Source organism: Arachis ipaensis, chromosome B1, assembly GCF_059453495.1.
Source record: "Arachis ipaensis isolate K30076 ecotype BB chromosome B1, ASM5945349v1, whole genome shotgun sequence".
Taxonomy (NCBI): Eukaryota; Viridiplantae; Streptophyta; class Magnoliopsida; order Fabales; family Fabaceae; genus Arachis; species Arachis ipaensis.
In genome coordinates this window covers 126,047,968-126,120,056 of record NC_142436.1, presented here as the reverse complement: position 1 = coordinate 126,120,056, position 72,089 = coordinate 126,047,968, and the positions used below count along the sequence as shown (strand labels likewise).

The 72,089-nt window shown below is 37.4% G+C and overlaps 1 protein-coding gene, 2 non-coding genes and 1 pseudogene across 3 annotated transcripts; 2 read left to right on the top strand and 2 right to left on the bottom strand.

The window, feature by feature from the left end:
• Nucleotides 1-14,093: 14,093 nt before the first annotated feature.
• On the bottom strand, nucleotides 14,094-14,201 carry LOC148578279 (small nucleolar RNA R71). The gene has a single exon (XR_015903631.1). It is a non-coding gene; the product is annotated as a small nucleolar RNA R71 (small nucleolar RNA).
• Nucleotides 14,202-28,060: 13,859 nt separating this feature from the next.
• Nucleotides 28,061-38,717, top strand: LOC107610655 (uncharacterized; annotated as a pseudogene).
• A 772-nt stretch (nucleotides 38,718-39,489) lies between these two features.
• Nucleotides 39,490-50,750, top strand: LOC107619036 (uncharacterized). The gene is made up of 6 exons (XM_088502993.1): nucleotides 39,490-39,565; nucleotides 39,844-40,085; nucleotides 49,382-49,594; nucleotides 50,026-50,118; nucleotides 50,255-50,356; nucleotides 50,460-50,750. Exons 1-6 carry the CDS (start codon nucleotides 39,490-39,492, stop codon nucleotides 50,748-50,750), a joined length of 1,017 nt encoding a protein of 338 aa, XP_088359119.1.
• Nucleotides 50,751-56,419: 5,669 nt separating this feature from the next.
• On the bottom strand, nucleotides 56,420-56,527 carry LOC148578278 (small nucleolar RNA R71). The gene has a single exon (XR_015903102.1). It is a non-coding gene; the product is annotated as a small nucleolar RNA R71 (small nucleolar RNA).
• Nucleotides 56,528-72,089: the final 15,562 nt, after the last annotated feature.

The following is a 72,089-nucleotide window of genomic DNA, read 5'->3' as shown; positions in this document are numbered from 1 at the left end:
AAGGCCATAACCATGACTAACATGGCTGAACCTGGAGAGAGTAAGGAAGACGTGATTCCTAGTGAGAAAAACCTCATGGGATGCCCTCTGAATGAAAAGAAGTTCCCCTTAAGGAACCAAGGGAATCTGAGGCTCGTACAGAGACCATAGAGATTCTATTGAACCTACTTCTGCCATTCATGAGCTCTGATGAGTATTCTTCCTCTAAAGAGGATGAAGATATTACTGAAGAGCAAGTTACTAAGTACCTGGGAGTAATCATGAAGCTGAATGCCAAGTTATTTGGTAATGAGACTCGGGAGGATGAACCCCCCTTGCTCACCAATGAACTGAATGACTTGATTAAGCAGACATTACCTCAGAAGAAACCGGATCCTAGAAAGTTCTTAATACCTTGTACAATAGGCACCATGACTTTTGAGAAGGCTCTGTGTGACCTAGGGTCAAGTATAAACCTCATGCCCCTCTCTGTAATGGAGAAATTAGAAATCTTTGAGGTGCAAGCTGCAAGAATCTCACTAGAGATGGCAGACAATTCAAGGAAACAGGCTTATGGACTTGTAGAGGATGTCTTGGTAAAGGTTGAAGGCCTTTACATACCTGTTGACTTCATAATCCTAGACACTGGGAAGAGTAAGGATGAAACCATCATCCTTGGCAGACCCTTCCTAGCCACAGCAAAAGCTGTGATTGATGTTGACAGAGGAGAGTTGGTTCTTCAAGTGAATGAGGACTACCTTGTATTTAAAGCTAAAGAATCTCCTTCTGTACACATAGAGAAGAAGTATGACAAGCTTCTCTCAATACAGAGTCAAATAGATCCCCCACATTCAAACTCTAAGTTTGGTGTTAGGAGGCCATTATCATGCTCTGAGTATCTGTGAGGCTCCATGAGAGCCCACTGTCAAGCTATTGACATTAAAGAAGCGCTTGTTGGGAGGCAACCCAATTTTTACTTATCTATGTTAAATTTCTATTATTATTTTATGTTTTCTCTAGGATGATGATCATGTGGAGTCACAAAAATAAAAGCTAAAATTAAAAAAAAATAGCATTGAAAATAGCACACTCTAGAGGATGAGCTTACTGGCGTTTAAATGCCAGTAAAGGTAGCAGAATGGGCGTTAAACGCCCAGTCTGGCACCATTCTGGGCGTTTAACGCCAGAAAAGGGCACCAGACTGGCGTTTAAACTCCAGAAAGGGAAGAAAAGTTGGTGTTTAACGCCAGAAAAAGAAGAAAAGCTGGCGTTAAACGCCAGAAATGGGCAACAACCTGGCATTTAACGCCAGGATTGGCACTCTAAAGAGCGTTTACACGCCCAAAATGGTGCAGGGATGAGAAATCCTTGACACCTCAGGATCTGTGGACCCCACAGGATCCCCACCTACTTCAACTCTCTCTCTCTCTTTTTCACAACTTTCCATAACACCCTTCCTCAAATATCCCTCACCAATCACCTCCAATTCTCTTCCCTATAACACCCACCTCACAATTTAAATTCAAATCCTTTCCCTCCAAAACCCAACCCCTAATACACGAACCAACCCCTCTCTCCACTCCTATATAAACCCCTCATCCCTCCTTCATTTTCAAACATCATAAACACTTCTTTCCCCCTTTTGTCCGAACCACTCACATCTCTCTATCTCCTCTATTTTCTTCTTATTCTCTTCCCTTCTTTCTTCTTTTGCTCGAGGACGAGCAAACCTTCTAAGTTTGGTGTGGGAAAAGCTAAAGCTTTTTATTTTTCCATAACCATTAATGGCACCTAAGACCGGAGAAACCTCTAGAAAGAGGAAAGGGAAGGCAAAAGCTTCCACCTCTAAGTCATGGAAGATGGAGAAATTCATCTCAAAGGTTGGACCAAGTCCTCATGGACATATGTGTGGAAGGAGTGCAGTGGAAAAGAGACTCCAAAGGCAAGCCAGTTCAATTGAGAAGGCTTGACCTCAAACCTGTGGCTAGGGGATGGTTGGAGTTCATCCAACGCTCTATCATTCCTACTAGTAACCAGTCTGAAGTTACAATAGATCGGGCTATCATGATCCATAGTATCATGAATCGAGAGGAAGTAGAAGTTCATGAGGTCATATCTCTATAACTCTACAAAGTGGCTGAGAAAACCTCCACTTTGGCAAGGTTAGCCTTCCCTCATCTCATTTGTCACCTCTGCAATTCAGCTGGAATTGTCATAGAGGAAGACACCATCATTGAAGAGGACAAGCCCATCACTAAGAAAAGGATAGAGCAAACAAGAGAGCCCACTTATGGACTTCAACAAGAGCATGAGGAAGTCCCTCATCAAGAAATCCTTGAGATGTCTCAAGGGATGCATTTTCCTCAACACAACTATTGGGAGCAAATCAACACCTCCTTAGGAGATTTGAGTTCTAATATGGAGCAACTAAAAATGGAGCACCAAGAGCACTCCATTATTCTCCAGGAAATTAGAGAGGATCAAATAGCCATGAGGGAAGAGCAACAAAGGCAAGGAAGAGACATAGAGGAGCTCAAGCATTCCATTGGATCTTCAAGAGGAAGAACTAGCCGCCATCACTAAAGTGGACCCGTTCTTTGATTCCCTTGTTCTTATCTTTATGTTTTTTTTTTTACTTTTATGCTTTATGTGCTATCTATGTTTGCATCTTCATTACATGATCATTAGTGTCTAGTGCCTATGCTTTAAAGTTATGAATGTCCTATGAATCCTTCACCTCTCTTAAATAAAAAAAATGTTTTCTGAAAAAGAAAAAGAAGTACATGAATTTCGAATTTTAAAATAGTTTAATTATTTTGATGTGGTGGCAATACTTTTTGTTTTCTGAATGAATGCTTGAACAGTGTATATTTTTGAATTTGTTGTTTATGAATGTTAAAATTGTTAGCTCCTAAAAGAATGATGAAAAAGGAAAAATGTTATTGATAATCTGAAAAATCATAAAATTGATTCTTGAAGCGAGAAAAAGCAGTGAAAAGCTTGCAGAAAAAAAAAGAGAAGAAAAAGAAAGAAAAAGAAAAGGCAAGAAAAAGCCAATATCCCTTTAAACCAAAAGGCTAGGGTAAAATAAAAAGGATCCAAGGCTTTGAGCATTAATGGATAGGAGGGCCCATAGGAATAAAATCCTAGCCTAAGCGGCTAAACCAAGCTGTCCCTAACCATGTGCTTGTGGCGTGAAGGTGTCAAGTGAAGAGCTTGAGACTGAGTGGTTAAAGTCGTGGTCCAAAGCAAAAAGAGTGTGCTTAAGAGTTTTGGACACCTCTAACTGGGGACTCTAGCAAAGCTGAGTCACAATCTGAAAAGGTTCACCCAGTCATGTGTCTGTGGCATTTATGTATCCAGTGGTAATACTGGAAAACAAAATGCTTAGGGTTACGGCCAAGACTCATAAAGTAGCTGTGTTCAAGAATCAACATACTAAAATAGGAGAATCAATAACACTATCTGGATTCTGAGTTCCTATAGATGCCAATCATTTTGAACTTCAAAGGATAAAGTGAGATGCCAAAACTATTCAGAAGCAAAAAGAGCTAATAGCCCCGCTCATCTAATTAAGACTGATCTTCATAGATGTTTTCGGAATTTATTGTATATTCTCTTCTTTTTATCTTATTATGTTCTTAGTTGCTTGGGGACAAGCAATAATTTAAGTTTGGTGTTGTGATGAGTGGATAATTTATACGCTTTTTAGCATTGTTTTTAGGTAGTTTTTAGTATGATTTAGTTAGTTTTTAGTATATAATTAGTAGTTTTTAAATAAAAATCACATTTCTGGACTTTACTATGAGTTTGTGTGTTTTTCTATAATTTCAGGTATTTTCTGGCTGAAATTGAGGGACCTGAGCAAAAATCTGATTCAGAGGTTGAAAAAGTACTGCAGATGCTGTTGGATTCTGACTTCCCTGCCCTCGAAGTGGATTTTCTAGAGCTACAGAAGTCCAATTGGCGCACTTTTAATTGGGTTAAAAGTAGACATCTTGGGCTTTCCAGCAATATATAATAGTCTATACTTTTCCCGAGATTTGATGGCCCAAACCGGCGTTCAAAGTCAGCCTAAAATTTCTGGCGTAAAACGCCCAAATTGGCACCAAAGCTGGCGTTTAACTCCAAGAAAGGCCTATGCATGTGAAAGCTTCAATGCTCAGCCCAAGCACACACCAAGTGGGCCCCGGAAGTGGATTTTTGTATCATTTACTTATTTTTGTAAACCCTAGGTTACTAGTTCATTATAAATAGGACATTTTACTATTGTATTTTAATCTATCTTTTAATCATGTTTTGATGATTGAACCCTCTTTGGGGAGGCTGGCCATTCGGCCATACCTAGACCTTCTTTCACTTATGTATTTTCTATGGTGGAGTTTCTACACCCCATAGATTAAGGTGTGGAGCTCTACTGTTTTTCATGAATTAATGCAATTAATACCGTTTTCTATTCAATTCACGCCTACTTTTTCTATAAGATATTCACTTGCACTTCAACCTGATAAATGTGATGATCTGTGACACTCATCATTATTCTCACTTATGAACGCGTGCCTAACAAACACTTCCATTCTATCTGCAATAGTTTGAGTGTGTATCTCTTAGCCTTCTGGTTCACGACGCATGGTTGCCTCTCCTGACAACAGAGCCTTCCATTCCGTGAGATCAGAGTCTTCGTGGTATAGGCTAGAACCATTGGCAGCATTCATGAGATCCGAAAAGTCTAAACCTTGTCTGTGGTATTCCGAGTAGGATCTGGGAAGGGAAGACTGTGACGAGCTTCAAACCTGCGAATGTGGGGCGCAAGTGACAGTGCGCAAAAGGACAATGGTCCTATTCCGACGCTAGCGGGAACTAACAGATGATTAGCCCTGCGGTGACAACGCAGATGGAATTATTTTCATCCGAGATGATCATACAGCTTGCCATGGAAGGAGGTAACGCATGGTTGGAAGAAGGCAGTAGGAAAGCAGAGGCTCAGAAGCAACAAAGCATCTCCATACGCTTATCTGAAATCCCACCAATGAATTACATAAGTATTTCTATCTTATTTTCTGTTTTAATTATGTTTTAATTATCAAAACATCATAACCATTTGAATCTGCCTGATTGAGATTTACAAGGATGACCATAGCTTGCTTCAAGCCGACAATCTCTGTGGGATCGACCCTTACTCACATAAGGTATTACTCGGATGACCCAGTGCACTTGCTGGTTAGTTGTGTGGAATTGCAAAAGTGTGATTGTGATTTCGTGCACCAAATATGCACAAAATCTAACAAACATGCAATCAATCATGCAAATGCAACAATGAACTAACAAAGAAAATTAAACATTGGTGTTGAGAAGAAAATAACTAACCCACGGAAGTTGGTATCGACCTCCCCACACTTGAAGATTGCACCGTCCTCGGTGCATGCAAAGATGTGCAAGTGGACGGCGTGCTACAATTGATGCGCTTTCTCCAAAGATTGTGCGGCGGGGCTTGTTTGGTGCCCCATTTAGGAGTGTTCTGTTCCCCTTCTTTGTGGCCATCCTGAAAGAAGAGAAAAAGGAAGAAAAATAACCCACAAACAAAGATATGAAAAGAAATAAAATATATGTAGGCTATTGCAAAATAATAAGGTTCTCAAATACATGGTAGCTACAACATATAGTTGAGAAAACAAAAGGATCCAAGGCTTTGAGCATTAATGGATAGGAGGGCCCACAGGAATAAAATCCTAGCCTAAGCGGCTAAACCAAGCTGTCCCTAACCATGTGCTTGTGGCGTGAAGGTGTCAAGTGAAAACTTGAGACTGAGCGGTTAAAGTCGTGGTCCAAAGCAAAAAGAGTGTGCTTAAGAGCTCTGGACACCTCTAACTGGGGACTCTAGTAAAGCTGAGTCACAATCTGAAAAGGTTCACCCAGTCATGTGTCTGTGGCATTTATGTATCCGGTGGTAATATTGGAAAAAAAAATGCTTAGGGTCACGGCCAAGACTCAAAAAGTAGCTGTGTTCAAGAATCAACATACTGAAATAGGAGAATCAATAACACTCTCTGGATTCTGAGTTCCTATAGATGCCAATCATTCTGAGCTTTAAAAGATAAAGTGAGATGCCAAAACTGTTCAGAAGCAAAAAAAGCTAATAGCCCCGCTCATCTAATTAAGACTGATCTTCATAGATGTTTTCGGAATTTATTGTACATTCTCTTCTTTTTATATTATTTTGTTTTTAGTTGCTTGGGGACAAGCAACAATTTAAGTTTGGTGTTGTAATGAGAGGATAATTTATATGCTTTTTAGCATTCGTTTTAGGTAGTTTTTAGTATGATTTAGTTAGTTTTTAGTATATAATTAGTAGTTTTTAAATAAAAATCACATTTCTGAACTTTACTATGAGTTTGTGTATTTTTCTATGATTTCAGGTATTTTCTGGCTGAAATTGAGGGACCTGAGCAAGAATCTGATTCAGAGGCTGAAAAAGGACTGCAGATGCTGTTAGATTCTGACCTCCCTGCACTCGAAGTGGATTTTCTGGAGCTACAGAATTCCAATTGGTGCGCTTTTAATTGCGTTGGAAAGTAGACATCTTGGGCTTTCCAGAAATATATAATAGTCTATACTTTGCTTGAGCTTTGATGGCCCAAACTGGCGTTCAAAGTCAGCCTAAAATTTCTGGTGTAAAACGCCCAAACTGGCACCAAAGCTGGCGTTTAACTCCAAGAAAAGCCTATGCACGTGAAAGCTTCAATGCTCAGCCCAACCACACACCAAGTGGGCCCCAGAAGTAGATTTCTGCATCATTTACTTATTTTTGTAAAATCCTAGGTTACTAGTTCATTATAAATAGGACCTTTTACTATTGTATTTTCATCTATCTTTTAATCATGTTTTGATGATTGAACCCTCTTTGGGAGGCTGGCCATTCAGCCATGCCTAGACCTTCTTTCACTTATGTATTTTCTATGGTGGAGTTTCTACACCCCATAGATTAAGGTGTGGAGCTCTGCTGTTCTTCATGAATTAATGCAATTACTACTGTTTTCTATTCAATTCATGCCTACTTCTTCTCTAAGATATTTACTCACACTTCAACCTGATGAATGTGATGATCCGTGACACTCATCATTATTCTCACTTATGAACGCGTGCCTGACAACCACTTCCGTTCTATCTGCGATAGCTTGAGTGTGTATCTCTTAGCCTCCTGGTTCGCGACGCATGGTTGCCTCTCCTAACAATAGAGCCTTCCATTCCGTGAGATCCGAGTCTTCATAGTATAGGCTAGAATTATTGCCAGCCTTTCTTGGGATTCGAAAAGTCTAAACCTTGTCTGTGGTATTTCGAGTAGGATCTGGGAAGTGATGACTGTGACAAGCTTCAAACCTGCGAATGTGGGGCGCAAGTGACAGTGCGCAAAAGGACAATGGTCCTATTCCGACGCTAGCGGGAACCGACAGATGATTAGCCCTGCGGTGACAGCGTAGATGGATTTGTTTTCATCCGAGAGGATCATACAGCTTGCCATGGAAGGAGCTAACGCATGGTTGGAAGAAGGCAGTAGGAAAGCAGAGGTTTAGAAGCAACAAAGCATCTCCATACGCTTATCTGAAATCCCAACAACGAATTACATAAGTATTTCTATCTTATTTTCTATTTTAATTACATTTTAATTATCAAAACCTCAAAACCATTTTAATTCGCCTGATTGAGAGTTACAAGGATGACCATAGCTTGCTTCAAGCCGACAATCTCCGTGGGATCGACCCTTACTCACGTAAGGTATTACTTAGATGACCCAGTGTACTTGCTGGTTAGTTGTGCAGAATTGCAGAAGTGTGATTGTAATTTCATGCACCAGAAAGCAACTAGAATAAGTAGAAAAGAGGGTAAAAGTAAGAGAGGAGAGGAGTGGAAGAGAAAAGAAAAGAAGAAGTTGAGAGAAGAGAAGAAAAGAAGTAAAGTGGGAGAAAACAGGGGTGTGCGCACGCACAGGTGTGTGTGCGTGCGCACACTATGAGGAAAGGGGAAGGTGTGCGAGCGCACCCACTATGCGAGCGCTCCTGGCAGAAGAGGGAGTAAGAAGTGTGCGTGCACACAAGGGTGTGCGCACGCACAGAAGATTTTTTTTTTGGGAAGGATCATGTGTGCGCACGCACACATGTCCGTGCGGGCGCACAAGAGCATAAGGGGTTGGGGTTCACACGCACAAGCTGTGCCAATGCTCCCACCAGAGTGGTTGCAAGTTGGCGTGCGGATGCACACGTCTGTGCTGCCGCACAGAGGGTGCGAAAAAGGGTATGTGTGTGTACGCACACATGGGTGCGCACGCACAGGTCGCAGAAAGCAGGGAAACGCGCGCACACAAGGCGTGCTGGCGCTGCAACCAGAGGGCAAAATCATGCGTATGTGTGCACACGAGTTGGTGCGCACGCTCAGGAAGCAGAAAATGAACGTTTTGTGCGCACGCACAAGTACGTGTGTCCGCACAAATGCCCTATTTTGCAAAAAAATTTCTTCAAAATTCTAAGGTACCAAGCCTTAGTTCAATCAAAACTCAACACCAAAACATGTAAGAACCCATAAATTCATGATCCAAACCAAAATTCACTTACAAATATCAAGATTAAACTAATTCTAAGCTAACCAACCAAACAAACATGCAATAAATCAAAATATATACAAAAAGAGAAGAGTAGGAACAATGTTACCAAGCACTTTTATTTAATGTCTTTAAGTTAGACAATTGGGAGAGCCCTTGCTATGGTGGCTTGTGCTTGACTTCCTCACCAATTTCTTGAATGTCCAATGTCCTCTAGGATCCCAATCCTAACCATTGACAAAAACAAAAGACAATCAAAAAGCAAGCTATTTACATATTAACATATTTACAATAACCAATAACTTTTCACCATTGCAACTCCCCGGTAATGGTGCCAAATTTGATAACGAGAATTCTTGTATGGTTCAGAATCAATCAAAGACAAGCATCACTTCATTGGTAGCATAGTCCAAACCAACAATGAATTCTCAAAATCAAATTTTAATGTCACAATACAAAATAACCGAGAGTATTTAGCTCCCGGGTCGTCTTCCCTAGGAGTTGCAATGAAATGTACAATTATTGGCTATGAGAGAGCATGGAGAATTGAGAATGCAAGCAAGAGAGCAAGAAATGTAAATAGCAAGGAATTGAAACAAGCATGCAAGGAATTGAAAAGAAAGCAATTAAAGGACAGTTGGCAAGATGTGGGTAATCTAGGTTTCCTATCCTAGTTGTGGACCACAAACATGGCAATTGTGTGGAGTCGATCCAAATCAATCAATCCTCCTTGAGAATTAGTCCAAAGACGTAATTGATCTCAATCCATAAGTCCTAGTCAACTCACTAATTACTTAGTGAAAGACTAGCGTCAATGGAAACCAAACCAATTAACTATTCTCACACAATGCGGAATAGACATCCACAACTCAATTCCACCCAAACATCCAATTTCTCAACCAAGAGTGTGAAAACTAAACATGCAAGGCAAGGAATTAAAAGTCAAAGCAATAAAATTCAAAGCAATTAAATGCAAGGAAAGAAAACTTAAAATGCAAGGAACCTCATGGCAAGCAATTGAGAGCTAAGGTTACCTATCCTAGCCATTGACCACAAACACATGATGATTATGAAGAGTTAATCCTACTTAGTCAACCTTACATCGAAGATAAGTCAAATAGGCATAGTTAATTTCAATCCATAAGTCCTATGTCAACGCTAGGGGTCACATAGAGTCAATAGAGATTAAATCAACTAACTACTCTAATATATCAAACAAGAATGGACATCAATGACTCAAGGATCACCAAAGTCAACAATTTCAAGCCAAGAGTGTAGAAAAAACTAATTAAAGACTAAGCCAAGCATTTTATCAAACACTTGGTGTGCATGAGAATAAAATAATATTAAAATACATTAAAATAAATTCTAAAGCTACCAAAGCAAGAAAGTGACAATAACAACTAGAGAAAGCAATAAATGACATGGAAACATAAATTTGCATTAATTAAAATTAAAGTAACAAAGAGTATCCATATGCATAAAAATGACAAAATAAAGGAAATAAGAAGAGAAATGAAGAAGAGTAAAGAAGCAATAACAATAAATGACAAGGAAAAGTAAATAGAAACAAGAATTAAATATAGAAATTACAAGAAAATAAACTAAGAAACCCTAATTCTAGAGAGAGGGGGGAGCTTCTCTCTCTAGAAAACTAAGCTAAAACATGATAAAAGCTAACCCTAATTGCCCCCCCTTAATTCCTCTTCACTTTGGCCTCAAATAGCTTCAGAAAATGAGTTGGATTGGGTTTTGGAGACCCAGAATTCGCCCCCAGCAATTTGCATTAATGAGCTCATGTGCAGGGACCTGTGCGGATGCACAGATGTGTGCGTCTGCACACATGCTGAATTCTGACTTGTGCGTATGCACAAGTACCTATGCGTACGCACACATAGACTTATGTCCATGATGAGCGGATAATTTATACGCTTTTTGGCATTGTTTTTACATAGTTTTCAGTATAATTTAGTTAGTTTTTAGTATATTTTTATTAGTTTTTAAATAAAAATTATATTTCTGGACTTTACTATGAGTTTGTGTATTTTTCTGTGATTTCAGGTATTTTCTGGCTGAAATTGAGGGACTTGAGCAAAAATCAGATTCAGATGTTGAAGAAGGACTGCAGATGCTGTTGGATTCTGACCTCCCTGCACTCAAAGTGGATTTTCTGGAGCTACAGAACTCCGAATGGCGCGCTCTTAATTGTGTTGAAAGTAGACATCCAGGGCTTTTCAGCAATATATAATAGTCCATACTTTGCTCGAGTTTAGATGACGCAAACTGGCGTTCAACGCCAGTTCCATGCTGCATTCTGGAGTTAAACGCCAGAAACAGGTTACAAATTGGCGTTCAACTCCAAGAGAAGCCTCTACATGTGTAAAGCTCAATGCTCAGTCCAAGCACACACCAAGTGGGCCCCAGAAGTGGATTTCTGCATTATTTACTCATTTCTGTAAACCCTAGTAACTAGTTTTGCATAAATAGAACTTTTTACTATTGCATTTACATCTTTAGTTACATCTTTAGATCACGTTTGGGGGCTGGCCATTCGGCCATGCCTGAACCTTCATCACTTATGTATTTTCAACGGTAGAGTTTCTACACACCATAGATTAAGGTGTGGAGCTCTGCTGTTCCTCATGAATTAATACAAAGTACTATCGTTTTTCTATTCAATTCAAGCTTATTCTAATTCTAAGATATTCATTCGCACTTCAATATGAATGTGATGATCGTGACAGTCATCATCATTCCCAACCTATGAACGCGTGCCTGACAACCACTTCTGTTCTACCTTAGATTGAATGAGTATCTCTGGGATTCCTTAATCAGAGTCTTCGTGGTATAAGTTAGAATCCATGGACGGCCATTCTTGAGATCCGAAAAGTCTAAACCTTGTCTGTGGTATTCCGAGTAAGATCTGGGAAAGGATGGCTGCGATGAGCTTCAAACTCGCGAGTGCTGGGCGTAGTGACAGACGCAAAAGGATCAATGGATCCTATTCCAGTATGATCGAGAACCGACAGATGATTAGCCATGCAGTGACAGCGCATTGGACCATTTTCACTGAGAGGACAGGATGTAGCCATTGACAACGGTGATGCCTAACATACAGCTTGCCATAGAAAGGAGTATGAATGATTGGATGAAGACAATAGGAAAGCAGAGGTTCAGGAGGATCGAACGCATCTCTATACGCTTATCTGAAATTCCCACCAATGAATTACATAAGTATCACTATCTTTATTTTATATTTTATTTATATTTTAATTATCAATTCACCATAATCAATTGAATCCGCCTGACTGAGATTTACAAGGTGACCATAGCTTGCTTCAAGCCGACAATCTCCGTGGGATCGACCCTTACTCACGTAAGGTTTATTACTTGGACGACCCAGTGCACTTGCTGGTTAGTTGTGCGAACTTGTGACAAAGAACTAAGATCATGAACGAGCGTATTGAGTTTCTAGTGCCGTTACCAAGGAATGGAACCGTCAAGATTTCCGCGCACCAAGTTTTTGGCGCCGTTGCCAGGGATTGTTCGAGTTTGGACAACTGACGGTTCATCTTGTTGCTCAGATTAGGTAATTTTATTTTATTTTTAAGCTTTTTTATTTCTTATTTTTGAAAAATACAAAAAAAAATTCTCCTTTTTCATTTTTTTCCCAAAATAATTTTCGAAAAATCCAAAAAAATTTTTAATAAAATCATAAAATCAAAAATAAGTTTGTGTTTCTTGTTTGAGTCTTGAGTCAAATTTTAAGTTTGGTGTCAATTGCATACATTTAGTTTTCTTTTAATTTTCGAAGAACACATGCATTGAATTTCTTTTCTTGTTCTTCATGATCTTCAAGTTGTTCTTGACAAGTCTTCTTGTTTGATCTTCATATTTTCTTGTTTTGTGTCTTTCGTTGTTTTCCATATGCATTCTTGCATTCATAGTGTCTAAAAATTAAAAATTTCTAAGTTTGGTGTCTTGCATGTTTTCTTTTATTGAAAATTTTTCAAAAATACATACTTGATGTTCATCATGATCTTCAAAGTGTTCTTGGTGTTCATCTTTGCATTCAAAGTGTTCTTGCATGTTTCCTTTGTTTTGATCCAAAATTTTTGTGTCTTGAGTCTTTTTGATGTTTTTCTCTTTCCTTATTAAAATTCAAAAATAAAAAAAAATATCTTTTCCTTATCTCACTCATAATTTTCGAAAATTTGATTTGATTTAATCAAAAGTTTCAAAAATTTAATCGTTTCTTATGAGTCAAAACAAATTTTCAATTTAAAAATTCTATATTTTTCAATTCTTTTTCAAAAATCAAATCTTTTTCACTTTTTCTTTCATAAATTTCGAAACTTTCAAAATTATTTTCAAAATCTTTTTCTTATTTTTATTTCATATTTTCGAAATTAATGTGATTGATTCAAAATTTTTAAGTTTGTTACTTGCCTAATAAGAAAGGTTCAATCTTTAAACTCTAGAATCATATCTTTTTAGTTTCTTGTTAGTCAAGTAATCAACTTTGATTTCAAAAATCAAATCTTTTCAAAATTAATTTTCAAATCTTTTTCAATTAATCCTATCCTTTTGTTTCAATCATATCTTTTTCAAAACTACCTAACTAATTCTCTCTCTAATTTTTGAAAATCCCTCCCCTCTTTTTCAAAATTCCTTTTTAATTAACTATTTGTTTTAAATTTAATTTAATTTGATTTAATTTTCCTTGATTAATTTTTGAAATTTTAATTTTAATTTTAAATTAAAAACAAAAGTATTTTTATTTTAATTTATTTAATTTTTGAAAATTCTTTTCTCTCATCTCCTTCTAATTATTTTATTTATCTACTAACACTCCTCTTTTTCTTAAAAATTCGAACCCTCTCCATCTTTCTGTGTTCGAATTTCTTTTCTTCCTCTACTCACATAAAGGAATCTCTATACTGTGACATAGAGGATTCCAAATTTTCTTTTCTGTTCTCTTCTTTTTCATATGAGCAGGAACAAGGATAAAAAAATTCTTGTTGAAGCTGATCCTGAACCTGAAAGAACTCTGAAGAGGAAGCGAAGGGAAGCTAAAGCACAACTCTCTGGAGAAAATCTGACAGAAATTTTCAAAAAAGAAGGAGGCATGGCCGAAAATAATAACAATGCAAGGAAGATGCTTGGTGACTTTACTGCACCTAGTTCCAATTTACATGGAAGAAGCATCTCAATCCCTGCCATTGGAGCAAACAATTTTGAGCTGAAACCTCAACTAGTTTCTCTGATGCAACAGAATTGCAAGTTTTATGGACTTCCATCCGAAGATCCCTTTCAATTCTTGACTGAATTCTTGCAGATCTGTGATACTGTTAATATCAATGGGGTTGATCCCGAGGTCTACAGGCTTATGCTTTTCCCATTTGCTGTAAGAGACAGAGCTAGAATATGGTTGGACTCTCAACCTAAAGACAGCCTGAACTCTTGGGATAAGCTGGTCACGGCTTTCTTAGCCAAGTTCTTTCCTCTTCAAAAGCTTAGCAAGCTTAGAGTGGATGTTCAAACCTTCAGACAAAAGGAAGGTGAATCCCTCTATGAAGCTTGGGAGAGATACAAGGAATTGACTAAAAAGTGTCCTTCTGACATGCTTTCAGAATGGACTATCCTGGATATATTCTATGATGGTCTATCTGAATTATCAAAGATGTCATTGGACTATTCTGCAGGTGGATCCATTCACCTAAAGAAAACGCCTGCAGAAGCTCAAGAACTCATTGACATGGTTGCAAATAACTAGTTCATGTACACTTCTGAAAGGAATCCTGTGAGTAATGGGACACCTATGAGGAAGGGAGTTCTTGAAATTGATACTCTGAATGCCATATTGGCTCAAAATAAAATAATGACTCAGCAAGTCAATATGATTTCTCAGAGTCTGAATGGATTGAAGGAATCATCCAACAGTACTAAAGAGGCATCTTCTGAAGAAGAAGCTTATGATCCTGAGAACCCTGCAATAGCAGAAGTGAATTACATGGGTGAACCCTATGGAAACACCTATAATCCCTCATGGAGAAATCATCAAAATTTCTCATGGAAGGATCAACAAAAGCCTCAACAAGGCTTTAATAATAGTGGAAGAAACAGGTTTAGCAATAGCAAACCTTTTCCATCATCCACTCAGCAACAGACAGAGAATTCTGAGTAGAATCCATCTAGCTTAGCAAATATAGTCTCTGATCTATCTAAGGCCACTGTGAGTTTCATGAATGAAACAAGGTCCTCCATTAGGAATTTGGAGGCACAAGTGGGCCAGCTGAGTAAAAGAGTCACTGAAATCCCTCCAAGTACTCTCCCAAGCAATACAGAAGAAAATCCAAAAAGAGAGTGCAAGGCCATAGCCTTACATGATGTGGCCGAACCCAAAGAGGAGGAGAAGAACGTGAATCCTAGTGAGGAAGACATCCTGGGATGTTCAGTGACCAATAAGGAGTATCCTTTTGAGGAACCAAAGGAATCTGAGGCTCATCTAGAGACCATAGAGATTCCATTGAACCTTCTTCTGCCCTTCATGAGCTCTGATGAGTATTCTTCCTCTGAAGAGGATGAAGACATTACTGAAGAGCAAGTTGCTAAATACCTTGGTGCAATCATGAAGCTGAATGCCAAATTATTTGGTAATGAGACTTGGGAAGATGAACCTCCCTTGCTCACCAATGAACTAAATGCATTGGAGAGGCAGAAATTACCTCAAAAGAAATAGGATCCAGGCAAATTCTTAATACCTTGTACCATAGGCACCATGACCTTTGAGAAGGCTCTGTGTGACCTGGGGTCAGGAATAAACTTAATGCCACTCTCTGTAATGGAGAAACTAGGGATCTTTGAGGTGCAAGCTACTAGAATCTCATTAGAGATGGCAGATAACTCAAGAAAATAGGCTTAAGGACAAGTAGAGGACGTGTTAGTAAAGGTTAAAGGCCTTTACATCCCTGCTGATTTTATAATCCTAGACACTGGAAAGGAGGAGGATGAATCCATCATCCTTGGAAGACCCTTCCTAGCCACAGCAAGAGCTGTGATTGATATGGACAGAGGAGAGTTGGTCCTTCAACTGAATGAGGACAACCTTGTGTTTAAAACTCAAGGATCTCCTTCTGTAACCATGGAGAGGAAGCATGAAATGCTTCTCTCACTGCAGAGTCAACCAAAGCCCCCACAATCAAACTCTAAGTTTGGTGTTGGGAGGCCACAACCAAACACTAAGTTTGGTGTTGAACCCCCACATTCAAACTCTAAGTTTGGTGTTGGGATGTTCCAACCTTGCTCTGATTATCTGTGAGGCTCCATGAGAGCTCACTGTCAAGCTATTGACATTAAAGAAGCGCTTATTGGGAGGCAACCCAATGTTATTTAATCATATCTATTTTATTTTCTTTTTGTTATTTCGTGTTTTATTAGGTTGATGATCATGTGAAGTCACAAAAACTACTGAAAAATAAAAAAAACAGAATGAAAAATAGCATTGAAAACAGCACACCCTGGAGGAGAGCAGTCTGGCATTTAAACGCCAGAAACAAGCATCTGTCTGGCGTTTAACGCTAGAAACAGGCACCAAGCTGGTGTTTAACGCCAGAAACAAGCATCTACCTGGCATTAAATGCCAGAAACAAGCTACAGTTGGGCATTTAACGCCAGAAACAAGCAGCAGTCTGGCGTTAAACGCTAGGATTGCACAGCAAGGGCGTTTTACATGCCTAATTGGAGCAGGGATGTTAAGTCCTTGACCCCACTTGATCTGTGGACCCCACAGGATCCCCACATTTTCTTCTCTCCTCTTCACACCTTTTCATAACTCTCTTCCCCAAATACCCTTCACCAATCACCTCAATCACTCTTTCCCATCACCTCTTCACCACTCACATCCATCCTCTCTTCCCCATAAACCCCACCTACCTTCAAAATTCAAACTAACCTCCCTCCCGAACCCAACCCTAATGGCCGAACCATACACCCCCTCACTCCTATATAAACCCCTCACTCCTTCTTCATTTTCACACAACACAACCCCCTCTTCTTACCCTTGGCCGAATACACCTTCTCCCTCCATCTCCTCTTTTTTTTCTTCTTCTCCTTCTTTCTTTCTTCTTTTGCTCGGGGACGAGCAAACATTTTAAGTTTGGTGTGGTAAAAGCATAGCTTTTTATTTTTCCATAACCATTTATGGCACCTAAGGCCAGAGAAACCTCTAGAAAGAGGAAAGGTAAGGCAATTGCTTCCACCTCTGAGTCATGGGAAATGGAGAAATTCATCTCAAAGGTCCATCAAGACCACTTCTATGAAGTTGTGGCCAAGAAGAAAGTGATCCCTGAGGTTCCTTTCAAGCTCAAAAAGAATGAGTATCCGGAGATCCGACTTGAGATCCAAAGATGAGGTTGGGAAGTTCTCACCAACCCCATTCAATAAGTCGGGATCCTAATGGTTAGAGTTCATTCAACGCTCAATCATTCCTACTAGTAACCGGTCTGAAGTTACTATAGACCGGGCCATCATGATCCATAGTATCATGATTGGAGAGGAGGTGGAAGTTCATGAGATTATACCTCAAGAACTTTACAAGGTGGCTGACAAGTCCTCCACTTGGGCAAGGTTAGCCTTTCCTCACCTCATATGCCACCTCTGCAATTCGGCTGAAATTGACATAGAGGGAGACATCCTCATTGAAGAGGACAAGCCCATCACTAAGAAAAGGATGGAACAAATAAGAGATCATGGACCTCAACAAGAGCATGAGGAAATTCCTCACCATGAAATCCCTGAGATGCCTCCAGGGATGCACTTTTCTCCACAAAACTATTGGGAGAAAATCAACACCTCCCTAGGAGAATTAAGTTCCAACATGGGACAACTAAGGGTGGAGCACCAAGAGCACTCCATCATCCTCCATGAGATTAGAGAAGATCAAAGAGCTATGAGGGAGGAGCAACAGAGGCAAGGAAGAGACATAGAGGAGCTCAAAAGCACCATTGGTTCTTCAAGAAGAGGAAGACGCCACCCTCACTAAGGTGGACTCATTCCTTAATCTCCTTGTCTATTTATTTTACTGTTTTTCAATTTTTGAGCTTCATGTTTTATTTATGTTTGTGTCTTTACTATATGATCACTAGTGTCTAAGTGTCTATGCCTTAAAGTTATGAATGTTCTATGAATCCATCACCTTTCTTAAATGAAAAAATGTTCTAAAAACAAAAGAACAAGAAGTACAGGGTTTCGAATTCATCCTTGAAACTAGTTTAATTATTTTGATGTGGTGACAATACTTTTTGTTTTCTGAATGAATGCTTGAACAGTGCATATGTCTTTTGATATTGTGGTATATGAATGTTAAATATGTTGGCTCTTGAAAGAATGATAAAAAGGAGAAATGTTATTTGATAATCTAAAAAATCATAAAAATGATTCTTAAAGCAAGAAAAAGCAGTGAATACAAAAGCTTGCAAAAAAAAATAGCGAAAAGAGAGAGAGAGAGAGAGAGAAAGAAAAAGAAAAAAAAGCAAGCAGAAAAAGGCAATAGCCCTTAAAACCAAAAGGCAAGGGTAATAAAAAGGATCCAAGACTTTGAGCATCAGTGGATAGGAGGGCCTAAAGGAATAAAATCCTGGCCTAAGCGGCTAAACCAAGCTGTCCCTAACCATGTGCTTGTGGCGTGAAGGTGTCAAGTGAAAACTTGAGACTAAGCGGTTAAAGTCGAGGTCCAAAGAAAAAAGAAAAGTGTGCTTAAGAACCCTGGATACCTCTAATTGGGGACTCTAGCAAAGCTGAGTCACAATCTGAAAAGGTTCACCCAGTTATGTGTCTGTGGCATTTATGTATCCGGTGGTAATACTGGAAAACAAAGTGCTTAGGGCCACGGCCAAGACTCATAAAGTAGCTGTGTTCAAGAATCAACATACTGAACTAGGAGAATCAATAACACTATCTGAACTCTGAGTTCCTATAGAAGCCAATCATTCTGAACTTCAATGGATAAAGTGAGATGCCAAAACTATTCAAGAGGCAAAAAGCTACAAGTCCCGCTCATCTGATTGGAATAAAGTTTCATTGATATTTTAGAATTTATAGTATATTCTCTTCTTTTTATCCTATTTGATTTTCAGTTGCTTGGGGACAAGCAACAATTTAAGTTTGGTGTTGTGATGAGCGGATAATTTATACGCTTTTTGGCATTGTTTTTACATAGTTTTCAGTATAATTTAGTTAGTTTTTAGTATATTTTTATTATTTTTTAAATAAAAATCACATTTCTGGACTTTACTATGAGTTTGTGTATTTTTCTGTGATTTCAGGTATTTTCTGGCTGAAATTGAGGGACTTGAGCAAAAATCAGATTCAGAGGTTGAAGAAGGACTGCAGATGCTGTTGGATTCTAACCTCCCTGCACTCAAAGTGGATTTTCTGGAGCTACAAAACTCCAAATGGCGCGCTCTCAATTGTGTTAGAAAGTAGACATCCCGAGCTTTCCAGCAATATATAATAGTCCATACTTTGCCCGCGTTTAGACGATGCAAACTGGCGTTCAACGCCAGTTTCATGCTGCATTTTGGAGTTAAACGCCAGAAACAGGTTGCAAAGTGGAGTTAAATGCCAGAAACAGGTTACAAATTGGCGTTCAACTCCAAGAGAAGCCTCTACACGTGTAAAGCTCAATGCTCAGCCCAAGCACACACCAAGTTGGCCCCAGAAGTGGATTTCTGCATCATTTACTCATTTCTGTAAACCCTAGTAACTAGTTTAGCATAAATAGGACTTTTTACTATTGTATTTATATCTTTAGTTACATCTTTAGTTTCATCTTTAGATCACGTTTGGGGGCTGGCCATTCGGCCATGCCTGAACCTTCATCACTTATGTATTTTCAACGGTAGAGTTTCTACACACCATAGATTAAGGTGTGGAGCTCTGCTGTTCCTCATGAATTAATACAAAGTACTATCATTTTTCTATTCAATTCAAGCTTATTCTAATTCTAAGATATTCATTCGTACTTCAATATGAATGTGATGATTGTGACAATCATCATCATTCCCAACCTATGAACGCGTGCCTGACAACCATTTCCGTTCTACCTTAGATTCAATGAGTATCTCTGGGATTCCTTAATCAGAGTCTTCGTGGTATAAGTTAGAATCCATGGACGGCCATTCTTGAGATCCGAAAAGTCTAAACCTTGTCTGTGGTATTCCGAGTAGGATCTGGGAATGGATGGCTGCGACGAGCTTCAAACTTGCGAGTGTTGGGTGTAGTGACAGACGCAAAAGGATCAATAGATCCTATTCCAGTATGATCGAGAACCGACAGATGATTAGCCATGCAGTGACAGCGCATTGGACCATTTTCACTGAGAGGACAGGATGTAGCCATTGACAACGGTGATGCCTAACATACAGCTTGCCATAGAAAGGAGTATGAATGATTGGATGAAGACAATAGGAAAGCAGAGGTTCAGGAGGAACGAACGCATCTCTATACGCTTATCTGAAATTCTCACCAATGAATTACATAAGTATCACTATCTTTATTTTATATTTTATTTATATTTTAATTATCAATTCACCATAATCAATTGAATCCGCCTGACTGAGATTTACAAGGTGACCATAGCTTGCTTCAAGCCGACAATCTCCGTGGGATCGACCCTTACTCACGTAAGGTTTATTACTTGGACGACCCAGTACACTTGTTGGTTAGTTTTGCGAAGTTGTGACAAAGAACTAAGATCATGAACGAGCGTATTGAGTTTCTAGCGCCGTTACCAAGGAATGGAACCGTCACGATTTCCGTGCACAAGTCCACTATACCAAATTGTATATCATTTTGAAGCCCCAGACGTTAGCTTTCCAATGCCACTAGAACTGCCTCATTTGGACCTCTGTAGCTCAAGTTATGACCAATTTAGTACAGAGAGGTCAGGGCTGGCAGCTTTCCAAATCTCATTTTCTTTATGATTTCTTCCCCTTTTAGATGCTCTTGCTTCACTTCTTCAACCCATACTTGCCTTGGAAACCTAAAATCACTTAACAAATACATCAAGGTACCACATAGGATTAAAGTGAATTAAAATTGACTAAATTAAGCACAAAAGAGCATGTTTTCACTCTTAAGCACAATTTAGGAAGAAATCTCAAAAGCATGCTATTTAGATGAATAAATGTGGGCTTATGTGATGAAATCCACCCAAATCAAACCAAAAGATATCGTAAAATATGGACTCATCAATTCACCAAGCCTTGATGAAGTTCTTCACAAGCTTTGAGCTCCCAAAGTTGATCCTCTTCTATGCTGGGATCCCAAATCTAGTTTCTACACCCGTCTTTAAGTTGATCATCATTGTTCCAACCGGGTGACAAGCAATCCAAATTCTCAATAAAGCATCCCAACAACTTCCTAGACCCAATCAGTTGAGAACTATACTAACCATTGTAATTAGGCCTTGAGCTTCTAACCATAATGAACTTTGAATGGCAATTCCAACCACTAACCATCCCTTTTTTTCTCTTAAAGCTACAAAGAGCTCTAAGTTGTCCATCTATCTCAAGGAAACCGTATGCAAGCGAGAAATTAAAGCTTAAGGAGTAGAGATTTATCCACTTGAATGAAAGGACGGATGGTGATGGTTTCGGGAGAGGTGTCTCGAATGGCGGCCTTGCCAATGTATGCTTCACTCTCTTAGACTCCTCTTTGATGATCTCCACCTCTTGAAAAGCTTCTTCAACATCAACCTTTTTCTCAAGTTCAATGGGAGAGGATTCAATTGTAGATAAAAACTCATCAATTATTGAATCCATCTCATGATCAACCTCCTCAAATTCTTTAACCAAGATATGCCTTGGAGGTTGCACACCCTCCTCAACATCAAATTCAAACGTCTTGGAAGGAGGCTCTATGACTTGAGATTCCCATGGAGGTTCCGCATCTCCTAAGTCTTCAACCACTTACTCTTCTTCGATAATTTCGGCTTTCTCCACTTGCTCTAGTACAAAATCCAGCTCCTCCTTGATGACTTCCACCTCTTGACACTTTTCTTCAATTCCCACTATCTTGTTAACTTCTTCCAACTCTTCCTCATTGATCAAGTCATGTGTTAGAGGGTGTATACATTCCTTCTCAACATTGGTCTCATATCCGATGGAAGAAACTTCAACAAGATTCCTATTGTCTGATAAGAAGAACTATTGTCGATCTAGAATTTCTCAAAATAGAATATGTTCGTTGCAAGTATAGTCTAGACGTGTGCGTCCGCACACTCGGCTAAAAATTGACCTGTGCGTACGGACAGGTGCTTGTGCGCATGCACACATAGAAATTCTCGCTTGTGCGCACGCATACAGGGCTGTGTGCACGCACACTTTGCTGTGTGTGCTTTTCCTTATTTTCTTCATGTTTTCTCCCTTGTACATGCTTTCTTCCACTTTTGCCTAGCCAACCTTGCTTAAATGACCTGAAATCACTCACGAAACAGATCACAGCATTAAATGACACAAAAGTGGGATTAAGTTGCTCTATTAAAGCACAAAAATGCATGTTTTCACATTTAAGTTAAAATTAGGGATCAAACACAAAAGTATTCTATTTTGGTGCTTAAGTGTGAGTTCATGTGCTAGAATCCATCCAAATTGAATCAAAATATACCATCAAATATGAACTCATCATTGTCACTTGGTGTAGATTTATCTTCAATGATGGAACTTCCCTTTTGTTCAACCTCCCCTAATTCTTCAACTATTCCTTCATCTTCAAAGGTCTCTCCTACCTCTACCTTTTGGGCCTCCTCTTGCTTATCTTGAAGTATGGATGCGTGAATCCAATCCATTAAGTCCCTAAGACGATCCATTCTCTTTTGTTCCATGTTACCAGCATAATTGGGATCGTATTGCTCTTAGATTGATGGATATGGGTGAAAAGGAAGTGCACTAGAGCTCGAGGGTTAAGTATTGGGGGGTAGAGTGTAGATCCACACAGGATATAAGAGCTTGGAGAGTAGAGGTGAAACCAGTGAGAGTAGAGGTAAGTGTGGTTTGAAGCTCTCTTTGCCCTTGGCGAATAACACTAAAGGTATCATCTATGAGAACTTGGGGTGGATAAGAGGGTTCATTTGTTAGGAGAAAGGGCTCATAATATGAAGGTGGTTCTTCTTGATAAGGATATGGAGATGGTGTATATTGAGGTGGTGGTTCTTAGGGGTAATTTTGTTGGAATGTGGGTGGTTCTATGTATGGTTCATATGGCTCATATGGTGGTTGGTATGGTGGATAAGGGTTAGGGTCATATGGAGGTAAATGGTAGAAAGGGGCTTGTGAGTATGGTGATTCAAAGCTATGTTGAAGAGGGGGTTCATAGGCATATGGTGGTGGTTGTTGATTGTCACAAAGAGGTCCACCATATCCATTGTCTTGGTATGCATCTTGGAATGGCTCTTGCTCATAGTAAGTTGGAAGGGGTTGTTGCCAAGATGGTTGTCCATAAGCTTGAGGCTCCTCCCACCTTTGATTGTCCCAACCTTGATGCATGTTCTCATTGTAGCTTCTATTTCCTACAACATAATTTGAACCAAACTTATAGCCAAAGGGATGAGAATTCATAGTAGTAAATAAAAATAATAACTAATAAAAATAAGCAACAAAGTCCTAAAACTAACAAAAGCTAACAAACAAGCAAAAGGTAAATATATACAATAACCAATAATAAGGCACACGTTTTCAATTTCCTGGCAACGGCGCCATAAACTTGACGGAGGAAAAATGTCGGTAAAGATTTTCACAAAAATGATCGCGTTGCAAGTATAGTTCTAAACCGACAATTAAACCTCAATCAATATTTAGATTGTTTGTCACAAATACAAACCCAATAAAAATAAACCAAAGTATTTAAACCTCGGGTCGTCTCTCAGGGAATTGCAAGGAAGTATATTTATTATTGGTTATGAGATTATCTTTTTGGGTTTTGAGTTTAATAAGAAAGGAATGTAAATAACAAGCAAATGAACTAACAACTAAGAAAAATTCCTAACAAGGGTTGGGAGTTGGAATTCCTATCCTCATTATCATTGTCAATTGTGGTGGTAATTACAAATTGCTCCCACTTAATTAACCTCTAACAATTGAAGGAAAGTCAAGTGAGCAAGTCAACTTGAGTTCACAAATCCTAATCAAAGACTAAAGTTAGTGAAGCTCAAGCTAACTAGCAACTTTCAGTCACTAACCAACAAGAGATTTTGACAATTCAAGAGTCTCCAAATTACTCAATTCGAGCTAAGAATATAAAGATCTAATTTAAAATCCTACCAAGCATTTTATCAAACACTTGGTAGGCACAAAATAAAAGCATGATAAAGTTAACAAGGAATATTAAATTTAAACAACCAATTGCAAGCATCAATGACTAACAATTAAAGAGAGTAACAATAAACATGGAAAACATAAATTGTATTAAAAGAAATCAAATGTAACAAGAGCTCATAAATATAAAAATAACGAAAAAGGGAAATTAACAAGAGAAGAAGATGAACTAACGTGCTTAAACAAATAAAAGTAAGACAAAAACTAAATTAAAGGAAGATTGAACCTGAACCTAAAGAGAAATTGAAAGAAGAAACCCTAAACCTAGAGAGAGGAGAGAGCCTCTCTCTCTCTCTCTAGAATTCTACATCTAAACCTAAAATTGTGTGAGTGAAAGTTGAATGATTGATTTCCCTTCCAGCTCCACCTTGCAGTCTCTAATCAGTATTTTCGGGCCTAAAACTAGGTCCAAAGCAGCCCAAAAATCGCCCCCAGCGTTTTTTGTTTAATGCAGCATGTGACGCTCTGTCACGCGTACGCGTCAGCCATGCGTATGCGTCGCTGAACAAATTTCTGGTCACGCGTACGCGTCATCCACGGGTACGCGTCGCTTGCCTCTTGCACTGGTCACGCATACGCGTCGTTCATGCGTGCGCGTCGCTACCAGATTCTCAAAACCTCAATTTCTTGTGTTCCTTCCACTTTTGCATGCTTCTTTTCCATCCTCTAAGCCATTCCTGCCCTGGAAAACCTGAAAACGTTGAACACACATATCACGGCATCGAATGGTAATAAGAGAGGATTAAAATTAGCAAATTTAAGGCCAAAGAAGCATGTTTTCAATTATAGCACAAAATCAAGAAGAAAAATGTAAAACATGCGATTTATATGCATAAGTGTGAGAATAATAGATAAAATCTACTCAATTCAATACAAAATAAACCGTAATATAACGGGTTATCAATGGTAAATATTAAGAAGTCCATGTTTTTACCCTCCAAAAACATAAGTCAGATGATTATAGCTTGTTGTTTGCTACAAAATTTTATTCAGATAAATATGAATACGGATCTCGAAGAGCAAACTAGCATCTTAGATGAATATCTTCCTGTTGGAGAGGAAGCACTAGAAGAGCTTATTGATGTAATCGAGAATACCAATAAGCAGACATAACAGTAGAATAACATGGCAATTGAAATGTATAAAGAGTGGCGAGCTAGTTGTACGGAATAGGGATAGCTACTACTGTGAGTTTGACTGTTATTATTGTACTTGGCATTAAATTTGTGATGTAAAACCTACTATTGTGTTTGTCGCAATGTCCCTGTTCGGGACATTGTAATTCAAAGGCAACCAAGAGATGAGAAAAATAATCATCATTTTTAAAAGAAATTGTGGTATGAGATTTAGAGTGGCCATCAATTAATTTTCCATAAGAATGGAATGGCTGACTGGATGCCAAAAATAAAAAAAATCTGCCAAATCAGAATTTAGAGTTCAGGAGTTAATTACGAATAAGGAAGGTATTCGTACTCTATATTGTTTGTTTTTAAACATTTATCTTTTATCTATTATTATTTATGTATTTAATTTTGTTGGTCTTTTTTTTTTTAAAAAAAGATATTATGTATTCTTTATTTATTTTTATTATTTTGGTAATTAAATTTCTTCAACATAATTGGTAAGATGTAATATATTATATTCTAATAATTTTATCAAAAAGAATATTTATTTTATATTATTGTTATTTTTATTATGAAAATTAAATTTAATCAACGCTACTTAGTATATAACCTTAAGAATATTAAAAAGAAATAATTTAATTGGTACCCTAATTTCTTTTAAGGTTTAATTATTCTGCAGGTCCCTATAGTTTTACCGAATTTTTAATTAGGTCCCTATACTTTTTTTCTTTTCAATTGGGTCCTTAGACGTTAATTTTTTTTAATTTAGTCCCTGCCGTGACAAAATCGTTTGAGATAACAGAATATTCTGTTAAAAAATCGAATATTCTTATAATTGGGTTAAAAAAGCAAACTGAACCCACCTCCAAATTTTCAAAATCCCAAAACTACCTTTGACATTTTGTAGAACCCTATCCAGCGCTTGTTCTCTGAAGTCAGTGGCGTTTCTTCTCTGTTCGCTGGTGTCGTCGTCCATCTGCGTTGTCGTCGTCCTTGGCGACATGAGCATCTGTCGTCGTCCGTCATCCTTGGTCTGTCCTGCACTGCTCTGCGCTATTAGTGGCAACTCCATAACACAGACGTCACTATCGAAGTCTTGTTTACCTCCACAGCTTTGGAGGAAGCTCTTCAATTTCTCTTAAATTGAATTCATTGAGTTGAAGAATTCAAAAAAGAAAGAAGAACGAAATCAAAAATGGGTAATCAGAAGCAGATTTTCAAAGAGCCCCAATTTGCACCCTTTCTCACTTCACGTTCCAACATCGACCTCAAGGTGCAAAATTCTCCTAATTAGCCTTTTCAATTTTGCGTCTTATCTCAATTTAGGGTTTTAAATTTCACTGCAATGTGCCTAATTCCCCTTCATGTATTCCGTTTTTTGGATAAATGGTGAAATTTGAGTGTGAGAAAACTAAGTTAAGGGTTTAGGATTTTTAATTTTTGTTCTTTTGTGGTAATTCAGGATAAGTGACGAAATTTGAGCATTAGCAATTGCATTAAAGAATCCAAAGAAAAGTCCAGGATTCCTAGAATAAGGCTACGGCCCCTACTGCTATCCTAGTTGCTGCAATGCCATTGTTGTTTCTGGGGAAGATGCTACCCCTGTCACGACTATGATTCATCAACCTGATCCTTCTGTTGCTGTGGGTGGTTCCTCTCAAAATGACGAAGATGCTAAAATTCCTCTGCGGTATGCAAATTGATGTCACTAATTTTATATGGATTATTGCAATTAAATTATGTGGATTAAGATTGTAATTCTAGTTAAAACTGTTGTATGCCTTAACAAAATAAGAAAGGTATTTTGTTACTTTTGAATTGTTCTGAGACTTGGTTGCTTTTGTTCATCTTCTCCCTAAGTACAATGCAATGATTTTAGAAGCACTGTCAGCTCTAAAAGATGCTAAATCTGACCTAAATGTCATTGTTAACTTCATTGAGGTCAGATTATGAACTTATAGCAAGTGAAGGTAGCAGTGAAGAAAGTGATGCTAATTCTCAGAATGTAAGTTAGTTTACTTGTCAACTTACCACTGTATTTCCAAGACGTTTCTGTAGTTTTCAATCCAGACATTAGTTCAGTACGAGTTACCTATGGTAGCGATTATTTACAATAATGGAGGGGTATATAGTGGTGACCGGAGAATCCCCGAAGAGATAAATGGACCTCACAAAGATGATCCTACTCCGACTTCCTTTGTTTCGAAAGCAGGCTACCATGCTTTGGTTGAAACTTTTGGTAGAAAAGACTATCATATTGGGACCCCTAATGAACTCAAGTCTGCTCTTTATTGTTGATCCTATGCTGGTTGTGGGAGGCTACAACACAAGAACTGATTTCTAGATTATCTGTATAACACTGAAATTACGTTTCCTATGGTTTTTGTTTTTAGATTTCAAATTTTAATAACACAAATTACATAGCCTTGTGATTTTTTATGGTGTACCATAATATGATAAAGACACAAACTATATTCCATGAATCCACACAAATGTAAAATATTACATGATCATAATAAATACTTGAATGATAGAAATTGAATTTTATACTACTATTTTTGTTTCATTTTATCCTTTTTTTTGTATGTTCTTAAGATAAAGTATTTTGAAAGTAAAAAAGAAAAGAGAAGGTATTTTTGGTACAATTTGTATATAAATAAGCAAAAAAATGATAGTAACAAAATAAAAAGGATTATAGAAATATCTTTCATATCGTAGAATCATTGAATAGGGATTATAGGAATATCTTTCATTGAATATTTATAATTTCATTGAATTTTCAATTAGGTCCCTATACTTTTTTTTTCTTTTCAATTGAGTCCCTAAGGGTATACAAGTAATTTCACAATTCACTAAAATTTTTTGGACGTTTAACGTTAACAAGGACTAAATTGAAAAAAAAATGTATAGGGACCCACTACAAAAAAAAAGAGTTTAAAATGGCATTGACATTACGGCGGTTTTAAAGAACCGCCGTAATACCCGTTATTATGGCATTTTTGGTTGCTGCCATAATTAACTTTGGGTTTGGTGGCGGTTCTGGTGATTATGGTGGTTTTGAACCGCCGTTTTCACACGTATATAAAACAAAGGAACCGCAACCCTAGCTCATTAAACGAAACACATCATAACGGCACTCTCGATCTCCCTTCTCTCTCCTTCGTCTCCTCCGTGTAAAGAAGCTCTCCACATCACCGTTCTTCTCTCTCGGGCTTCTCCTCTCTCTTACCATCTTGTGTTCAACCAGTCGACGATCTCAGATCTTGGATCTTGGATCTTCCTTCCTCACATCTGCCATCGACACTGCTTGCGAAGCCGGAAAGGTTGTTTCCCTAACCTTACCCCCTCCTCTCTCTCTCCTCTCTCTCTCTCTCTCTCTCTCTCCCTGATCTCAGATTTAGTGCCAATGTCTAGTGTTCTGAACTGGTTATGTTGATTAAAAACTACTTGTTATCTGAACTGGTTTTGTTATGTTGATTCAAGTATCTAGTGTTCTGACTTGTTTAAATTTGCATTTGTATCCGTTTCTAATTTAGACAAGTTTGGGTTTGTTAATTGAGATGTATTAAATTTTATATATCTTCCAATTTAGGTTATCATAGCAACTTGTATTTCAGGCTACACCAAGACTTAGCAAGGATAAAGTCAAGTAGTGTGTTGATCCGAAACTTGGAGCAGTTTGGGTTTGTTTTTTCTTGTTTGTTGGTTCAATTTTTAAGGCGCAGTTTCTGGATTAAAATAGTTCTCAAAGCACTGCATTTTTAAATGTTCTCAATGACCAGTCAGATTTTTAGTATATTCTATTCCTTATTCACATGTTAGGCCTTTTTTAATTCACATTTGCTGACCCCTTTTTATATTTTAACTTTCAGTTTCAAAATTTTATATGTCTTCGAATACCCTATATTGACTATTAGACTCACTTGTCTTACTTGTGTTTGAGACTTTCAGCTGGTTTTTAATCAATTATTCAAATAGGCGCCACCAGATTTTGCATTTGACCAAGGAATGAAGAAATAAGAATTAATTGAAAACAGATAGTGTGTCTTTGTGTTTTTATGTAAACTAGTTGTTTGATTATTTAGATAACTAACTAACTTGCTTTAACTAACATGAATTTGTTCTTGATAATTTTTCATGTGAAACAGGTTTTTTGCTGTATCTGATTTTTGCTGCTATTCTCCAGCAATTGTCGTTGGTTTGCTTCTTCAAGTGTTTGAATTGAATGCTTACTTCACTGTTGCAACAATCTATTCTTTATTTTTAGTATTTATCTTGCATTTAGCTTGATTTTGGAAATTAAGATAGTAATCTTGTTTCCTTAAGTGCTCTTACAAATACTAGAAATGAGATCTTTTGGTGAACGTTTTTTACCTTGTTGCGTTGATTTGTTTCTCTTTCAATTTATGTATCATGGTCTATTCCATTACATGAGCTTGTCAAATGTTCTTTATTTTTGTAGTAAGGGAAGTTTTGTCAACATGGATTTTGTGATTTGAAAATGTCACTTGATTATTATTCAAGAGCGTACTATCCAATTGTGTTAACTATGTGCTACACAAGTCATATTTTAGACAGCCATCACAATGATAAAGATAGTGCTTTCAGTTATCGTGGCAGTCATATAATGTGGCACCAAGCACCCACATGGCACATGGATGAATCTCTCTCAGCTGACATGTGCTACCTAAAGTTAGGCTAAGAATACTGAATTATCTGCAGATTTCAGTGTCAAATTCAACATGAGCTACATTCATGATGACTGAATTTATCTTTGCTGCAGTTTTTGAGCTTATTAACTAGTCAAAAATTGACATTAATTATAGTTGTTGCTGTTGCACTCAATTGCAAACTGATTTTAATAACTCACTGCAACTTGAATGCTTTCAAATGACATATTGTAAAAAGGAAAAAAGAAAAATGAAATAACTAACTTATTTTAATAACTAGTCAATTTTAAAGTGCATTCTATTTAATTTGAGCATCTATCTACTAAATTAGTGAAGTATTTGAAATTCGAATCCTATATTTTGTTCCTACTTCTTTTCTTCTAGTTAGATTAGATTAGATGCTCTGCTATTTTTTTCTTTCTTTATCTTTTCTCTCTTTGCGCACGTCATTTTACTTTTCTCTGTAATGATTATCTAATTTTTATTTTTATGAACACAGGGTCCACAACCTAGCCTTGCCAATTCAGTTAGATGGCTTCAAATTCAGACATCCACTGCCACTGTATGCTCTCCCTCACTTCCTGTTTATATTTGGTGTTGTATGAAATGTATACAATAAGCCTTTATCGCGTGTATTTTTTTCCTCTGTGAATGGAATTACTGCTATATTTCCTAGCATTGTTATATTGGTACAGTTGGTCTTTGGGGGGGGGGGAGGGATTTTGATACTAATCATGATATTTTCTGGAACTTTGTTATCATTATTAATGTTGTTGATAACATAACCATTTATTTTTCTATCTTTCAGGATCTACGTTCTGAGTTGAATGAGCTTATTCCAGAATATCAGGTTCGTTCTATTATTTTAAGCTTTGGTAGTGATACCTATTTATGTTGGATAAGCTGATTTAGAATATTAAAGATCATCATCATCAGTGGAGGACAGAGCATCTAATCTCTAATCAAATAAAAACTTTCTCTCATCAACTTGCTTTGACTTTTGATCCATTTGCATGGTCCCATGTGAGACACTATTGGTTCCTATGTATAAATAATATATTATATATGTATACATACAAAGTCTTCTTTTTCATCATATAATAAACAAATTTAAGGCAAAAATAATAATTGATATGGAGAACATGGAGTATTTTTCCTTTCATCATGATTAGGATTAGTGCCAAAATTGCATGTGTCTTAGTTATTACTATTGGTAATATGCTAATAAGCTAATCAGCTCATTATTAGTTCAGACTTTAGAGTATGTTACTGATGCACGAAATTTTTATTCACACTTTTCACAATTCCGCACAACTAACCAGCAAGGGCACTGGGTCGTCCAAGTAATACCTTACGTGAGTAAGGGCCGATCCCACGGAGATTGTTGGCTTGAAGCAAGCTATGGTTATTTTGTAACTCTTAGTCAGGAAATTAGAAATAAAATTGATTGGGTTTATGAAAAGTAATTAACATAAAGTAAATAATACTTGTTGTGCAGTAATGGAGAACAGATTGAGGTTTTGGAGATGCTCTGTCTTCTGAATCTCTACTTTCCTACTGTCTTCTTCTTCACGCACGCAGGTCTCCTTCCATGGCAAGCTGTATGTTGGTGGATCACCGTTGCCAATGGCTACCATCCATCCTCTCAGTGAAAATGGTTCAAATGCGCTGTCACCGCACGGCTAATCATCTGTCAGTTCTCACTCATGTTGGAATAGAATCTATTGATTTTTTTGCGTCTGTCACTACGCCCAAACTGACGAGTTTGAAGCTCGTCACAGTCATCCCTTCCCAGATCCTACTCGAAATACCACAGAAAAGGTTTAGACTTTCCGGATCTCAAGAATGGCCGCCAATAATTCTAGCCTATACCACGAAGACTCTGATCGTGAACCAGGAGGCTAAGAGATACACACTCAAGCTAGTACAGATAGAATGGAGGTGGTTGTGAGGCACGCGTTCATAGGTGAGAATGATGATGAGTGTCACAGATTATCACATTCATCAAGGTGAAGTGCGAGTGAATATCTTAGAATAGAAACAAGCGTGATTGAATGAAAAACAGTAGTAATTGCATTAATTCATCGAAACACAGCAGAGCTCCTCACCCCCAACCATGGGGTTTAAAGACTCATGCCGTCATAAATACAATGTGAAACATGTAAAAAATGTTATGAGGTACATAGTAAGTCTCTAAAAGTTATTTTTATACTAAACTAGTAGCTAGGGTTACAGAAAATAAGTAACTAAGTGTATATAGTGCATAAATCCACTTCCTGGCCCACTTGGTGTGTGCTTGGGCTGAGCATTGAAGCTTTGCACGTGTAGAGGCTTCTCTTGGAGTTAAATGCCAGGTTGCAGCCTGTTTGTGGCGTTTAACTCCGGTTTGTAACCTGTTTCTGGCGTTAAACTTCAGAATAGGGCAAGAAGTTGGCGTTTGAACGCCAGTTTGCGTCGTCAAAACTCGGGCAAAGTATGGACTATTATATATTGCTGGAAATCCCTGGATGTCTACATTCCAACTCAATTGAGAGCGCACCAATTGGGCTTCTGTAGCTCCAGAAAATCTATTTCGAGTGCAGGGAGGTCAGAATCTAACAGCATTTGCAGTCCTTTTTCAGCCTCTGAATCAGATTTTTCCTCAGGTCCCTCAATTTCAGCCGAAAAATAACTGAAATCACAGAAAAACACACAAACTCATAGTAAAGTCCAGAAATGTGATTTTTATTTAAAAATTAATAAAAATATAATAAAAAGTAACTAAAACATACTAAAAACTACCTAAAAAAATGCCAAAAAGCGTATAAATTATCCGCTCATCACAACACCAAACTTAAATTGTTGCTTGTCCCCAAGCAACTGAAAATCAAATAGGATAAAAAGAAGAGAGTATACTATAAATTCCAAAATATCAATGAAACTTAGCTCCAATTAGATGAGCGGGACTAGTAGCTTTTTGCCTCTGAACAGTTTTGGCATCTCACTTTATCCTTTGAAGTTCAGAATGATTGGCATCTATAGGAACTCAGAATTTAGATAGTGTTATTGATTCTCCTAGTTCAATATGTTGATTCTTGAACACAGCTACTTTATGAGTCTTGGCCGTGGCCCTAAGCACTTTGTTTTCCAGTATTACCACCGAACACATAAATGCCACAGACACATAACTGGGTGAACCTTTTCAGATTGTGACTCAGCTTTGCTAGAGTCCCCAATTAGAGGTGTCCAGGGTTCTTAACCACACTCTTTTTGCTTTGGATCATGACTTTAACCGCTCAGTCTCAAGCTCTTCACTTGACACCTTCACGCCACAAGCACATGGTTAGGGACAGCTTGGTTTAGCCGCTTAGGCCAGGATTTTATTCCTTTGGACCCTCCTATCCATTAATGCTCAAAGCCTTGGATCCTTTTTACCCTTGCCTTTTAGTTTTAAGGGCTACTGGCTTTTTGCTCTTGCCTTTTGGTTTAAAGAGCTCTTGGCTTTTTCTGCTTGCTTTTTCTTTTTCTTTCTCTTTTTTTTCTTTTATTTTCGCCATTTTTTTTTGCAAGCTTTTGCTTTTTCACTACTTTTTCTTGCTTCAAGAATCAATTTTATGATTTTTTAGATTATCAATAACATTTCTCCTTTTTCATCATTCTTTCAAGAGCCAACAATTTTAACATTCATAAACAACAGATTCAAAAGACATATGCACTGTTCAAGCATTCATTCAGAAAACAAAAAGTATTGTCACCACATCAAAATAATTAGACTAATCTCAAGGATGAATTCGAAATTCATGTACTTCTTGTTCTTTTGTAATTAAAACATTTTTTATTTAAGAAAGGTGATGGATTCATAGGACATTCATAGCTTTAAGACATAGACACTTAAACACTAATGATCATGTAATAAAAACACAAACATAGATAAACATAAAGCATAGTAAACGAAAAACAGAAAAATAAATAAATAGACAAGGAGATTGAGGAACGGGTCCACCTTAGTGATGGCGGCTAGTTCTTCCTCTTGAAGATCTTTTGGAGTGCTTTAGCTCCTCAATGTCTCTTCCTTGCCTTTGTTGCTCCTCCCTCATAGCTCTTTGATCTTCTCTAATTTTATGGAGGAGGATAGAATTCTCTTGGTGCTCCACCCTTAGTTGTCCCATGTTGAAACTCAATTCTCCTAGGGAGGTGTTAATTTGCTCCCAATAGTTTTGTGGAGAAAAGTGCATCCCTTGAGGCATATCAGGAATTTCATGATGAAGAACTTCCTCATGCTCTTGTTGAGGTCCATGAGTGGGCTCTCTTGTTTGCTCCATCCTTTTCTTAGTGATGGGCTTGTGAGATGAATCTCTCCATCTCCCATGACTCGGAGGTGGAAGCAATTGCCTTCTCTTTCCTCTTTCTAGAGGTTTCTCCGGCCTTAGGTGCCATTAATGGTTATAAAAAAAGCAGTGCTTTTTTCTACACCAAACTTAAAATATTTGTTCATCCTCGAGCAAAAGAAGAAAGAAAGGAGGAGAAGAAGAAGAAGTGGAGGAGATAGAGTGGTGTGTGGTTTCGGCCAAGGAGGGTTGAGTGTGTATGATGGGGTGGGTTTGGGAGGGATATGGTTTGAATTTGAATGGTAAGGTAGGTGGGATTTTATGATGGATAGATGTGAGTGGTGAAGAGATTATGGAGAAGAGTGTAAGATTTGATAGGTGAAGGGTATTTGGGGAATAGTGTTATAGAAAGGTGTGAAGAAGAGAGAGAGGGTGAGTTGAGGTTGGTGGGGATCCTGTGGGGTCCACAGATCCTGAGGGGTCAAGGACTTATCATCCCTGGTCTATTTAGGCGTGTAAATGCCCTTAGAGTGCAATCTTGGCGTTTAACGCCAGAGTGCTACTTATTTCTGGCGTTTAATGCCAGCTTTTCTCCCTTTATTGGCATTTAACGCCAAGTTGGTGCTTCTTTCTGGCGTTAAACGCTAGTCTGATGCTTCTTACTGGCGTTTAAATGCCAGTAAGCTCTTCCTCCAGGGTGAGTTGTTTTTAATGCTATTTTTCATTCTGTTTTTGATTTTTCAGTTGTTTTTGTGACTTCACATGATCATCAACCTACAGAAAACATAAAATAACAATGGAAAATAAATAGATACAATTAAATAACATTAGGTTGCCTCCCAATAAGCGCTTCTTTAATGTCAATAGCTTGACAGTGAGCTCTTATGGAGCCTTATAGTTTGCAATGTTTGCAAACCATGGAGCTTCCTGAATAGCAAACAATTGCTCATCCAGAAAGGTTTCAGATATCTTAGTATGAGGAAGGGATGCTCCTGCTACTGGTTCTATCCGGGACAGGTGATCAGCTACTTGATTCTCTGTCCCTTTTCTGTCTCTAATTTCTATATCAAACTCTTGCATAAGCAACACCCATCTTATGAGTCTGGGTTTTGAATCCTGCTTTGTGAGAAGATATTTTAGAGCAGCATGGTCAGTGTACACAATCACTTTTGATCCTACTAAGTAAGATCTAAACTTGTCAATGGCATAAACCACTGCAAGCAATTCCTTTTCTGTGGTTGTGTAATTTTTCTGCGTATCATTTAAAACACGGCTAGCATAGTAAATGATGTGCAGAAGCTTGTCATGTCTCTGTCCCAATACTGCACTAATGGCATGGTCACTAGCATCACACATTAGTTCGAATGGTAATGTCCAGTCTGGTGCAGAAATAACTGGGGCTGTGACCAACTTAGCTTTCAGAGTTTCAAATGCTTGCAGACACTCTGTGTCAAACACAAATGGCATGTCAGCAGCTAGCAGATTGCTCAGAGGTTTTGCAATTTTTGAAAAATCCTTTATAAACCTCCTATAGAATTCTGCATGTCCCAGAAAGCTTCTGATTGCCTTAACATTGGCAGGTGATGGTAATTTTTTAATTATCTCTACTTTAGCTTGATCCACCTCTATTCCCTTATTTGAAATTTTATGCCCAAGGACAATTCCTTCAGTCACCATAAAGTGACATTTTTCCCAGTTTAAAACTAGGTTGGTCTCTTGGCACCTTTTCAGAACAAGTGCTAAATGGTCAAGGCAGGAGCTGAATGAGTCTCCAAATACTGAGAAGTCATCCATGAAGACTTCCAAAAATTTCTCTACCATATTAGAGAAGATAGAAATCATGCACCTCTGAAAGGTTGCAGGTGCATTGCACAGGCCAAAAGGCATCCTTCTGTAGGCAAATACTCTAGAAGGACATGTGAATGCTGTTTTCTCTTGGTCCTGAGGATCTACTGCAATTTGGTTGTAACCTGAATAGCCATCCAAAAAGCAGTAATATTCATGACCTGCTAGTCTCTCTAGCATCTGGTCTATGAATGGTAAAGGAAAGTGATCTTTCCTGGTGGCTATATTGAGCCTTCTGTAATCAATACACATATGTCACCCTGTAACTGTTCTTGTAGGAACCAGTTCATTCTTTTCATTATGAACCACTGTCATGCCTCCCTTCTTGGGGACAACAAGGACAGGGCTCACCCAGGAGCTATCAGAAATAGGATAAATAATCCCAGCCTCCAGTAACTTAGTGACCTCTTTCTGCACCACCTCCTTCATGGCTGGATTTAGCCGCCTATGTGGTTGAACCACTGGCTTAGCATTATCCTCCAATAGGATCTTGTGCATGCATCTAGCTGGGATAATGCCCTTAAGATCACTTATGGACCACCCAAGAGTTGCCTTGTGTGTCCTTAGCACCTGAATTAGTGCTTTCTTTTCCTGTGGATTTAAAGCAGAGCTTATGATCACCGGAAAAGAGTCACCTTCTCCTAGAAATACATATTTCAGGGATGGTGGTAGTGGTTTGAGCTCGGGTTTAGGAGGTTTCTCCTCTTCCTAAGGAATTTTTTGGGACATCCCCGTTTCTTAGAAAGGGGTCATAAGTTTAGGCTAAGTCGTGCAAAATTTAATGGAAAAATTGAGTTGAGGGATCCCCCAGCAGTACTAACATGGTCAGAAAAATTGGAACAACTTGAAGGCATCAATGTTTCATTTGGGAAGGAACTACAGGCAAGTAAAGGTAAGAGGACTCGACGAAAAGTTATTGAAGAAGATGATGAATCTGGGATGTGGAGGAAGAAAAGCATATTTTTTTTATCTTCCTTATTGGGATTCTAACTTATTGCGCCACAATCTAGATGTCATGCACATTGAAAAGAATGTTTGCGACAATGTGTTATACACTTTTCTCAATGAGACTGGAAGGTCAAAGGATAATCTCAAAGCTCGTAAGGATCTTAAAGAAATGGGTATAAGGAAAGATTTATGGCCAGATGAAAATGGGAGATATCATCCATCTTTGTTTACAATGTCAAATTCCATGAAAGATGTATTCTTGCGTACTATAAAGAATATTAGAGTACCAGATGGTCTCTCGAGTAATATTTCACGGTGTGTTGACCTGAAGCAAAGAAAGCTCTCTGGATTGAAGAGCCATTACTGCCATGTCCTTATGCAGCAACTATTACCCATTGCCATACGTAATGTGCTACCAGATAAAGTTACTGCAGTGCTAATAGAGTTGTCTTCATTCTTTCAACAGTTGTGCTCTAAAAGCTTAAGTCTTACAGAAATTGAGAAGCTCCAACCTCGAATAATCCTTACCCTTTGTCATTTAGAAATGTTGTTCCCTCCTTCTTTCTTTACAATCATGGTTCATTTAACCTGTCATCTAGTTGATGAAGCAAAACTTGGAGGACCAGTACACTATAGGTGGATGTATCCTATTGAGAGGTAAATATCTCTTTTCAATCATTATTTATTTAACCTATCACTTAGTTATATCTTGCTTACTAAAGCCAATTATACAAACTAGGTATTTAGGATATTTGAAGTCCTATGTACGAAACAAAGCTAAATAAGAAGGTTCTATAGCTGAGGGATATGTGGCTGAAGAAGCTCTTACATTTTGCTCTCGATACTTAGAAGGGATTGAGACAAGATTTAATAGGCCACCACGTATTGATGATCGTCCGGATGGTAACTACAGTACACATGTTGATTCGCTTTTTCCACAAATAGGTAAGTCTAAGGGAGCTTTCACAGTATTTGAGTTGTCACCTATGGAAAAAAAAGAAGCACATCGCTATGTGGTTCTAAATTGTCCATATGTCAAACCGTTCATTGAGTAAGTACTTAAGGATTTGCATACATGTTTTTTATTTACCTAAAAATAGTTGTTTAGTTAGAGTTAAACTTTCATATCTGACAGTGACTTCAAAGATTTTGTACGAAGACGATCTAAGGGTAGAAGGCCTTCAAATGTAGAGATAGAAAAAAGAGTCAATAAAGATTTTGTTACTTGGTTTCCTACGCAGGTAAATAGAAAAGTGATCTTTTTTGCTAATATTCAGCAGTATTTGTGGATATAATAACTAATATTTTGTTCTATCATAATAGCTTATGAACCCAGACATTATGAATACTGTGCATGAGGATTTGAGATACTTAGCAAGGGGTCCATCACAATATGCCAAGAGGTTTTCTACATTTAGTATCAATGGGTTCTCCTTTCGAACTACCAATCGAGACAATGGGTTAAGGACCCAGAATAGTGGAGTTTTCTTAATGTCTTCAACTCCTTGTGTTGCTAGCGCTAGTGATACTAATGTTAGGAATGTTGATTTGTCATATTATGGCAAATTAGAAGATATTACTACAATGGCCGATTTCGGGTTACTTTATTCAAATGTAAATGGGCTGACACCACAAGAGAACGGGGATGTAGAAAGGATAGTTGGGATTTTACTTCTGTTAATTTTTCACGAGTAATACACAGTGGTGACCGAGAGGAGGATGATCCATATATTGAAGCCTCACAAGCTCGAATGGTGTATTTCGTCAATGATGAAGTGAATAAAGATTGGAGTGTTGTCGTGCATTTGAAGCCAAGAGACTCATATGATATGGGGGAAATGAAGATGATGAAGCATGTGAGAATGAGCCTTGGTTAGAGCAAAACCTGGATTCTTTATTTGAAAATGGTGATAATCTATCATTGTTAAGAGATGAGGTAGATGATAAATTACTAGATGATGACATTGGAGAAGACGAACACATGTCAGAATAGTTAGTAGGTTAAATTAATTTATGGTACGAAATTTATATTATGTAACTTTTGATAACTTTAGTTTATTTGCATTAACTTAATTATTTGATCAATTGTTTAATTTTTCAGTTTATTTGCATTAACTGAATTAGAATAAATGGATTGCATTGCATGAAGAAAAGTTAGTCATGTAAAGTATGGGCCATGTAATTATGATAAGATAAAGACCGAATCTAGCAGCAATGACAATATTCATATTTAAAATGCTTGAAACGGCTTTAATTTGCTTTAAATTATTTCACCAACTTAGCTACAGGGTCTATTCTTTTAATCTTGATGCACATTTTATATTATATTTATTAATTATTGATTTAATCTATTATGCAGATATGCCAAAATAAAAGAGGTACAAGAATCTACTTAAAGTAGCAGCAACTGCAAATTCTTCACAAGACAAGTCGGCAGCTTCAAATGCATCACAAGTCAAGTCCGCAACAGCTGCAAATTCCTCTCGAGACACATTGGTAGCTACAAATTTCTCCTGAAACAAGTCGGCAGCTTCAAATTCCTTCCGGGACAAGTCGGCAGTAGTTGCAAGTTCCTCCCGAGACAAGTCGGCAGCAGCTGCAAGTTCCTCCCGAGACAAGTTGGCAGCAGCTGCAAGTTCATCCCGAGACATGTCGGCAGCTTCAAATTCTTCTGAGCCATCATCAGTTGCTCCAACTATATATGAGGATCCATCCGATCCTAATCGTAAACGTGGACGTGAATCTAAACATTATTAGACTGTTGATGCCATAGGTATGTATAGATGTTCTATTAGTATTTTTAGATGTATAGATGTTATATATGAATTAGTTTGAAAGGATTGAAAATAGAAATTGAATTCTATGATACCCTTAGCTAGTTATTGGCTTATATACGTTGCCTTATCTACTTATGTTGCTGTCCAACATACAACGTGAATTTTATTTATTTTATTCTTTAGTCGCTCATTTACTCATTTATTTATACTCATTTGTCTATTTTAGATGAATACGAAGATAGTACACGCCTTCATTTATTAGCGAAGGATGTGCATAATTTGCCAGAAGGTTTGCGCATAGTTGTCAATTTTGATAAACATCATTCAGCAATAGGAGAAGTAGTTGGACTCCTTGCAGGAGTTTGTGGACAATTGGCCACTGATTGTGTAGCATTTCCAATCAGTTTTGAAAAGTGGTCAGACATTCCAGCAAGCTTTTTTGAAAATCAATGGAATATTTTTTTCCTAGTAAGAAGATTGATGAGCGGATAATTTATACGCTTTTTGGCATTGTCTTTAGGTAGTTTTTAGTATGTTTTAGTTACTTTTTGTTATATTTTTATTAGTTTTTATGAAAAAATCACATTTCTGGACTTTACTAGGAGTTTTTGTCTTTTTCTGTAATTTCAGGTATTTTCTGGCTGAAATTGAGGGACCTGAGCAAAAGTCTGATTCAGAGGCTAAGAAAGGACTGCAGATGCTGTTCGATTCTGACCCTCCTGCACTCGAAGTAGATTTTCTGGAGCTACAAAATCCCAATTGGGGCACTCTCAATTGCGTTGAAAAGTAGTCATCTTGGGCTTTTCAGCAATGTATAATACTCCATACTTTTCCCGAGATTTGATGGCCCAAACTGGTGTTTAAACGCCTACCAGAGACCCTTTTCTGGCGTAAAACGCCAGAACTGGCACCAGAACTGGAGTTAAACGCCCAAACTGGCATCCAAGCTGGCGTTTAACTCTAGAAAAGGCCTATGCACGTGTAAAAATCAATGCTCAGCCCAAGTACACACCAAGTGGGCCACGAAAGTGGATTTCTGCACTATCTGCACTTAGTTACTTATTTTCCGTAATCCTTAGTAACTAGTTTAGTATAAATAGCACTTTTTACTATTGTATTCGGAGAGAATATATTTTGATCATCTTTGGACTTTGGAGGCTGGCCATTGGGCCATGCCTAGACTTTTTCTCTTATGTATTTTCAACGGTGGAGTTTCTACACCTCATAGATTAAGGTGTGGAGCTCTACTATTCTTCATGAATTAATGCAAGTACTATTGTTTCTCTTTCAATTCACGCTTACTTCTTCTCCAAGATATACTCTCGTACTTAATTCAGTTAAGTTAGAATGAAGGGGTGACCCGTGATAATCACCCACTATCTTCGTTACTCGCTTAGCCAAGATCCGCGTGCCTGACAACCACAAGCGGTCTACATGATGTTCAACGTAGTCATTGGACGACAGCCGGAGTATAATCTCTTGGGTCTCTAATCCACGGACCGAGTTCGCGAGGTTAGAACCTCCGTGGTAGAGGCGAGAACCAATTGAATCTGCCTGACTAAGATTTACAAGATGACCATAGCTTGCTTCAAGCCGACAATCTCTGTGGGATCGACCCTTACTCGCGTAAGGTATTACTTGGACGACCCAGTGCATTTGCTGGTTAGTTGTGCGGAGTTGTGAAAAGTGTGATCACAATTTCGTGCACCAAGTTTTTGGCACCGTTGCCGAGAATTGTTCAAGTTTGAACAACTGACGGTTCATCTTGTTGCTTAGATTGGGTAATTTTATTTTATGTTTAAGCTTTTTATTTTTATTTTCGAAAAAAAAATTAGTTTTCAAAAAAAGAATTCAAAAAAATTTTTTAAGAATGAATTCTAGAGCTTCATGAGATATGTTGAAGCCTGGCTGACTGTTAAGCCATGTCTAATCTTTTGGACTGAGGTTTCCACTTTCCATTGTAGAAAGGACATGTCTGTATTTGTTATGCTAAAGCTTGGCTGGCCATTTGGCCATGTCTAATTCTTTTGGACCGAAGCTTTAGACTAACATTGCATGAATCCTAGAATTCTTATTAAAAAAAATTTTGAATTTCTTTATTTTCTTTTTCCAAAATAATTTCGAAAAAATACAAAAAATTTAATAAAATCACAAAAACCAAAAAAATTTTGTGTTTCTTGTTTGAGTCTTGTGTCAAATTTTAAGTTTGGTGTCAATTGCATTTTTTTAATTTTCTTAAAATTTTTGAAAATTCATGCATTATGTTCTTCATGATCTTCAAGTTGTTCTTGATAATTTTCCTTGTTTGATCTTTAATTTTTCTTGTTTTATGTCTTTTCTTGTTTTTCATATGAATTTTCAAATTGTTAGTGTCCGTAGTACAAAAGTTCTTAAGTTTGGTGTCTTGCATGTCTTTCTTTTCTTAAAAATTTTCAAAAATATGTTCTTGATGTTCATCATGATCTTCAAAGTGTTCTTGGTGTTCATCTTGACATTCAAAGTGTTCTTGCATGCATTATTTGTTTTGATCTTATATTTTTATCTTTTGTTTCATTTTGTTGTTTTTCTCTCTCCTCATTAAAAATTCAAAAGTAAAAAATATCTTTTCCTTATTCTTCTCATAATTTTTGAAATTTTGAGTTGACTTGGTCAATAATTTTTAAAATTTAGTTGTTTCTTGTTAGTCAAGTCAAAATTTTAATTTAAAAATTTTATCTTTTCAAATCTTTTTTTCAAAAATCAAATCTTTTTCATTTTTCTTCTTAATATTTTCGAATTTCTTAAATAAATTTTCAAAATCTTTTTCTTATTTTTATTTCATATTTTCGAAAACTTTACTAAAAATTAATGTTTTGATTCAAAAATTTCAAGTTTGTTACTTTCTTGTTAAGAAAGGTTCAATCTTTAAATTCTAGAATCATACCTTTTAGTTTCTTGTTAGTCAAGTCATCAACTTTAATTTTTAAAATCAAATCTTTTTAATTTCTTTTTCAATTCCTTTTCAAAATAAATTTCAATCATATCTTTTTAAAATTTTAATTTCAAACTCTTTTTCTAACTTCTTATCTTTTCAAAATTTATTTTCAAATCTTTTTCAATCAACCACTTGACTTGTTTGTTTTAATTTTAAAAAGTTTACTATTTCTTATCTTTTTCAAAACCACCTAACTACTTTTCTCTCTCATTAATTTCGAAAACTAACTAACAAATTTTCAAAAATATTTTTAATTAATTAATTAATTTAGTTTTCAATTTGCTTTTATTTCTTTTCTTAAATTTTGAATTCTAACTTATAATTAAAATAAAAAAACAAAAATATTTTTCTTCTCTTTTAATTAAAATTCGAATACTCTCTCTCTCATTTCTTTCTATTTATTTTATTTAAGTACTAACATTTCTCTTCTACTCATAATTTGAACCCCTCTCTCTTCTCTCTGTTCGAATTATTCATCTCCTCTCTCTACCTCATTCTTCTATTCTTCTTTTCATCTGACACATAAAGGAATCTCTATACTGTGACATACAGGATTCCTCTTCTTTTCTGTTCTCTTCTTTTTCATATGAGCAGGAACAGGGATAAAGACATTCTTGTTGAAGCTGATCCTGAACTTCAAAGGACTCTGAAGAGGAAGCTAAGAGAAGCTAAAGCACAAAACTCCTGAGAGGACCTTACAGAAATTTTCGAAAAAGAAGCAGACATGGCAGCCAAACCCAACAACAACGGTGGAGATGCAAGGAAGATGCTTGGTGACTTTACTGCACCAACTTTCGACTTCTATGGAAGAAGCATATCAATTTCTGCAATTGGAGCAAACAACTTTGAGCTTAAGCCTCAATTAGTTTCTCTAATGCAGCAGAATTACAAGTTTCATGGACTTCCATTGGAAGACCCTCATCAGTTCTTAGCTGAATTCTTGCAAATCTGTGACACTGTTAAGACCAATAGGGTTGATCCCGAGGTCTACAGAGTTATGCTTTTTCCCTTTGCTGTAAGAGACAGAGCTAGGATATGGTTGGACTCATAACCTAAAGAAAGCCTGAACTCTTGGAAAAAGTTGGTCAATGCTTTCTTGGCCTCCACCTCAAAAGATGAGCAAGCTTAGAGTGGAAGTCCAAACCTTCAGACAGAAGGAAGGTGAATCCCTCTATGAAGCTTGAAAAAGATACAAGAAATTGATCAGAAGGTGTCCTTCTGACATGCTTTCAGAATGGAGCATCTTATGTATATTCTATGATGGTCTGTCTGAATTGTCCAAGATGTCATTGGACCACTCTGCTGATGGATCTCTTCATCTGAAGAAAACCCCTGCAGAAGCCCAGGAACTCATTGAGATGGTTGTAAATAACCAGTTCATGTACACTTCTGAAAGAAATCCTGTGAATAATGGGATGACTCAAAAGAAAGGAGTTCTTGAGATTGATACTCTGAATACCATATTGGCTCAGAATAAAATATTGACTCAGCAAGTCAATATGATTTCTCAGAATCTGACTAGAATGCAAGCTGCATCCGGCAGTACTAAAGAAGCTTCTTCTGAAGGAGAAGCTTATGACCCTGAGAATCCTGCAATGGAAGAGGTGAATTACATGGGAGAATCCTATGGAAACACCTATATTCCTTCATGGAGAAATCATCCAAATTTCTCATGGAAGGATCAACAGAAGCCTCAACAAGGCTTCAATAATAATAATGGTGGGAGAAATAGGTTTGGCAATAGCAAGCCTTTTCCATCATCTTCTCAGCAACAGACAGAGAATTCCAGGCAGAGCCTCTCTGACTTAGCAACCATAGTCTCTGATCTGTCTAAGACTACTCTCATTTTCATGACTGAAACAAGGTCCTCCATCAGAAATTTGGAGGCACAAGTGGGTCAGCTGAGTAAAAGAGTTACTGAAACTCCTCCTAGTACTCTCCCAAGCAATACAGAAGAGAATCCCAAAAGAGAGTGCAAGGCCATAACTATATCCAAAGTGGCCGAACCTAGAGAGAGTAAAAAGGCAGTGATTTCCAGTGAGGAAGACCTTGCTAGACGTCCATTGACCAATAAGGAGTTCCCTATTGAGGAACCAAAGGAATCTGAGGCTCATATAGAGACCATAGAGATTCCATGGAACTTAATGTTGTAGTTCATGAGCTCTGATGAAGATTCTTCCTCTGATGAGGATGAAAATATTGTTGAAGAGCAAGTAGCTCGGTATCTAGGAACAATCATGAAACTGAATGCCTTAGTTCAACAGAAATTACCTCAGAAGAAACTGAATCCCAGAAGGTTCTTAATACCTTGTACCATAGGCACTATGACCTTTGAGAAGGCTCTGTGTGACCTGGGGTCAGGTATAAACCTCATGCCACTCTCTGTAATGGAAAAACTGGGGATCTTTGAGGTACAAGCTGCAAGAATCTCACTAGAGATGGCAGACAAATCAATGAAACAGGCTTATGGACTTGTAGAGGATGTCTTAGTGAAGGTTGAAGGACTGTACATCCCTGCTGACTTCATAATCCTAGACACTGGGAAGGATGAGGATGAATCCATTATCCTTGGAAGACCCTTCCTAGCCACAGCACGGGCTGTGATTGATGTGGACAGAGGAGAGTTAGTCCTTCAATTAAATGAGGACTACCTTGTGTTTAAGGCTCAAGGATCTTCTTCTGTAACCATGGAGAGGAAGCATGAAAAGCTTCTCTCAATACAGAGTCAAACAGAGCCCCCACACTCAACTTTTAAATTTGGTGTTGGGAGGCCACCATTAAGCTCTAAGTCTCTGTGAAGCTCTTTAAGAGCTCACTGTCAAGCTATTGACATTAAAGAAGCGCTTATTGGGAGGCAACTCAATGTTATTTAATTATATTTATTTTTATAGACATTTGTTTTCCATTGCCATGTTATGTTTTCTTTAGGTTGATGATCATGTGGAGTCATAAAAATAGCTACAGAATTAAAGCGAAATAAAAAACAGCATCAAAAATAGAACACCCTGGAGGACAGGCTTACTGGCGTTTAAACGCCAGTAAGGATAGCAGAATGGGCGTTTAACGCTTTAACGCCTATGCAGGCAGCATTTTGGGCATTTAGAAAAATGCCCAGTAAAGAAGGATTCCTGGCGTTTAACGCAGCCAAGGTATCTGGCTGGGCGTTAAACACCCAAAGAGGCAGTCAAGTGAGCGTTAAACGCCAGAATGGATAGCATTCTGGGCGTTTAACGCCAGGATGACACAAGGGAGGTAATTTTGTTTCCAATTCGATTTTTTTCAATTTTTCATGTTTTAATTCATAATTTTTTGCATTAAACATATTTTAAACGTTCATCTTTCAATTTCTATTTTCAAATATTGATAACCTTTCCAATTCTTTTTAATTCTTTTTTTATTTCTTTTCAATTCCTTCCAAAACGTTTTCAAAACTTACATATGTTTTCAAATTCTTTTCAACTCTTTTTAATTTTTCTTGTATACAGTAATAAGTTTTCAAAATTAATTACGTCATTCTTCTTCTACTCCCTTCTATCTTATTTTGCTCGAGGATGAGCAAACTTTTTAAGTTTGGTGTGAAAAAAGCTCTGCTTTTTGTTTTTCCATAACCATTAATAGCACATAAGGCCGGAGAAACCTCTAGGAAGAGGAAAGGGAAGGCAGTTGCTTCCAACTCCGAGTCATGGGTGATGGAGAGATTCATCTCAAAAGCCCCATCACTAGAAAGAGGATGGAGCAAACAAGAGAGCCCACTCATGGACCTCAACAAGAGCACTCCATCATCCTCCATGAAATCAGAGAGGACCAAAAGGCCATGAAAGAGGAGCAACAAAGGCAAGGAAGAGACAAAGAGGAGCTCAAGAACTCCATTGGTTCTTTAAGAGGAAGAAGAAGCCACCATCACTAAGGTGGACCCGTTCTTTAATCTCCTTGTTATTTGTTTTTCTGTTTTCGGTTTCTATGCTTTATGTTTTGTCTATGTTTGTGTCTTCATTACATGATCATTAGTGTTTAGTGTCTATGTCTTAAAGCTATGAATGTTCCATGAATCTTTCACCTTTCTTAAATGAAAAATGTTTTCTAAAAAAGAAAAAGAAGTACATGAATTTCAAATTCTATCTTGAAAATAGTTTAATTATTTTGATGTGGTGACAATACTTTTTGTTGTCTGAATGAATGCTTGAACAGTGCATATTTTTTTATAGTGAAGTTTATGAATGTTAAAATTGTTGGCTCTTGAAAGAATAATGAAAAAAGAGAAATGTTATTGATAATCTGAAAAATCATAAAATTGATTCTTGAAGCAAGAAAAAGCAGGGAAAAACACAAAGCTTGCAAAAAAAAAAGGGGCGAAAAATAAAGGCAAAGAAAGAAAAAGAAAAAGCAAGCAGAAAAAGCCAATAACCCTTTAAACTAAAAGGCAAGGGTAAAAAGGATCCAAGGCTTTAAGCATTAATGGATAGGAGGGCCCAAAGGAATAAAATCCCGGCCTAAGCGGCTAAATCAAGCTGTCTCTAAACATGTGCTTGTGGCGTGAAGGTGTCAAGTGAAAAGCTTGAGACTGAGCGGTTAAAGTTGTGATCCAAAGCAAAAAGAGTGTGCTTAAGAACTCTGGGCACCTCTAACTGGGGACTCTAGCAAAGCTGAGTCACAATCTAAAAAGGTTCACCCAGTTATGTGTCTGTGGCATTTATGTATCCGGTGGTAATACTGGAAAACAAAATGCTTAGGGCCACGGCCAAGACTTATAAAGTAGCTGTGTTCAAGAATCAACATACTAAACTAGGAGAATCAATAACACTATCTGAGTTCTGATTTTCTATGGATGCCAATCATTCTGAACTTCAAAGGATAAAGTGAGATGCCAAAACTGTTCAGAAGCAAAAAGCTACTAGTCCCGCTCATCCAATTGAAACTAAGCTTCATTGATATTTTGAAATTTATTGTATTTTCTCTTATTTTTATCCTATTTTGTTTTTAGTTGCTTGGGGACAAGCAACAATTTAAGTTTAGTGTTGTGATGAGCGGATAATTTATACGCTTTTTGGCATTATTTTTAGGAAGTTTTTAGTATATTTTAGTTACTTTTTATAATATTTTTATTAGTTTTTATGCAAAAATCACATTACTGGACTTTACTATGAGTTTGTGTATTTTTCTGTAATTTCAAGTATTTTCTGGCTGAAATTGAGGGACCTGAACAAAAGTCTGATTCAGAGGCTGAGAAAGGACTGCAGATGCTGTTGGATTCTGACCCTCCTACACGCGAAGTGGATTTTCTAGAGCTAAAGAAGCTCAATTGGCGCACTCTCAATTGCGTTGGAAAGTAGTCATCTTGGGATTTCCAGCAATGTATAATAGTCCATACTTTTTCCGAGATTTAATGGCCCAAACTGGCGTTTAAACGCCCACCAGAGACCCTTTTCTGTCGTAAAATGCCAGAACTGGCACCAGAACTGGAGTTAAACGCCCAAACTGGCATCCAAGCTGGCATTTAACTCTAAAAAAGGCCTATGCACGTGTAAATCTCAATGCTCAGCCCAAGCACACACCAAGTTGACCCCAGAAGTGGATTTCTGCACTATCTGCACTTAGTTACTTATTTTCTGTAATCCTTAGTAACTAGTTTAGTATAAATAGAACTTTTTACTATTGTATTCAGAGAGAATATCTTTTGATCATCTTTGGACTTTGGAGGCTGGCCATTCGGCCATGCCTAGACTTTTTCTCTTATGTATTTTCAATGGTGGAGTTTCTACAACTCATAGATTAAGGTGCGGAGCTCTGCTGTTCTTCATGAATTAATGCAAGTACTATTGTTTCTCTTTCAATTCACGCTTACTTCTTCTCCAAGATATACTCTTGTACTTAATTCAGTTAAGTCAGAATAAGGGGTGACCCGTGACAATCACCCACTATCTTCGTTACTCGCTTAGCCAAGATCTGCGTGCCTGACAACCATAAGCGGTCTGCATGATGTTCAACGTAGTCATTGGACGATAGCCAGAGTATAATCTCTTGGGTCTCTAATCCACGGACGGAGTCCGTGAGGTTAGAACTTTCGTGGTAGAGGCTAGAACCAATTGGCAGCATTCCTGAGATCCAGAAAGTCTAAACCTTGTCTGTGGTATTTCGAGTAGGATTTGGGACGGGATGACTGTGTCGAGCTTCAAACTCACGAATGTTGGGCGCCGTGACAGTGTGCAAAAGGATAGAGAGATCCTATTCTGACACAAGTGAGAACTGACAGATGATTTGCCGTGCGGTAGCTGTACCTGGTATTTTTCATCCGAGACGAGAAATCCGACAGCTGATTTGCCGTGCAGAAACCGTACTTGGAGCATTTTCACTGAGAGGATCATACAACTTGCCATGGAAGGGAGCACGCATGATTGGATGAAGACAGTAGAAAAGCAGAGGTTCAGAAGCAACAAAGCATCTCCAAACGCTTATCTGAAATTCCCACCAATGAATTACATAAGTATCTTTATTTTAATTTACGTTTTATTTATCTTTTAATTATCAAAACTCATAACCAATTGAATCCGCCTGACTAAGATTTACGAGATGACCATAGCTTGCTTCAAGCCGACAATCTCCGTGGGATCGACCCTTACTCGCGTAAGGTATTACTTGGACGACCCAGTGCACTTGCTGGTTAGTTGTGCGGAGTTGTGAAAAGTGTGATCACAATTCCGTGCACCAAAGATTACTCAAACTCTAAAGCTTATTTCTTTGCCATTATTTAATTATATTTGCTGGTTAATATATATTCTTTATAATATTGAAGGCTCGATTTTGCTTCAAAGTGAGTGATAACTTGTCCAAACGTTTTTTGCTCCAATCGCTTGGCAAAATATGGAGGGAACATAGGATAAAGCTTTGGAATGATTTTTATGATCCAAGGTTGAGTAAAACCGAGATCATAAATAATGCACCAGAAGATATTGCTCCTGATCAATGGGCTTTATTCGTAGAATATCGTTTGAAGCCTGAAACTCAGGTAAGTACTTACTCTCCTAGTTAAATGTTGTCCTTTTTTACAGCATTTGAAATATATATATAATTGAATATGAACTAGTCAATGTTGTTGAAGAGTGATTTTGATTTCTGGGTGTCTCTAGAGTTGCCAGAGGTTCTGATCTTTATTTTTACAATTGAACTATTGGCTGCGGGGCAGTCATAAATAGTGGTACAGTCTCTATTTATTTTAGTCCTAAATTATTGTGGTTAGTGCACATTTTTACCCTATTTAAGTCAGTTTTGAAAGATGATGGTTCTTGCGGTTAACATGCAGAAGTGAATATTCTATGCTAGTTGCCCTCTGCAATTGAAGAGTGGTTTTTATCATAGTTGTTCGTGTGTATTCACTTCGGTTTCCCATTATTAACTAAACAAACTAATGTAATAATTGTGTCCAAATTTAACTTGCAGAAATTTTGTAAAAGGAATCAAGAAATTCGGCAAAAACAAATAATTCCTTATACTTCAGGTGCTAAATCAATTGCAAGAAGAAGGGCTGAATTGGTAATCAATTAATTCATGCATATCTAATCTATCTCAAATATAATGCATGCATCATCTCTTAATTTTCTACATATTTAATCTAAGTTAGTAGGCTGCTATTTTTGGATCGAGTCTTTCTACTTTTCTTAAATTTTAGACGGAAGAGATGGGAAAAGAAGTTAGTAGGGTTCAAATGTGGGACATCACTCACAAGAAAATAGATGGAAGTTATGTTAATGAAAAGGCTAAAGAAATAGCGGTAAGACTAAAGTGCAATAAGTAACTTGTTTGTATTTCTTTTTCTTTCTTTTTTATAAGATAATACTATTTTTTATTCTTTCTCTTTCTTTTTATATATGTAGGAGAAGATTGAAGTACATAGCAGCCAACAACCGATGGAATTAACTGTTAATTCTCCTCTTGATGCTCTTGGAGTAGTTTTTGGGAAAGAGCACCCTGGTCGTGTTCGAGGTTTAGGTATGGAAGCTGTTCCAACAATTTCTTTCAAGAACAACACTACAAGGATTAGTCAAATAGATTTAGGTTCTTCAAATGATGTTGGCACATCATCTACTTCTGGTCCAAATGTGCAAGAAGAGTTGGATACCGTTAAAAGCGCAATTTCAAGTGCTAGTCTCTTATATTACTTCTAAGGAAGGAGGTAAAATTCCAATACAATTGGCTGGAATATTCCCTACTCAACAAGTTTCACAGGTACATTCATATTCTACTTATGATTCCTATTATTAATATAATTAGTAGTAGTGCTAGCTTATGCTAGAGTGATAGTAATAATTAATACAAGTTTAACAAAAGGCATATACTTTCCTTCTGTTTATGAAACTCACGGTTATGTGAAATACTAAAGAAGAGAGAGTGTAATTTATAGTATAGCCTCAACTACACATATAAGATAGTTCAAATAGTGGAACACAACACAACACTGCTTTGGGTAAAGGTGCAAATTAAAGTCTTACCTTCTAAGCTCAACATAACACAAAACAGCTTAGCTTAAATTGTCTAAGGAACTATAATGGAATTTGTGTTTGGATTTCAACTTTTGAACAATGAGGTTTGGAAAACGATGTCAAACCTGTTTTTATACTCTTAAATTTTTTTCATCAATTTAATGAGAAATATAATGTGGTTTATATGGTGCTAATTAGTTTTCATGTGTAGTTGGCTCTATAATCTTAAATTGGTTTCATTATTGTATCAATGTTATGTAATTAGACATGATAAATGTATATCAATATATGCATTTTTGTTGCATTTCTTATGCTCATAATAGTTATATTTTTGTTGTAGGGATTGGATCAGGAGAGTGAGATTTCATCACCAAAAGAGTTAGGAAGTAGGTCTTCTGGAGCAAGCAACAAGGAAGCATGACCTTGTTTGATATGTTAAGACGTATATTAAGAATTATATGTTAAGACGTATTATTGAAAAATGTTACTTTGATACTTTGTTTTTGGATTATGATATTTCAATTATGACTTGGATTATGACTTTTAGATCATGTATGAATTAAAAATCATCTTATGATGTTTGATTTATGATTATGCCTTCTGGTTATTACGAGATTTTTAAGTGAGTTTCGAAAATATCACTTTAAATTGGTAGTTTCAATCTTATTTTAAAAAGCATAAAATTGTCATCATAATTAGGTACAAACGGCGGTTAGAAACCCCATTTTAAATGAAAACGATGCCATTATACGCTGGTAGAAATGGCGGTTAAAAACTGCCATTTTAAACACAAAAAATGCCATTATAACCTGGTAAAAAGGCGGCTAAAAACTGTCATTTTAAACACAAAAGATGCCATTATAACTTGGTAAAAATGGCGGTTATAATGGTAAAAACGGCAGTTTCCAACCGCCATTTTAAACAGAAATGATGCCACAACATCCTGGTAACGGCGGTTACAGCCGCCATTTTAAACAAATAAAAAATCGCCATTTTAACCATCAAAAAACTGCCGTAATAACCAAAATGGTGCCCAGAATAACGGCGTTTTTTGGAGGCGCCAATTTTGGTCATAATGGCGGTTCTAACCGCCGTAATTCCCCAAAATAACTGCCGTTTTAATCCTGTTTTTTTTGTAGTACCCAATTGAAAAGAAAAAAGTATAGGGACCTAATTGAAAATTCGGTGAAACTATAAAGATCTGCAGACTAATTAAACCTTCTATTAATTTCTATTATCGGTTATTTAAAGAGTTATAAAATATATTAAATTATAATAATATATCTTTATGATTATGATGATTGATGAGCGGATAATTTATACGCTTTTTGGCATTGCTTTTACATAGTTTTCAGTATGATTTAGTTAGTTTTTAGTATATTTTTATTAGTTTTTAAGTAAAAATCACATTTTTGGACTTTACTATGAGTTTGTGTGTTTTTCTGTGATTTCAGGTATTTTCTAGCTGAAATTGAGGGACCTGAGCAAAAATCAGATTCAGAGGTTGAAGAAGGACTGCAGATGCTGTTGGATTCTGACCTCCCTACACTCAAAGTGGATTTTCTGGAGCTACAGAACTCCAAATGGTGCGCTTCCAATTGCGTTGGAAAGTAGACATCCAGGGATTTCCAGAAATATATAATAGTCCATACTTTGCTCGAGTTTAGATGACACAAACTGGCGTTGAACTCCAGTTCCATGTTGCAGTCTGGCGTCAGCGCCAGAAACAAGTTGCAAAGTGGAGTTCAACGCCAGAATCACGTTACAAACTGGCGTTCAACTCCAAGAATGACCTCTCCACGTGTAAACTTCAAGCTCAGCCCAAGCACACACCAAGTGGGCCACGGAAGTGGATTTCTGCATCATTTACTCATTTCTGTAAACCCTAGTAACTAGTTTAGTATAAATAGGACTTTATGCTATCTTTAGTTTCATCTTTAGATCACGTTTGGGGGCTGGCCATTTAGCCATGCCTGAACCTTATCACTTATGTATTTCTAACGGTAGAGTTTCTACACTGCATAGATTAAGGTGTGGAGCTCTACTGATCCTCATGAATTAATACAAAGTACTACTGTTTTTCTATTCAATTCAAGCTTATTCCGATTCTAGGATATTCATTCGCACCTCAATATGAATGTGATGATCGTGACAGTCATCATCATTCCCAACTATGAACGCGTGCCTGACAACCACCTCCGTTCTACCTTAGATTGAATGAGTATCTCTGGGATTCCTTAATCAAAATCTTCGTGGTATAAGTTAGAATCCATGGACGGCCATTCTTGAGATCCGAAAAGTCTAAACCTTGCTGTGGTATTCCGAGTAGGATCCGAGAAGGGATGGCTGTGATGAACTTCAAACTCGCGAGTACTGGGCGTAGTGACAGACGCAAAAGGAGGGTGAATCCTATTCCAGTATGATCGAGAACCTCCAGATGATTAGCCATGCAGTGACAGCGCATCGAACCATTTTCACAGAGATGATGGGAAGTAGCCATTGACAACGGTGATGCCCTACACAAAGCTTGCCATAGAAAGGAGTAGGACTGATTGGATGAAGACAGCAGGAAAGCAGAGGTTCAGAGGAACGAAAGCATCTCTATACGCTTATCTGAAATTCTCACCAATAATCTACATAAGTATCTCTATCCTATTTTATTTATTTTCATCCACTATAATTTCTTAATGCAATTTAATCCGCCTGACTGAGATTTACAAGATTACCATAGCTTGCTTCATACCAACAATCTCCGTGGGATCGACCCTTACTCACGTAAGGTTTATTACTTGGACGACCCAGTGCACTTGCTGGTTAGTTGTACGAAGTTGTGAAACAAAATTAAGAATATGAACGTGCGTATGAAGTTTTTAGCGCCATTACCAAGGAAGTAAAGATCACGATTTCACACACCAAGTTTTTGGCGCCATTGCCGGGGATTGTTCGAGTGTGAACAACTGACGGTTCATCTTGTTACTCAGATTAGGTAATTTTATTTTAATTTTAAGCTTTTTATTTCTTATTTTCGAAAAATACAAAAAGTTTTCTTCTTTTTCATTTTTCCAAAATAATTTTCAAAAAAAAATCCAAAAAAAAAATTCAAAAATCTTTCAAAAAAATTTTTTCCCTTTGTTTTCAAAAATTATTTTAAAATTTTTAAGAGTGAATTCTAAAGTTTCAAAATGGTATGCTGAAGTTTGGCTGGCCATCAAGCTTTAGACTAACCTGGTATGATTCCTAGAATCTTGATTGAGGACTTTGAATTCATTACTTCCTTTTTCCTATATGTTTTCGAAAAAAAAATAATATACAAAAATCCAAAAAAAATTAACAAAATCATAAAAATCAAAAAAATATTTTATGTTGTTTGTTTAAGTCTTGAGTTAATTTTTAAGTTTGGTGTCAATTGCATACTTTTATTTTTCTAAAAATTTTCGAAAATTCATGCATTCATAGTGTTCTTCATGATCTTCAAGTTGTTCTTGGTAAGTCTTCTTGTTTGATCTTCATATTTTCTTGTTTTGTGTCTTTTCTTGTTTTTCATATGCATTTTCAATTTGTTAGTGTCTGAAGTTTGCAAATTTCTAAGTTTGGTGTCTTGCATGTTTTCTTTGCATAAAAAATTTTTCAAAAATAAGTTCTTGGTGTTCATCTTGACATTCAAAGTATTCTTGGTGTTCATCTTGACATTCATAGTGTTCTTGCATGCATCACATGTTTTGATCCAAAAATTTTCATGCATTGAGTCAATTTTGTGTTTTTCTCTTTCATCATTAAAAATTCAAAAATAAAAAAATATCTTTCCCTTTTTCACTCATAAATTTTCGAAAATTTGAGTTGACTTTTTCAAAACTTTTTAAAATTTAGTTGTTTCTTATGAGTCAAATCAAATTTTCAATTTGAAAATCCTATCTTTTTCAAAATCTTTTTCAAAAATCAAATCTTTTTCATTTTTTCTTATTTATTTTCGAAAATTATAAAAATATTTTTCAAAAATCATTTTCTTAATTCTATCTCATAATTTTCGAAAATATTACTAACAATTAATGTGATTGATTCAAAAATGTAAAGTTTGTTACTTGCCTAATAAGAAAGGTTCAATCTTTAAATTTTAAAATAAAATCTTTTTGTTTCTTGTTAGTCAAGTAATCAACTTTAATTTTTAAAATCAAATCTTTTTGAATTTCTTTTTCAAACCTTTTTCAAAATAATTTTCAATCATATCTTTTTCAATTTCAATCATATCTTTTTCGAAATCAAATTTAAAATCCTTTCTAACTTCTTCTCTAACTTCCTATCTTTTCAAAATTTGACTTTCAAATCTTTTTCAATCAATCTTATCTTTTTGTTTCAATCACATCTTTTTTCAATCTTATCTTTCCAAAATTTGATTTTCAAAATCTCTTAACCACTTAACTTTTTGTTTGATTCTTATCTTTTTCAAAACTGCCCAACTAACTTTCTACCTTTAATTTTCGAAAATCCCTCCCTTTTTTTTTCAAAATTCCTTTTTAATTAACTAATTGTTTTAAATTTTAATTTTTAATTTAATTTCAAACTTTGATTTTCGAAATTTAACTTTAATTTTTAATTTTTATTTTAATTAATTTTTGAAATTCTCTCATCTCTCATCTCCTTCTATTTATTTATTCATCTACTAACACTTCTCTTCCACCCAAAAATTCGAAACCTATCCTCCTCTGAGTTCGAATTCTTCTTTTCTTCATTCTTTTTCTTCTTTTCTTTTACTCACACAAGGGAACCTCTATACTGTGGTAAAAAGGATCCCTATTATTATTTTTTGTTCCCTTCTTTTTTATATGAGCAGGAGCAAGGACAAGAACATTCTTGTTGAAGTAGATCCTGAACCTAAAAGGACTCTGAAAAGGAAACTAAGAGAAGCTAAAATACAACAATCCAGAGACAACCTTACAGAAATTTTCGAAAAGGAAGAGGAGATGGCAGCCGAAAATAATAATAATGCAAGGAAGATGCTTGGTGACTTTACTGCACCTAATTCCAATCTACATGGAAGAAGCATCTCAATCCCTGCCATTGGAGCAAACAATTTTGAGCTTAAACCTCAATTAGTCTCTCTGATGTAACAGAACTGCAAGTTTCATGGACTTCCATCTGAAGATCCTTTTCAGTTCTTGACTGAATTCTTGCAGATCTGTGATACTGTTAAGACCAATGGGGTTGATCCCGAGGTCTACAGGCTTATGCTTTTCCCGTTTGCTGTAAGAGACAGAGCTAGAGTGTGGTTGGACTCTCAACCCAAAGATAGCCTGAATTCTTGGGATAAGCTGGTCACGGCTTTCTTAGCCAAGTTCTTTCCTCCTCAAAAGCTTAGTAAACTTAGAGGGGATGTTCAAACCTTCAGACAGAAAGAAGGTGAATCCCTCTATGAAGCTTGGGAGAGATACAAGCAACTGACCAAAAAGTGTCCTTCTGACATGCTTTCAGAATGGACCATCCTAGATATATTCTATGATGGTCTGTCTGAATTAGCTAAGATATCGTTGTATACTTCTGCAGGTGGATTCATTCACCTAAAGAAAACGCCTACAGAAGCTCAAGAACTCATTGACATGGTTGCTAATAACCAGTTCATGTACACTTCTGAGAGGAATCCTGTAAGTAATGAGATGCCTCAGAAGAAGGGAGTTCTTGAAATTGATACTCTGAATGCCATATTGGCTCAGAACAAAATATTGACTCAGCAAGTCAATATGATTTCTCAGAGTCTGAATGGAATACAAGCTGCATCCAACAGTACTCAAGAGGCATCTTCTGAAGAAGAAGCTTACGATCCTGAGAACCCTGCAATAGCAGAGGTAAATTATATGGGTGAACCTTATGGAAACACCTATAACCCCTCATGGAGAAATCATCCAAATTTCTCATGGAAGGATCAACAAAAGCCTCAACAAGGCTTTAATAATGGTGGAAGAAACAGGTTTAACAATAGTAAACCTTTTTCATCATCCACTCAGCAACAGAGAGAGAATTCTGAGCAGAATCCATCTAGCTTAGCAAATTTAGTCTCTGATCTATCTAAGGCCACTGTGAGTTTCATGAATAAAACAAGGTCTTCCATTAGAAATTTGGAAGCACAAGTGGGCCAGATGAGTAAAGGAATCACTGAAACCCCTCCTAGTACTTTCCCAAGCAATACAGAAGAGAATCCAAAGAGAGAGTGCAAGGCCATTGATATAACAATCATGGCCAAACCTACAAGGGAGGAAGAGGACGTGAATCCCAGTGAGGAAGACCTCCTGGGACGTCCAGTGATCAACAAAGAGTTTCTCTTTGAGGAACTAAAGGACTCTAAGGCCCATCTAGAGACCATAGAGATTCCAATGAACCTCCTTATGCCTTTCATGAGCTCTGATGAGTATTCTTCTTCTGAAGAGAATGAGGATGTTACTGAAAAGCAAGTTGCCAAGTACCTTGGTGCAATCATGAAGCTAAATGCCAAATTATTTGGTAATGAGACTTGGAAAGATGAACCTCCCTTGCTCACCAATGAACTGAGTGATCTGGAACAACTGAGATTGCCTCAGAAGAAACAGGATCCTGGAAAGTTCTTATTACCTTGTACCATAGGCACCATGACCTTTGAAAAGGCTCTATGTGACCTTGGGTCAGGGATAAACCTCATGCCCCTCTCTGTAATGGAGAAACTGAGAACCTTTGAGGTGCAAGCTGCCAGAATCTCATTAGAGATGGCATATAACTCAAGAAAACAGGCTTATGGACTAGTAGAGGACGTGTTAGTAAAGGTTGAAGGCCTTTACATCCCTGCTGATTTCATAATCCTAGACACTGGAAAGGATGAGGATGAATCCATCATCCTTGGAAGACCCTTCCTAGCCACAGCAAGAGCTGTGATTGATGTAGACAAAGGAGAATTGATCCTTCAACTGAATGAGGACAACCTTGTGTTTAAAACTCAAGAATCTCCTTCTGTAACAATGGAGAGGAAGCATAGAAAGCTTCTCTCAGTACAGAGTCAACTAAAGCCCCCACAGTCAAACTCTAAGTTTGGTGTTGGGAGGCCTCAGCCAAACTCTAAGTTTGGTGTTGAACTTCCATATCCAAACTCTAAAGTTTGGTGTTGGGAGTCCATAAAATTGACCTGATCACCTGTGTGGCTCCGTGAGAGCCCACTGTCAAGCTATTGACATTAAAGAAGCGCTTGTTGGGAGGCAACCCAATTTTTATTTATCTAATTTTATTTTAATTTTTATTGTTCTTTCATGTTTTATTAGGTTTATGATCATGTGGAGTCACAAAATAAATACAAAAATTAAAAACAGAATCAAAAACAGCAAAAGAAAAATCACACCCTGGAGGAAGGACTTATTGGCATTTAAACGCCAGTAAGGAGCATCTGGCTGGCGTTCAATGCCAGAACAGAGCATGGATCTGGCGTTGAACGCCAGAAACAAGCAACATCCTGGCGTTCAAATGCCAGGAATGCACCCTGAGAAGAGCTGGCGCTGAACGCCAGAAACAAGCATAGAACTGGCGTTCAACACCAGAAACATGCTGCATCTGGGCGTTGAACGCCCAGAACAAGCATCAATTCAGCGTTTAAACGCCAGAATTGCATGCAAAGGCGTTTTACATGCCTAATTGGTGCAGGGATGTAAATCCTTGACACCTCAAGATCTGTGGGCCCCACAGGATCCCCACCTACCTCCACTCACCTTCCCTCCTCATAATCCTATATCACCCTTTCCCAAGAACCCTTCACCAATCACCTCAATCTCTCTTCCCCATCACCTACACCCACCCACTCAAATTCAAACCATCAACACACCTTCATCTCTCCTTCTTCTCATCCTTTCTTTCTTCTTTTGCTCGAGGACGAGCAAACATTTTAATTTTGGTGTGGAAAAAGCATTGCTTTTTTTTCATAACCACTAATGCCTCAAGGGATGCACTTTCCTCCACAGAATTTTTGGGAGCAAATCAACACCTCCCTAGGAGAACTAAGTTCCAACATGGGACAACTAAGGGTGGAACATCAAGAGCACTCCATCATCCTCCATGAAATTAGAGAAGATCAAAGAACAATGAGGGAGGAGCAATAAAGACAAGGAAGAGACATAGAAGAGTTCAAGGACATCATTGGTTCCTCAAGGAGAAAACGCCACCATCACTAAGGTGGACTCATTCCTTGTTCTTAAATTTTCTGTTTTTCATTTTTTTATGTTAAATGTTTAATTATGTTTGTGTCTTATTACATGATCATTAGTATCTAAGTGTCTATGCCTTAAAGTAGTGAATATGAATCCATCACCTCTCTTAAATGAAAAATTTTTTAATTACAAAAGAACAAGAAGTACATGGTTTCGAATTCATCCTTGAAACTAGTTTAATTATTTTGATGCGGTGACAATACTTTTTGTTTTCTGAATGAATGCTTGAACAGTGCATATGTCTTTTGAAGTTGTTGTTTATGAATGTTAAATATGTTGGCCCTTGAAGAATAAGGAAAAAGGAGACATGTTATTTGATAATCTGAAAAATCATAAAAATGATTCTTGAAGCAAGAAAAAGCAGTGAATACAAAAGCTTGCAGAAAAAAATGGGAAAAAGAAAAAGCAAGCAGAAAAAGCCAAAAGCTCTTAAAACCAAAAGGCAAGGGTAATAAAAAGAATCCAAGGCTTTGAGCATCAGTGGATAGAAGGGCCTAAAGGAATAAAATCCTGGCCTAAGCGGCTAAACCAAGCTATCCCTAACCATGTGCTTGTGGCGTGAAGGTGTCAACTGAAAACTTGAGACTGAGCAGTTAAAGTCAAGGTCCAAAGCAAAAATAAGAGTGTGCTTAAGAACCCTGTACACCTCTAATTGGAGACTTTAGCAAAGCTGAGTCACAATCTGAAAAGGTTCACCCAGTTATGTGTCTGTGGCATTTATATATCCGGTGGTAATACTGGAAAACAAAGTGCTTAGGGCCACGGCCAAGACTCATAAAGTAGCTGTGTTCAAGAATCAACATACTGAACTAGGAGAATCAAAAACACTATCTGAACTCTGAGTTCCTATAGATGCCAATCATTCTGAACTTCAATGGATAAAGTGAGATGTCGAAACTATTCAAGAGGCAAAAAGCTACAAGTCCCGCTCATCTGATTGGAGCTATGTTTCATTGATAGTTTGGAATTTATAGTATATTCTCTTCTTTTTATCCTATTTGATTTTCAGTTGCTTGGGGACAAGCAACAATTTAAGTTTGGTGTTATGATGAGCGGATAATTTATACGCTTTTTGGCATTGTTTTTATATAGTTTTCAGTATGATTTAGTTAATTTTTAGTATATTTTTATTAGTTTTTAAGTAAAAATCACATTTCTGGACTTTACTATGAGTTTGTGTATTTTTCTGTGATTTCAGGTATTTTCTGGCTGAAATTGAGGGACCTGAGCAAAAATCAGATTCAGAGGTTGAAGAAGGACTGCAGATGCTGTTGGATTCTGACCTCCCTGCACTCAAAGTAAATTTTCTGGAGCTACAGAACTCCAAATGGTGCGCTTCCAATTGCGTTGGAAAGTAGACATCCAGGGCTTTCCAGAAATATATAATAGTCCATACTTTGCCCGAGTTTAAATGACGCAAACTGGCATTGAACGCCAGTTTCATGTTGCAGTCTGGCGTTCAGCGCCAGAAACAAGTTGCAAAGTGGAGTTCAACGCCAGAAACACGTTACAAACTGGCGTTCAACTCCAAGAATGACCTCTCCACGTGTAAACTTCAAGCTCAGCCTAAGCACACACCAAGCGGGCCCCAGAAGTAGATTTCTGCATTATTTACTCATTTCTATAAACCCTAGTAACTAGTTTAGTATAAATAGGACTTTATGCTATCTTTAGTTTCATCTTTAGATCACGATTGGGGGCTGGCCATTCGGTCATGCCTGAACCTTATCACTTATGTATTTCCAATGATAGAGTTTCTACACTCCATAGATTAAGGTGTGGAGCTCTGCTGTTCCTCATGAATTAATACAAAGTACTACTGTTTTTCTATTCAATTCAAGCTTATTCCGATTCTAAGATATTCATTCGTACCTCAATATGAATGTGATGATCGTGACAGTCATCATCATTCCCAACTATGAACGCGTGCCTGACAACCACTTCCGTTCTACCTTAGATTGAATGAGTATCTCTGGGATTCCTTAATCAGAATCTTCGTGGTATAAGTTAGAATCCATGGACAGCCATTCTTGAGATCCGAAAGGTCTAAACCTTGTCTGTGGTATTCCGAGTAGGATCCGGGAAGGGATGGTTGTGACGAACTTCAAACTCACGAGTACTGGGCGTAGTGACAGACGCAAAAGGAGGGTGAATCCTATTCCAGTATGATCGAGAACCTCCAGATGATTAGCCATGCAGTGACAGCGCATCGGACCATTTTTACAGAGAGGATGGGAAGTAGCCATTGACAACGGTGATGCCCTACACAAAGCTTGCCATAGAAAGGAGTAGGACTGATTGGATGAAGACAGCAAGAAAGCAGAGGTTCAGAGGAACGAAAGCATCTCTATACGCTTATCTGAAATTCTCACCAATAATTTACATAAGTATCTCTATCCTATTTTATTTATTTTCATCCACTATAATTTCTTAATGCAATTTAATCCGCCTGACTGAGATTTACAAGATGACCATAGCTTGCTTCATACCAACAATCTCCGTGGGATCAACCCTTACTCACGTAAGGTTTATTACTTGGATGACCCAGTGCACTTGCTGGTTAGTTGTACGAAGTTGTAAAACAAAATTAAGAATATAAACGTGCGTATGAAGTTTTTAGCGCCGTTATCAAGGAAGTAAAGATCACGATTTCGCACACCAATGATATTATAAGATGTATAAGAATATTTAATTAAATAATAAAAAAATGGAAATGAAATAAAAAAGGTTACATGTATTATATTTGTTAGTGTTGAATATGATAAAAAAAGGGAAAAGAATTGGCAGATTAATTATTAATATGTATGAAGTATCTCATTATATTTATTTTAAAATTATTTTTGACTCATATTTTAGTAACAAATTATCTGATAGCCTAATGGTGATTGAAGTGTTGTTTCCCTTGGAGGTTCGGTGTTCAGATAATAGGAATTGCAAAATTTACTTTATTTTTTAAAAATCTTCTCATAAAAAAATAATAAAATAAAATGACACTTTCACAATCTTGGAGTCACGACACGAGGTCACAAAAGAAAGTGAATGATTAAAAATGATGATGTTTTCTTTTTTAAAAAAAAATAAAATAAACAAATAAAATAATTCAATCAAACCTTTACATTCTTACAAATTAAATTCACTATCATTTTTAACACAGATTATACTCTTACATCTTTCTGAACATTTTCATACACACATTCAGATGAAAATTTCATAAGCACCATACATATTTTTCAGATAAAAAACACATCACATATTTACAAATATGCTTTAACATCAAATGTAATATAATTTTACAGATAATAAACATGATGTTTTATAAGATCTGTTTCAATAATAATTAAGTTTATTTTAGTCTTCTTTTTATTTTAATTTTATTTTTGATAAACTGAATTAATATAGATAATATTTATGTGGGAAAAAATATGAATAATTGTAATAATATTTACAAAATAAAATAAGCACAGATAAGTAATATACCAAAAATATTTGATTACACTAAATCTTTGAGATATTTTTCTAAAAATTTTGTGCTAAAATTTTCATATCTTTTGCGAAAATTATTTTGATGGTAATGATCTATAAGCTCTCCTCTCTGTGTATTTTTTTTAAACCTCCTCTCGAATTTTTTCTTTGACTTTTTTTTTTCGTTTTCAAATCTTTTCTTTTTTAAATCTCCTTTTCAAAATTTCTTCTTTTCAAATCCTTTTTTGTTTTAAATCTCCTTCCCCTTTGCACTGATTTGCTTGTAGTACTTATAGAAAAAAAAAATGTTCTTGCATCAACGCAAATTGAAGAAGAAAATTTTAACACTCGTACATGCTTTGACAAGTATTTTCAATGGCAAGTTTTAGATAAGATGGACATGTCTTTATTATTCAACATCTTCATGTTGCTAAAGATTTTGTCTCTGGCTTTGATCTACTGCTGACTTGCTACTTGTGACTTTCACAATTTTTTATTTTTGGTTTTTTTAGATACTAATGTATCAGAAAATATTGTTGTGACTTTTTATATTTATATTTTTTATTTTCTCAAAATAATAATAATAATATGTAATTATTTAAAAAATTTTAGATATCAACAACCGCCCCCTTTGCATTTTTATTTATAAAAAAATAAAAAGACAAAGGAGTTGATCCAAACTTGTCCTTGAAGAAAGATTGAGTACTATCAAAATACATGGTTGGTAACGTCTTGGTGCGGTTGAAAGAAACATAAAGATATAACAGAAGACTAAGAATTTTTGGAAGTGAAATACAATGGGTACTGGATCGGCACGGTTGTCCCATGTTATATAAAATTAACATGTATGATTAGATAATGAAATACAATGGGTATTGATTTGATGTAATTGCCCCACATAATGAGTACTGGCCGATACAGTTGCCACATAATGAAGATAAAATGTGATGTGATAAGAACTTTTAAGCAAGGTGACTAGCAAGATAACCTTCAAATAAAAAATAATAGGTACTAATTGAATTCCGTTACCCAAAAAAAAAAAAAAATAGTGGGTACCAATCGGATATAGTCACTTCATAAGGGAAGAAAAAATAAGATGGGTACCAATCGAGTATGGTCGCCTCACAGGGAAAGAAAAATATGATGAGTACCGTTATATTAGGTTGTCCCATGAAGAATGGAAAAACAAAGATGGGTACCAGTTGGTTATGGTTGCCTCACAAGAAAAAGACAATATAGGTACCTGTTAGATACGGTTGTCCCATGAAAAGGCAAATGTGATATCAGTCGGGTATGGTTGTCCCATAAAGTAAATATTTGATGACTAATGAGTTAGTCTCAATGCAATGGTTACTTGATAGAATAGGCTGTTCATGATTAAAATAGGCTGCTTTTGGATATCAATTGGATATGATTTTCTCACAAAATAAAAATCATATGATTGAAATGCTTAAGGCAATATATGATCATGATATGATGATGAGTTTCAAAAACATAACTCAATATTTTCAACTGAATTTTTTTTCTGAAAGATATATATGATGCATGATTATTGTTGTTATTGTTGTTTTTTTTTATACACATCCTTATTGTCATCAATCGCATTCAAAGATGAATGAACTTAGAACATTTTTTTTCTTTTTCTCTTGCAACGTGTTTTATGAAAGGAATATATGATCTTCATTGTCTTCCCTTTTGAAAAGCTGGTGCACGAAATTGTGATCTCAGGCAACGGCGCCAAAAACTCTGTACGCACGTCTTAATAAATCGTTTTTCATTCACAACTTCGATACAACTAACCAGCAAGTGCACTGGGTCGTCCAAGTAATAAAACCTTACGTGAGTAAGGGTCGATCCCACGGAGATTGTTGGTATGAAGCAAGCTATGGTCATCTTGTAAATCTCAGTCAGGCGGATATCAAATGGTTATGGAGTTTTCGAAAATAATACTAATTAAACAGAAAATAAAGATAGAAATACTTATGTATATCACTGGTGAGAATTTCAGATAAGCGTATAGAGATGCTTTCGTCCCTCTGAATCTCTGCTTTCCTGCTGTCTTCATCCAATCAGCCTTACTCCTTTCTATGGCTGGCTTTATGTAAGGACATCACCATTGTCAATGGCTACTTTTCATCCTCTCTGGAAAATGGTCCGATGCGCTGTCACTGCATGGCTAATCATCTGGAGGCATCACCTTGGTCAATGGCTGCATCCCATCCTCTTGTGAAAATGGTCCAAATGCTCTGTCACAGCACGGCTAATCATCTGAGGTTCTCGATCATACTGGAATAGGATTCACCCTCCTTTTGCGTCTGTCACTACGCCCAGCACTCGCGAGTTTGAAGTTCGTCACAGTCATTAAATCCCAGAATCCTACTCGGAATACCTGACGTCGGGGTTTTTACCAGTAAAGAGATTCATAGAAACAGTTGCGTTGTAGATATAGTCTCTAAACCGACAAAAATCCCTTCGTACAAACGTTTTGGGTGTCACAAGCAACAAACCCCTTTAAAAATTGTTAACCGAGTATTCAAACCTCGGATCGTCTTCTCAAGGAACTGCGAGGAAGTATGTTCTTATTATTGGCTATAAAGGTTGTAATCGGGGTTTAGAAGATGAGAAGCAAGTAATTTAAATGACAAGTAAAGTAAATGGTAATTAAAATAAATAAATACTGTAAAGCAGGCTTTTGGCAAGGTAAGAGAAGTTGGAGGTCCAACGTAGTTATCTCTCTCAACTATAATGAAAGTTGAATCTAAACTCCACTTGGTCAACCTTTACTAGGGCAAAGAAAATTCAGGGGACTAATTAAATTGACCTTTGAATCCTATTTATTTCCTAAGAAAAGGTTGGGATTACTTAAGTTCAGCTCAATTAGCAAGATAACGATTATCAGTTATGTTGAGTTTAATAACTGTTGAGTTACTGAATTCTTAACCAGGACCAAAAGGGGAAAGAGTAAAATTGCTGGAATAATAAAAATATCCTTAGATGGAAAGCAATGGTAACTTAAATCAAAAGAACAATCATAAACTGAAAATACCTCAATTATCATTAATTCAAATAACAGTCTGTAGCATGGAAGAAATTCATAAATTAAGTGATCAATTCAAGTGCTGGAATAAATTAAGGTAAAAGGAAGCTAAAACAAAGGAACGTAAAACCTGGATTGAGAGTCACTCTTAAAACAAGAAGAAATCCTAAATCCTAAGAGAGAGAGAGAGATAAGATCTCCCTCTCAACTAAATCTAAATCATTGAAAAATAAAAATATGCGAGCTCCCTTTGAATGGATGCATTCCCACACTTTATAACCTCTGGTCTATGCTGTTTGTACTTGGATCTGGGCCAAAAAGGGCTTCAGAATTCGCTGGGGGCGTATTCTGTAAATTCTGATACGTGGCCTCTGTCACGCGTCCGCGTGGGTCACGCGGTCGCGTCGTTTGGAGCTTTTCCTTACCACGCGGTCGCGTCAGTCATGCGACCGCATCATGTGCGTTCTGCTTAAGGCGCGCGGTCGCGTCAGTCATACGGCCGCGTCGCTGCATCTTCGCTTCTGGCACGCGATCGCGTCATCCATGCGATCGCGTGAATACCAGTTTCCTTAAAGCTCCGTTTTGCTTTCTCCTTCCATTTTAGTATGTTTCCTTCTCCATCCTTTAAGTCATTCTGCCTTAGAAAATCTGAAACTACTCAACACACTGATCACGGCATCGAATGGAAATAAAGGTAATTAAAATAACTAATTTTTAAAGCTTAGGAAACATGTTTTTTCACAATATGACATAATAAGGAAGGGAAAGTAAAACCATGCAATTAATGTGAATAAGTAGGTGAAGGATTGTATAAATCACTCAAATTAAGCACAAAAGAACTCATGAAATATGGATTTATCAACCTCCCCACACTTAAACACTAGCATGCCCTCATGCTAAATCCAAGGTAAATAATTAAGGTTAAAGTGATGGAATGTCATGCAATGCAACCTAATTTAAATGCAACTACCTAAATGAATGATGCATCATGCAACTCTCATATATAAAGCTTACATGTAGCCAAGTTAATTCACATTCTCAAGGAGTCATGTATATATATATATATATATATATATATATATATATATATATATATAGTCAACCCTTAAATAATAAAGCATTTTAGCAAATGAGGTGGGAAAGAAAACATTGTACAAACTTGCAAAACAATTAGTAAATATAAGCACAGATATATGTTGATGAGTTATAGAACCCTCACTGGATTTTGTGTTTACTCTCTAGTCACTCAGTGTTTATTGGGTTTATTCACTCTATTTTTCTTTTTATTCTTACTTTGCATAGCTTTGTTCTTCATCTAACCAATCAACAATTATAGAATATAGTCATACCAAAAAGTCATGAGGTCTTTAATTGAGGTTGTAATAGGGTCAAGGTAAAGGTAAGGATTTATGTATAGGGTCAAGTGAGCTAATAAGTGAATCCTTAATTAGACTAAGATCTCACCTAACATACATATTTAGTAAAATAAAACTTCTTTGCCTATTTTTCCATATTATCCCACTTATTGTTACATACTCATGTTTCACTTTTTATTTTTTATTCCATGTGCATTGCTTTTATTTTGCATTGGGGAATTTCTTTTGTATCCCCCTTTTATTTAAATGCTGAAAAATAACTCTTTTTTTTTTTCAAGGCACATGGCAATTAAATCACTCTGATTTTCTCATGAGCATGCTTCCCAAATTTATTTTATTTCTTTTAACTTCTCTACCTTTTGTTTCTATCATCCATGTTCCCAAAAGGTTTCCCACATTTAACTCTATTCATGATTTTCTATCTTAAGCTAACCAAGGATTCACTTGGAATTTTCTTTTGTTTTTCTACTTAAGGCTAGTAATTTGGCTAAATAGAATAAAGGGGTTTTAAAAGGCTCAAGGGGGCTAACAAGGGTGATGTAAAAGGTAGGCTAATTTGGGGTAAGTGAGCTGAAATCAAATGATGGCCTCAATCATTCTCTTGGTATGTATCTACATTCTATATTCTATAATTGGACATATAGATTAAAGCAAAGTAAAGAACATCAGAATAAAAAGAAATGAAACACACAGAAATGAAATTATGGTTTGAATGCAACCATACAATTAAGCTCAAGACTCACAGGCTGTGTGTTCTCTAACTCAAGCATCATATATCATTTATATATTGTATGCAGGTTTAGTTAAAAATTCCCATTATTCTCATAAAAAAATTTATTTAGGGTAGCTTTTAAAGTTTTAATGTTCCTCCTTGATGAAATGTTGTCAGCTTAACTACATCATGTAATGCTATATATAAGGTTTGTGGATTTAAATCTGTTATGTTCAATTTCCTAGCTTACTTCCTTTTTATATTTTTCTATTTAAACTATACTATCTTATGCTAAAAAGGGTAAACTATACTAATTAATCCACTAACAAATCAGAATTGCAAACTAAACTAAATAACTAAAATAAACTAAATGGCTAAAATATGAACTAAAGATGCAAAATGCAGAAAATAGAGTAAAAATACATGAAAGCAATGTATAAGTACTCAGAAAATAACAGTAAAAAGAAAAATATAGAAAAATATCCAAAATAAAAGAAAAAAAAGATGTAGTGGTTCACCAAAATAAACGCCAAAGATGGCGACCTCCCCACACTTAAAAGGAAGCATCGTCCCCGATGCTCAATCAAGCCGGGTGTGAAGGAGTGTCATCACTGGAAGGGATGGTAGCTGTAGTCTCAATGGTGGTAGGCTGGGAGTCTGGCTGCTGTGGAGGAGGTGCTGACTGGACCGGGATCTCAAGATCTGCAGCCTCAATCTGATGTGGGACTGCTGCCTGTTGTGCGGCTGGTGCTGCCTCCTGGGGATGGGTCTCTGCCTCGGGCGCATCCGCCTCCTCCTCAGATGCCTCGGACGGTGTGTCGGGCTCGGAGGGGATGTCACCGAATCGTATCATCAGCTTTAGGTGCTCATAGTGCTGCTTGTTGCGACGCTCCATCTGGTCAAGTCGTCGGAACAAGCGGTGCACCAGATGATAGACGGGCTTTGTGGCAGGTGGAGGTGCAGTGGTGGTCGCAGGGGTAGGTGGTGCAGCAGTGGAGGAAGAGGGTCCAGCAGACGGTGGGGCTGACTCATCAGTAGTAGTGAATGGTGGTGGTCTGTGGCCCAAGGCTAAGAAGTTCCGGCTGTGCGGAATGATCTTCCTGCAATCCGCCGCTGGTGGTCTCTCATCGGCATCCTCCCATGGCACGTCAGCTCGACGGCCAAGCTGTGTAACCAGATATGGAAAAGGGAGGGTGCCTCGGACGTGGACCCTGGCCATATAGTGCCGAATGAAACGTGGCAAATAAAGGTCCTTACCCTCCAACACACACCAAAGGAGGGTGATCATAGCAGCCGGGATCTCCGTCTCGTGAGTACTCGGCATCACATAATTACTCAAGATCTGATGCCATAACCGAGCCTCATCATTTAAGTATGCTCTCTTGATCCCTCTAGGCATGGTAGTGTCCTGACCCATCACCCAAGGGACTGTCGGGTCGAGAGCTATCCGTGCCTTCACAGCATCCCAATCAAACTGCATCTGACGCATGTCCTCCTCAGCCTTTGAATAACCATCAGGCTGATCGGACTTGGCTGGGAGCCAGAGAATGTCCTCTAAGGCCTCCTCAGTGACCAGAATTTGTTTTCCTCTCAGATTCACTGCATCTAGGGTGGTGAGGTAGTAGTTGCAGTAGAATTTCCGGACTCAAGATGCGTTGACCTCTGTCAGTGTTCGCTCCAGAAAAAACCAGCCCCTTTGCTTGATTTGCTCAGTGGTGTACTGCTGGAGTGCTTCTGGAATCTTCAGAGTTCGTTCCAGGTATAGATTTCTGGAGTTTGCAAAAGCTGGGTACTTCAGCTCACAGTACCGGTTTGCAAATTTTGTAGGATCATTTGCAGGGAGTAGCTGGTCAGCTTTTTCCTGCTGTGTGAAGTTCTTCTCCCGCCATGAAGAATCGTGCATTAGAGCAATGATGGACTGGGAGGAATCTCCTCTCTTGCGCTTGCCAGTAGCCTTGCCTTTTCCTTTCCTTTGTGAGGCAGACATCCTGAAAAACAGAAAACCAGGATATGGATAAAATAGGAAAGCAAATAGGCAATTAAACAAAGGAAACTCAAAGCGGCAAGGGGAAATAAAATAAGGAAAATGAGTAAATGAAATGTGATTGAATTTATGTTAAACGGAAAAAAATAATCAATATGCCATGGTAAGAAAGTTAGAGGAAAGTGAAAATAATCAGAAAAGAGATTAAAAGGGTTAGTATGGTTAGAATTTGAAAAAGAAATTAGTAAATTAAAATTAGTGAGTTAGTAAAGTGCGGGTTAAAGTAAGTGGCATAGAAAAATTCCATATAATAAGGATTCACAGGTAAGAATAGAAGTACTCATAATCGAACAAGGAAAACAGGGTGATGTTGATTCGAATAGAAATAAAGAAAGCAAAAATTGGAATCAGTGAATCACAAATGCAGTTTATGAACAAGGAAATCAAAGAGGATAAGAAAGTCTGCCATAGCATTCATGAAATGGTTTGGGTAAAGTAGCGTAAAACAGAGTTCAGAAATGCCAAACCAAAACATGAATGAAAACAATTTACAAAAAATTTGGGCAGCATTCCGGCTAAAATTGGAGTGTCCCGGAAAATAAACAGCAATCATAGCAGTTCATATGAATTAAAAACTTGCTGCAGTTATCAGTAATGAATAGAAACAGGAAAATTTTAGAGTAACAAGCAGCAATTGCAAGAAATCACAGCATATGAACGAAGTCACAGGAACAGCAGAATTGCAGTTATGATAAAACATAAATAGGAACAGTGCAAGTAAACAGACCTAGATCCACTAACCACAGCCTAAGCTACCTAACAACCTAAAAATCCACTACAGCATGCATATCTATCTATCCTAATGATGAACAGAAACGGAAAAAATTACAGAAAAACGACGAACGGATAAAAGGGGGGTTGCGTTTTGCGGAACCTGGTAGGCGGGAGGGGTGGAACGGGAAAGAAGGTGGCTGCGGCGGCGTCCGGCGCGGTGGCGGGGCACGGTGTCGCGGTGGCGGCTGAGGGGGGCAGTGGCGAAGAGGGTTTAAGGTTAGTGATAGAAGAAGGGGGGTTGTGGGTGGGTGGCGTGGCTGGATGGCCGGCGGTGGTGGGCGGTGGTCGCGGTGGGCAGTGGTGGAGAGGGGAGGAGAGAGGAAGAAAGAAGAAGAAAGAAGGGAGGGGAGGGGGTTGCGGCGGCGGTGTGTGGAGGACGGCGGCGTCTGGGTGATGGCGCAGTGGCGGCTGGGTGGTGGTTGGAGGAAGAAGGAGCAGAGATGGGGAAGGGGGTTGGGGGTGGGGGGCTGCGCGACTGATAGGGTTCGCGTGGCTGGGGGGTTATACTTTTGAATCCACGCGGTCGCGTGGTTAGGGTGAAAATAGGAGTGACGCGATCGCATGAGAGGGGGGAAAGAAGGGTGACGCGATCGCGTGGGTCGCACGATCGCGTCGCTGGAATTCGTGCTAAACGCACGACTCCAGCGCCGTTTTAGTGCAACTCTCTGTCTCCTTTTGGGGTGATGTGCAATTCATGCGACGCGATCGCGTCGCTCACGCGGTTGCGTGGGATTGGTATTGTGCAAGTGCCGCGATCGCATGGGCATGCGATCGCGTGGGCCAATCTGTGCGAAACGCACAAGGGCCGCACGATTCCAGCCTAACTTTCTGTTCGTTGGATCCTTACGCCGATATATATATCACGCGGCCGCGTGGGTCACGCGGTCGCGCGGGTGGTGTTTTTCGCAATATAACGCGATCGCATGGGGCATGCGGTCGCATCGTGCACCCCTATATATATATATATATATTTTTTTTATATGCATGAAAAATGCAGAATGCAATGATTAACATGAATGTTATGCATGATTCCAGGTTTAATAAATTAAAATAAAAAAGGAGAAATAAAAGCAATGAATAAGAAATAAATTGAAAAAGAAGCGACCATACCATGGTGGGTTGTCTCCCACCTAGCACTTTTAGTTAAAGTCCTTCAGTTGGACATTGGAGGAGTATCCTGTTATGGTGGTTTATGTTTAAATTCGTCCAAAAATCTCCACCAGTGCTTGGAATGCCAATAGCCTCCGAGGTCCCAAACTAAGCATGCAAAGCTTTTGAGCAGCTCCAAACAGATTTTCAGGCTCCCGGGACTACGAATGTCAGGATAGAGTCCAGGATTCCAAGCCTTGCTTTTAAATCCGCCTCCGTCTTGATCTACATGTCTCCATCCGGGCGGTTTAAAAGTAGAA

Excerpts from the sequence above, each read along its gene's own strand:
- LOC107619036 (XM_088502993.1), top strand. The coding sequence starts at position 39,490 with ATGTCGGCAGCTTCAAATTCTTCTGAGCCATCATCAGTTGCTCCAACT. Across the intron at positions 49,595-50,025 it reads GTTTGAAGCCTGAAACTCAG|AAATTTTGTAAAAGGAATCA; the intron begins GTAAGTACTTAC and ends TTTAACTTGCAG. Across the intron at positions 50,357-50,459 it reads AAAAGGCTAAAGAAATAGCG|GAGAAGATTGAAGTACATAG; the intron begins GTAAGACTAAAG and ends TTATATATGTAG.